Here is a 71398-nt window from a genome sequence, read left to right as displayed (position 1 = left end):
GACAGCCAGTGAGTAGCACAGCCAAGATTTTATTTCCAATTAAAAGTATAATTAGCACACAATAAAAGTCACAAATCTTTGGTATTCAGCTTGATACATTTCAACAATTATACATCTTCCGTAACTACCATCCACACCAAGATACAGAATTTGTCCACCGTCAACATTCCCCACTATACGACTTTTCATTGTAGACTATATTTGCCTATTTTGGGATTTTATAAAAATGGGATCATAGAGTACTTTTTTGTGACTCCCTTTGTTTACTTACTTAGTATAAAATGTTTAGGATTCATTCATGCTGCTTGGCCTGTAAGTAGGTAATTCTGTTTCATTGCTGAATGTACTATGAATACACTAGTAATTAGTCACAAGAATATACTGTGTAAATATAGTACATTTTTTCATTCTCCTATTTATCAGTGTTATCAGTTTCTAGTTTGGAGCTTTTTTGAAAAAGACTGATGTGAATATTCTTACAGAAGTATTTGTTTATACATGTGATTTCATTTCTCTTGAGAATGGAACTGCTGGATCATTGAATAAATGAGTGTTTAACAGCTAAGGTTTGCAATCGGATTCTAAAAAATATGCCCTAAACTATTCAACCATGCTGGCGCCTACAGATCCAAGCATCAAGAGATAGAGTTCAAATCCTAGCTCCTCCATGTCCTTGCTGTGTACACTTGGGGAAGTTGCATCACCTCTCAGGGCCTTGTTTCCTCATCTGCACCAACCCATTAGGTTATTATGGAGATGCATTAACACAAATAGAGTACTTAGAATGGGACTTGGCACATGGTCAGTTTTTATTATTATTGTAAGAGAATATGTCTGTATTTACTCTCTCAGATACTGAATTCAGAGAATGGTCCCTCTTAACCAGTGGGAAAGGCTTCTCTGTTGAGAGTATTTATGGAAGAAAACTGCCCCTTCCCACAAATTCAGCTGGACCTGCCACCTAAAGGCCTATGGTCTGGACCTAGGGTCCTCAAGCATTCCTGCCAGCTCTGAGGGTCTCATTCTCTGGTTCTTGCACTTGCCCTCGCCTGGTTCTACATACACTCGGCCTCTGTACCTGCAGGTTCCACATCCGTGAATTCAACCATCGTTGAGCATCCTCAGAGTCTGGTACCCATGGGGATCCCAGGGGCTTCCCAGGTAGCACTAGAGGTAAAGACCCGGCCTGCCAATGCAGGAGATGTAAGAGACACAGGTTCGATCCCTGGGACAGGAATACCCCTGGAGAAGGAAGTGGCAACCCGCTCCAGTACTCTTGCCTGGGAAATCCCACGGACAGAGGAGTCTGGAGGGTTACAGTCCACAGGATCACAGAGAGTCAGACATGACTGAAGTGACTGAGATGCATGCACACATCAAAATGATGATGATGAAATGATAAATATCATGTTCAGGATACAGGTCGTCTTCTGGGGCCAAGTCATATGATAAATGCACTTTAGTTGTAGAGTATAACTGAGAGTACTGGGGGAAAGATGTTTCCATTCCATATTCATCCAGTGACCATTAGCTGTCAGACACTGCTATAGACTCAGGGACCAGACAACCATCCCCTTGTCACTTGCATCCTTCTTGCTTCTGGGGCAGAAGCCCCGGTCTGAGAAGCAAACAGCTGACAGCTAATGAGGGCCTGGAGACATTGGGGGAGCGGAGGGGGGAGCTCGAAGCCACCCCAGTGGAGTGCAAGGCCAGTTCAACCTGCAAGGTCCTGGGAGAGGGACAGGGAGGCATGGTGTTGCAGAGGCACGTGGGGTTTTGCATCTAGATGACCCAAGCAGTGGAGCATCAGGACGAAAAAGAAGGGAATCCTGCTCCAGGCCTCGCCCTGCAGCTGAGCCAAGTTCAGCAGAGACTGGATGGTGTGTTCCCTGCCCCTAAAGAGCTCGCAAATTAGTTTTGACAAGCATTCATTCAGCAGCCAGTTCAACAAATGCTTTCTTTTTTTAATTTATTTTTTTATTGAAGGATAACCGCTTTATAGAATTTTGTTGCTTTCTGTCAAACCTCAATATGAATCAACATATAGCCCCTCCATTTTGAACCTTCCTCCCACCTCCCTCCCCATCCCACCCCTCTAAGTTGATGCAGAGCCCCCGTTTGAGTGTCCTGAGCCATATAGCAAATTCCTGTTGGCTAACTATTTTACATACGGTAATGTGAGTTTCCGTGGTGCTCTTTCCATACATCTCACCCTCTCCTCCCCTCTCCCCATGTCCGTAAGTCTATCCTCTGTCTGTTTCTCCATTGCTGCCCTGTAAATGAATTCTTCATTTTCTAGATTCCATATATGTGCGTTAGATGACATTTATCTTTCTCTTTCTGACTCACTTCACTCTTCTGAATAAGCGTGCCGACATCCACACTAGAGAACCCATCTTCCCAGCAACCCAGGCGGAACCTGACGCCCAGCCCCTGCCATCAGACAGGAGGCCCCGGGGCCCAGACAGCAATGAACCTGGGAGAGTTACGAGGTGTCTTCGCCTCCCGCCCGACTCAAGTACCTGCGCATCTCTTCCTTAAACATTGTTAATTCCCCACGTCCTGGGCCCTCGCGGCCTCAGCCCCCAGGAGCAGCAGGCCTCAGCCATAACTTTGCAAACTCAAAACATCCACTCAAGGAAGATAAATTTCTGGCTCGGGAAGAGCTGTTTCAAAGGCTCACCCAGGGCGGTTGGCTGCTCCCAGCGAGACTGAGCGTCAGCCTGGAGAAGGAAAGAGTTTGTCAGCGAGCCAGAGACCTGGGTTTAAGTCTCAGCTCTGCCGCTAACCAGCTGGGTGACCTTGGGCAAGCGCTTAGCCTCTCTGGGCTTCGGTTTCTTCACTGCTAAAAAGACACAGTTGGAGCTCTAAGGGGCACCGCAGCTCTCATCACTGGACCATTTTCCAGGGCTTCTAAGGGGCCACTGAGGAGCTTAGGACAACAAAAATGGAACATCCAACAGTTCTGGATATGCGATGACACCACCCTTATGGCAGAAAGCCAAGAGGCGCTGAAGAGCCTCTTGATGAGAGTGAAAGAGGAGAGTGAAAAAGCTGGCTTAAAACTCAACCTTCAAAAAACTAAGATCATAGCATCCAGTCCCATCACCTCATGGCAGATAGCTGGGGAAACAATGGAAACAGTAACAGACTTTATTTTTCTGGGCTCCAAAATCACTGCAGATGGTGACTGCAGCCATGAAATCAAAAGACACTTGCTTCTTGGAAGAAAAGCTATGACCCACCTAGACAGCATATTAAAAAGCAGAGACATTACTTTGCCAACAAAGGTCCATCTAGTCAAAGCTATGGTGTTCTCAGCAGTCATGTATGGATCTGAGAGTTGGACCATAAAGAAAGCTGAGCACCGAAGCGTTAATGCTTTTGAACTGTGGTGTTGGAGAAGACTCTTGAGAGTCCCTTGGACTGCAAGGAGATCCAACCAGTCCATCCTAAAGAAAACCAGTGAATATTCACTGGGACTGGTGCTGAAGCTGAAGCTCTAATACTTTCACCAACTGATGCGAAGAACTGACTCATTGAAAAAGTCTCTGATGCTGGGAAAGATTGAAGGCGGGAGGAGAAGGGGATGACAGAAGATGATGGCATCACCAACTCGATGGACATGAGTTTGAGCAAGGTCTGGAAGCTGGTGATGGACAGGGAAGCCTGGCATGCTGCAGTCCATGGAGTCACAAAGAGTCAGACACAACTGAGTGATTGAACTGAACAGTTCTCGAAGCTGGAAGTGCAAGATCAAGAGGTGAGTAGGACAGTTTCCTCTGAGGCTGTGACAGACTCTGTTTCAGGCTCTTGGTTTGCTTGGATTTCCTTATAGAAACATCTCGCAATGTCTGCCTTCATGTTCACGTGCATTTCTCTGTGTGAGTGTGTGTGTGTGTGTGTGTGTGAGTGAGTGTGTGAGAGTGTGTGTGTGTGTGTGAGTGAGTGTGTGTGAGTGTGTGTGTGTGTGTGTGTGTGTGTGTTCACACAGATACTCTTTTCCTAGGACATCAGTCCTGTCGGATTCAGGGCCCACTCTACTCCAGTATAACCTCATCTTAACCACTTATACCAGAATGACCCCATTTCCAAAGAAAGTCACGTTCTGAGGTGCTAGGAGGTTAGAAGTTCAGCATGAATTTTCCGGGGGGAGCACAATTCAACCACTGATGACAATCCTGAATCTCTAATTCCTCCTCCCATGGGCCTCTAGGTGGACCATAATGTCTGTCTATCAAACAGGACATTTTGAGAATGACAAGTGTCACCATGAACAATTATGAGAGACAACAGGCGTAACTGGGAGCTGACCCAGGCAGACTGGGATGTATGGTCCCCAAAGGGCCTGTAGGGTCCAGCAGAGGCATCTGCCACAGGCTGGAAAGCAGGGCTTAGGACTCTGCTCCTGCTTGCTGCTGGTCACTCTGCACCAGGCTGAAAAGCACAGCCTCTCCTAAGATGAGAAATGCACAGAGTAGGGGTGGGGGAAGGCAGGAAATAGTGCCTGGGAAGCGCCGAAGGCTGGGAGAGGCTGGCGCTGCGGATGTCCAGGCGTGGGGAAAAACGTCCTCCCGTGTCAACTCTTCCCTGAGATCCAAACATGGACTTGAGCCCGGGTCAGACCTGCAGGGTGTACGTGAGACCATGTGATGCATGGAAATGTCCCCTTGATGAGTTTTCAGTCTTTCCTGAGTGACACTGATTCACGTGAGTAATGAGTAAAGAGGTCCTAGGCTGTTTAGTGCAACCAGGGTTCAGGAAAGGAGGCAGTCAGCCTTCCCTGGTGGTCCAGTGGTAAGAATCTGCCTGCCAAGGCAGGAGACACAGGTTCGATGCCTGGTCTGGGAAGATCCCATAGGCCTCAGGGCAACTAAGCCCATGGGCCACAACTACTGAGCCTGCATTCTAGAGCCCACGAGTCACAACTACAGGAGCCCACATGCCCTAGAACCCACGCTCCCCAACAAGAGAAGTCACCGCAATGAGGAGCCCACGCAATGCAACTAGAGACTGGCCCCCACTCGCCGCAACTAGAGAAAAGCCCGCGTGCAGCAGCAAAGACTCAGCACGGCCAAAAATTAATAAGTAAATACAAAGGATGTTAAAAGAAACAAGGAAAAGGAGGCAATCTAATCAGGAGATTTCTAGTTGTGTAAAAGTTACTTGAGACCGGAGGAGCTAAGACCACAAAGTACAAGGGACAACGCCCAGTCAGCCTGAGTAACACAGGCTGCATAAAATGAGCTCATAAGTGTCCCCTCTTCCTCTGTTTTCTAAATTGTGTTGGATTCATGTAATTTCTCCTTTAAGTGTTGGATAGAATTTTCCAGTGAAGCCACTTGGGTCGGAAGTAGTCTTTGTGAGAAGGCTTTAGATTACGAATTCAGTTTCCTTCATTGATTGGGATCTACTCAGGTTTTTCCTTCTTCCTGGATCAGTTTTGATTGTTAGTGATTTTTTTACTGCACTTTCCTTGTCATCTAGGGTGTCAAATGTATAGATGTAAAGTTTACGAGATAATATCCTCTTATTATCCTCAGATTGCTTATGGGGCCTCTAGTGTCTTCTCTTGCATGCTAGATACTGGTCATTTCTGTCTCTCTCTCTCCTTTTTTTTTTTTGATCAATCCAGCTAGAGGTACATCAGTTTATTGTTTTACACAAGGAACCAGCTTGGAGTTTATAATATTTCACTTTTTTATTCTTTATTTTTCATCAGTTTCTACTCTTCTCTTTGTTACTTCCTTCCCTCTACTTATTTTGGGTATAATTTACTCCTCTCTTTCTACATTCCCAAAATGAACACTTAGGATTTTAGACCTTTCCTTCCTCATATAACTATTTAAAGCTATAAATTCTCCTCCAAATATTTCTTTAGTTACATTACACCTGACAAATTTTGGTATTTTTGCAGCTTTAGTTTTGCTCTGTTCAAAGTACTTTCCAATTTTCCGTAAGACTTTTTAAAGTGCATCTCTAGTAGATAGCATATGGTTTTCAACTCTAGAAGTTCTAATTGGCATCTTTCTCCTCATTCTCTTCTTATTTTCTACTAGATCTTTGAGCATATTGAGCACAGTCACAATAGCCCCTCTATTTAAATAAACTATTTTGAATAACTTAAATTTACAGAAAAGTAAAGCACATCTGTGCTTAAAGACAAGCACAAATTCCCAGTTTCCCAATTCCCAGTTTCTCTTAATAGCAACATCTTACATAACTTTGGTACGTTTCTCAAAACTAAGAAATTAACACTAGTACATTTTCTGAACTAAACTCCAGACTCAACTTTACTGGATTTCACCAGTTTTTCCACTAATGCCTTTTTTCCTGAATCCAGTCCAAGACACCACACTGCATTTGGTCACAGTAGTTCCTTTATTCTCTCTGGAACACAGTGCAATATTTCTCCACCTTTCCTTGTTCTCATGATCTTGACAGTTTTGCAGAGTACTGGTGAAATATTGTCTAGAACATTTCTCCATTGACGTGTCTCATGTTTAGACTGGGGTTGTATATCTTGAAGAAGGTTAGTGGCTTTGTAAAAGTATAGATACAGACGTGATCTCTCTCTCTCTCTCCAGAGTCAAGCAGAGGGACTCTGGGGTGAGAGCAGAGGTCAGTAGGAAAGTTCCCAGAGGAGCATAAAAAGTGTCCCCTGGAGCTGAGAAGTCCTAGGGTCACATGTCCGACTGACCCTCAGCTGTAGACCTTCGAGGGTGGAGGGTGGGTATTCATTCAGAAAGGCGGAGTGATGAGAGGGCTGCCCTGGGAGTGGCTTCGAAGGCCAAGCTTTCCCTCTGGACCAGAAAAAGTGACTTGGAGGACACCACCTAGAGGCTGGGCTTCAGGAGATCCAGGTAGACAGCTCTGGGCTCTACTTCCAGAAGCAGTATCTGATGGAGATATTTTCTCAGCTGGAAAATGATGGATATCCATGGGGAAGGAGGAGGATTCCCAGTAATTCATTTAAAAAAATAAATAAAAATGAGAGGAAGAGTCTAGTTGGAAGCATCATCCAAATTAGAGGGCCCTTACTGTCAGACTTTATTTTTCTGGGCTCCAAAATCACTACAGATGGTGACTGCAGCCATGAAATTAAAAGACGTTTACTCCTTGGAAGGAAAGTTATGACCAACCTAGATAGCATATTCAAAAGCAGAGACATTACTTTGCCAACAAAAGTTCGTCTAGTCAAGGCTATGGTTTTTCCTGTGGTCATGTATGGATGTGAGAGTTGGACTGTGAAGAAGGCTGAGCGCTGAAGAATTGATGCTTTTGAACTGTGGTGTTGGAGAAGACTCTTGAGAGTCCCTTGGACTGCAAGGAGATCCAACCAGTCCATTCTGAAGGAGATCAGCCCTGGGATTTCTTTGGAAGGAATGATGCTAAAGCTGAAACTCCAGTACTTTGGCCACCTGATGAGAAGAGTTGACTCACTGGAAAAGACTCTGATGCTGGGAGGGATTGGGGGCAGGAGGAGAAGGGGATGACGGAGGATGAAATGGCTGGATGGCATCACTGATTCGATGGACGTGATTCATGGGGTCGCAAAGAGTCGGACACGACTGAGCGGCTGATCTGATCTGATCTACTGCAGACACTAGAAAGACAAGAACTTCACACACTGGGGGGTCCCAGTGGGGGAGGAGGCAGGGCAAGGTGGGGGAAGACCCCTGCCCTTTCTCCCCTGTAGGTTGCAGAGGCTGGGGGTGGGGGGAGGTTGGGGGAGAAAAGTTGAATTTTAATAAGCACTTAGCACTGTTAGATAGTCTGGACTCTGATCCGGAAAACAAGACTCCTCCTCTGTACCCACAAGGGACCAGAAAACTATGGAAGCTGCCTGAGTTCTCAGGATCGGATCCAACCGTACAGGTAGGAAAAGCAACAGTCGGAAGACAAGAGTCTCGTTTCCTGACTTCAAACCAAATCCAGTTTACGGAGCAAACCAGTTACAAATATGTGGAAACGGTTTACGGGAAAAGAGTTGGGACTCCAGAGAGTCAAAGACAGAGAGCAGCTGCTGCAGGCCTCCCCCAAGTCCACGCCGGTGGCCTTGCAGTGGCCAAACCGGGGTGAGACCTGCCTCACGGCCCACAGCGCCCCCCACCAGGTGGGGGTCCGAAACGGCAGCCCCTGCTGTCACAGACGCCGTACACGCGGGCCGGCCCCACTGCGACTCCACACGGCTGAGCAGACACCGCGTGTGCCACGTGTGGTGATCCCGAGAGGGGAATCAGGCCAGGCTTCAGACCCCAGACCTCCTCAAACTGTGGGGGAGAAGGGGGCTTGTTTCAGGAAGGACCACGGGGTAAGCTGACGGGGTGCTCCTCTAACTCTGTCGTGAAAGACCAGTGGTTTTTTTCTTTTTTTTAAACTTTTTATTTTGTAACGGCCTACAACCATTAACAATGGTGTGATCGTTTCAGGTGGACAGCAAAAGGACTCAGCCGTACGCAGCCCTGTATCCATTCCCGCCCAGACTCCCCTCCCATCCAGGCTGCCGCATAGCATTGAGCAGAGCTCCCTGTGCTATATGGTAGGTCCTTACTGCTTTTCCATTTTAAATGTAGCAGTGTGTACATGTCCATCCCAAACTCCTTAACTACCCTCTTCCCCACTTTGCTCCCTTGCAACCACAATTTCATGCTTTAAGCCTGTGTGCCTGTTTCTGTTTTGCAAATAAGTTCATTCATGTTATTTCTTTTTTATATTCTGCATGTAAGGGATGTCATATGATATCCTTCCTTCTCTGACTTACTTCACTCGGTATGACAATCTCTAGGTCCATCCGCGTTGTTACAAATGACATTTAGTTCATTTTTTAGGGCTGAGTAATATTTCACTGTATGTATGTACCACTTCTACCTTATCCATTCTTCTATCTGTGGACACTTAGACGGCGCTCCACATCTTGGCTGTTGTACATAGTGCTGCAGTGAACACAGGGCTGCGTGTATCCTTTCAAACCATGTTTTTCTCCAGGGTTAAGCCCAGGAGTGGGATTGCAGGGTCTGGTCTATCAGGGAACTCTATATTTTGAAAGCTATCATAGAAACAAATTGTTAGAAAAAAAGTGAATAAACACAAAGCGTACAAAATACAAGCTCAACATTCGTATCCTTAGATTCACCATGAAGTCACTCCATTAACTGTCACTCTCTGCAGGTATTTCACGAGTACAGTGACAGCCCTCCAGAATCTTGCTCTATGTAGCACTAGCTGGGTCAGCTCTATTGTAGCCACTCACTTCCCAAGCAGTAGTGGACAGACCCAGGCTGTGTCTTCCCTCCTCCCCTGCGGCCCCTCCAGGTGCCTTGAAGTTCTTTCTCAGTAGGTCCGGCTCCGGAGCATCAGTGGTTCCCACGGCATTGGCTCTGCGCCCTGATGCTCTCTCTCAGTGTCCAAGCTGTCCCTTCTGCTGGGACACCCTCTTCCCGACTCGGTCTGTCCCATCCCCGCTATTCTCTGGGGCCTGACTTCATGCCACCTGCATGCCTCTTTCCGTCAAGCTGGATGGCATCATTCTGAGGCTGCTCTGATCTGGTGCCCCCCTCTTTCCACCAGCCCTGTAGTCATTTAAGCCATGTCCTCCCTCCCCAGGGCTTCCCAGTTGGCTGGGTTCAGTTCAGTTGCTCAGTCGTGTCTGACTCTTTGCGACCCCATGAACCGCAGCATGCCAGGCCTCCCTGTCCATCACCATCTCCCAGAGTCCACCCAATCCATGTCTATCGAGTTGGTGATGCCATCCAACCATCTCATCCTCTGTTGTCCCCTTCTCCTCCTGCCCTCAATCTTTCCCTTCATCAGGGTCTTTTCCAATGAGTCAGCTCTTCGCATCAGGTGCCAAAGTACTGGAGTTTCAGCTTCAACATCAGTCCTTCCAATGAACACCCAGGACTGGTCTCCTTTAGGATGAACTGGTTGGATCTCCTTGAAGTCCATGGACTCTCAAGAGTCTTCTCTAACACCACAGGTCAAAAGCATCAATTCTTCAGCACTCAGCTTTCTTTATAGTCCAACTCTCACATCCATACATGACTACTGGAAAAACCATAGCCTTGACTAGACGGACCTTTGTTGGCAAAGTAATGTCTGCTTTTTAATATGCTGTCTAGGTTGGTCATAACTTTCCTTCCAAGGAGTAAGTGTCTTTTAATTTCATGGCTGCAGTCACCATCTGCAGTGATTTTGGAGCCCAAAAAAATAAAGTGGCTCAGTGGTAAACAATCCGCCTGCCGATGCAGGAGCCACAGGAGACATGGGTTCCATCCCTGGGCCGGGAAGATCCCCTGGAGGAGGAAATGGCAACCCACTCCAGTTTTCTTGCCTGGAGAATCCCATGGACAGCAGAGCCTGGTGGGCTACAGTCCATGGGGTCACAAAGAGTCGGACATGAGTGAGCGACTGAACACACTTTCCTTGCCTGGGGGACAGTGGGATACCTGGGGGCAGGATTCATTTCTGCTCTTATCTTTGCTGCCTTCATAACAGTGCCCAGTGTTTACCCAAGAGAGTTGGCTTTTATCGACAGTTGAAAACAACAGAACGATCTCCCTCAGTCTGCACGGAGCAGGCCGGGCGGAGAGAAATGGTCATTTGTCCGTTCTTCCTACCTCCAGGGCCAAGGAAGCCCAGGCCCCAGTGGCCCCAGGCCAGAGGATGCCAGCAGCCCTAAGGAAAGGGACTGACTGCTAAGGGAACCCTTTGGAAGGGCTCCGCGCCTCCCAGAGCGCTCCAGAAAGTGAGGCCACGAGCGGCCCCCTGCCTCAGTCCGGCAGGACACTTCCTTTCATCTCCCTGCGGCCCCTCTCTGCCCAGCGGAGGGTCAGGGACTGAGGCCCAGTTGGCCCAAGCTGGAGATGCAGACCTGGCAGCTAGAAGACGGGTCGGCGGTGTGTGAAAGGAAGCACTTTTGTTTAGAGACTCGTGTGCATGCACAAGGCTTGATTACAGGGTGCTGAGCCGTGGGAGGAATGTGCTGCGTGAGCTGGAAAACCCGTCGTGGCTTGTTTTTGTTTTATTTTTTTCCAGCATCGGAGCATGCACCAGGACAGAGGGCGGCACGCGGGCGAAACGCGCTACATTTCAACCCTACGGGAGCTGACCCGAGTTCCCCTGCAACTCAGAAAGACTGCCACCCTCTCAGTTCTGCTGCCCAGCCGGCTTGAAGAGGCTCGAGTCAAAGGCCGCTGGAAGAGGGTGCCTGAGAAGCCTGAGAGGCAGGGCAGCCCCGAAAGGATCCGGTCTATCGAGGATTCTGACTTACGCGGACAGATCCCCGACTGGGGTCCTGCGGTCACTGCCTGCGGGAGGGTCCCCGCTGAATCACACCCCAAACCAGAGTCTCCCAGCCCAGGACTGTATCAGGCTATGAAGGGGAGACAAGGAAAATAGGAAGGTTGAGGCGGATGGGGCGGGGCGGGGGGTGGGGGCAGGGGGCATGGGAGAGGCCAGAGGGAGAGCTGTAAGGGAAGACGGTTTTTGTGCCTTTGAACATTTTTAAGGAAATACATATGACATATAATGCTGTGTAAATGTCAGGTGTGTGACATGTTGACTCAGTACATGTGTGTGTTATCATATGATTGCCATTGTAGCAATAATTAACACCTCGATCATGCTATATATAATTACAGTTGCTTTTTAGTAGGTGGAATAATGAAGATCTAGTCTTTTAGCAAGTCTGATGATTATCATATGCCCCTTCTGTTTATATTCACTATACCGGCCATTAGATCTCTAGGGCTTATTTACTGCTTGCTGTAACTTTATACCCTTAAACCTCATCCTATCTCGCAACACAAAAGGCAGGGTGGACCATGAGAACATCATGCTAAATGAGTTGCACAAAAAGACAAATAGCGTGTGATATCAGTGAGACGTGGAATTTGGAAAAGCCAGACTCGTAAAAGTGGAAAGTCATTCAGACATAGAAAACAAACTTATGGTTACCAAAGGGAAAAGGGAGGGATAAATTAGGAATTTGGGGTTAACATATACACACTGCTATATGTAAAATAGATGAACATTAAGGACCTACTGTATAGCACATGAAACTGTATTCAATATCTTGGAATAACCTATAATAGAAAGGAATCTGAAAAGCATATATATATATATATATATATACACATAACTGAATTGGGCTTCCCTAGTAGCTCAGTTGGTAAAGAATCTGCCTGCAATGCAGGAGACCCCAGTTCAATTCTTGGGTTGGGAAGATCTGCTAGAGAAGGGATAGGCTACCCACTCCAGGATTCTTGGGCTTCCCTGGTGGCTCAGTTGGTAAAGAATCTGCCCACAGTATAGGAGACCTGGATTTGATCCCTGGGTTGGGAAGATCCCCTGGAGAAGGGAAAGGCTACTCACTCCAGGATTCTGGTCTGGAGAATCCCAAGGACTGTATAGTCTGAGGGGTCACAAAGAGTCAGACACGACGGAGCGACTTTCACTTTCACTTCCATAACTGAATTACCTTGCTATACACCTGAAACTAACACAACATTGTAAATCAACTATGTGCCAATAAGAAAATGGAAGATTATTTTTTTAATCATCTTCATTTTTAATTTAAAATTTTAGAATCATCATCTTAATTTAAAAAAAAAATAAGAATGGAAAAGAGAAAAAAGACAGGAAAGAATCAGCAAGGAAAAAAGGAAAATAAAGAAATAAAAGAAGCTGTGGGGAAGAGATGGCAAATAGGAGGTGATGTTAACAGAGCCTGTTACATCTTGAGGGACAGTGTTGCTTGGATGTGTCCCCTCCGAGGCGGGGCCCTTGGTTCAAGTTGCCGCTTTCTCCCACCAGCAAGGAGCAGGGCCACACAGGTGAGCTGTGAGCTTCTCACTGAAGCCCAAGGCAGTCCGATTCCTTTCTCTTCCCAGAACAAGTCCTGGAGGCCCAGGGGGCGCATTCAGGGCTCCACCCCAGTCCAGCCAGGGTGCTGAGAAATGGTGTCATCTCGCACAGGACAGGGCATCTGCTGAAGCTAGCTGGGAAGTACGTGCAGTGTGTGTGTGAGTGTGTGTGTGTGTGTGTGTGTGTGTGAGTGTGCATGCACGTGTGTGGGGAGGGACGGATGAGGAGGAGCTCAACTGCCCGGGTTGGAAAATCTTGCCCCCTGAGAATTCTGCTCACTTTCACTTTGGGCGGAGCTGTTTTCCTCTTGTAATCCCCAGTGCAGTGAGCAGAGGGGGTGGAAAAAGCACCCCGGGAGGCTTTCTTCCATGAAAGAGGCCACGAAAATGTGCAAGGAATTCAGAAATATGGGGCGGCTGCACCCGTAGCTTCCAACTCACGTCTTCCTGGGCTCTGGAAGCCCCCCTTTGTCCTAGAAACGCCCAGGAGAGATGGAACAGTAGTTTTTTTAAACTATTTTTAAATGTGGTAAATATACATACCAAAACTGACCATCTTTTTTTTTTTAATTTTTTATAGAAGTATAGTTGATGTCCAACATTGCATTCATGTCTGCTGTCCAGCAATGTGACTCAGTTATACACATATATACATTCTTTTCCAAATCCTTTTCCATTAGAGTTTCTTACAGGATACTGTATATAGTTCCCTATGCGATACCACCGGACTTTGTGATTCATCCATCCTGTATATAACAGTTTGCGTCTGCAAATCCCAGACTCCCACCCTATCCCTCCCCTCCCCTCATCCTCCTTGGCAACCACCAGTCTATTCCCAAAGTTTACCATCTTAACTATTTTTAAGTGTAGAGTTCAGGCGGGTTGAGTACACTCACTTTGTTCCCTTTTCATCTGACAAACTTAAAACTCTGTACCTGTGAAACAACTCTCCACTTTCCTGGCCCCTGGCCCCCAGCAGCCACCATTCTGCTTTCTGTCTCTGTGAACTTGACTATTCTACAGATCTCCTCTAAATGGAATCACACGGCACTTGTTATTTTGTGGTTAGTTTGTGGCTCAGACAGTAAAGCATCTGCCTACAATGCAGGAGACCTGGGTTCCAACCCTGGGTTGGGAAGATCCCCTGGAGAAGGAAGTGGCAACCCACTCCAGTATTCGCGCCTGGAAAATTCCATGGACCAAGGAGCCTGGGGGGCTACAGTCCTGGGGTTGCAAAGAGTCGGACACAAGTGAATGACTCACACTCTGTTCCTCTGTTATTTCACTTCACATAATATCCTCAAGTTTCATTGATGTTGGAGCATGTGTCAGAATTTCCTTCCTTTTAAAGGCTGAAAATATTCCATTGTATGGATACACCATGCTTTGTTTATCCACTCATCTCCCTTTTGGCTTTTGTGGATAACGCTGCTGTGAGCATGAGTGCACCAATATCTATTCAAGACCTTACCTTCTGCTCTTTTGAGTGTACACCCGCAAATGGAATTGCATGAATCACATGGCAATTTACTTTTCATTTTTTGAGAAACTGCCATATTATTTTCCACAACCACCGCCCCCCCACCCCCGCTTGTAGTTTTGATTTGCATTTTCCTAATGATAATGGTGATATTGAGAATCTTTGCATGTGCTTATTTGAATATCTCTTTGGAGAGAGAAATGACTATTCAATCCCTTGCGCATTTCTTACTAAGGTTCTTTGTTTTGTTGTTGAGTTGTCAGAGTTCTGTATATACTCTAGGTCTTAACCTCTTACGTTGTGTATGATTTGCAAACTTCCATTCCATGGGCTGCCTTTTCACTCTGCTATGTCCTTTGGTGCACAGAAGTTTAAAATTTTGACGTAATCCAACTCATTCATTTTTCTCCCTTTGGTTTCCTATAAGAAGAGGATTTTAGCCAATTGCAATACCATGGCTCTTCTCAAGATGTCTTTCAGGGAGGGAACAAGATAATACCCTGTGCTGACATGTGTCCCAGATCTCAGAGCAGCCCCAACAAGCAGACGCGGACCAGGACAGGAGCGGACCTTCTCTTTCCGTTGTTTCCCACGTCAGAATTTGCATGAAGTTCTAAGATATCCTTCTTTTCTTTTTCTTTTTTGCAGACCTGTGTTAAACTTAGGAGTTTGGTTTTTGGCTTCTTTGTTTTGTTGTTGCTGGTTGGGTTTTGTTTTGATGCTGGGTTTTTTTGTTTTTTTGTGTGTGTGCCTTATGAGTATGCATTTTCAAGTTGTACAGCATGAAATTCTAAAGAATTAACTTCACATGTAAGATCCAAAACAAGCCACTTACTTAGGAGAAAACATCCCAGGCTTTCTGGCTGGTTCAGATCTCCATTATTTGTATCATCAGATGGGATCCTTCTAAAAAATCAATAAAGGGTTCCCAGGGGAGTGAGCCAAATGTGGACATTTAATGGCTCTGAAAGATAAGCAGCTGAAAGCATCTTTGAAGAAAGAGCTCAGCGTGAATGTCCTGGCTCTGCGCTTTATGAGTCCTAACTCTGTTCGGTGTCAGTTGCTGGGTCCTCTGCCAAAGAAACACTGGAAAGCCAGCTTTCCCCTAATTTCCTTGGTATGTCAGCAACTGATGGACACTTTCTGTGAAGCCAGACCAACCTTTAATACATTCCAATCTACTGGCATGAATTCACCACTTTCCTCTCATAATGGAAAAAAAGCAAAGCTAGTTTAATAGAACTAGCTTCAAGCCAATGGTGCCCCAGGAGCTGAAGAAGCACTCCCTCTGAGTAACTCTCCTTTCTTCTGGGGGACCCCATATAGGGTCCCATCTGCTGATTCAGAAGTCCAGCTGTTTCCACCCATTCTCTTTCTAAACCATGAACACAAGTTACCCGAGTACCGGCAATACTGTGGAGGGGTTGACCCAGAACTACCATCATGCAGGTATCTTATGTATTATAATGTGTAATATAAGGTACAATGTATATTACATGAGCACACCTCACATGCCTACAAACATGCTAAAGGGTTTAAAAGACATTCCAGTAACAAGAGGGACTCATATGAGACAGGCTTGGCACTGCACAATTTAACACCCCATTATACATCAGGTATGGCAGACACTAGCAGAAGAGGGGTCTGTGAGGGGGGAGCCCCACCCCAGGCCTGATAGTGTAACCACCTCACACACACAGACACCAACACCAATGCAAGCACACACATCCCAACACCAACTCCTGCACACTCTGACACTACACACACACACACACACACACCATCCATACACACCCTGAAAAGAGATGTGTTCTCCACACACCAGCTCAGGGCTTATTATGTTCAAGTTCTTCTGCTGAAGGAAATAAGAAGCGGACAAAAGCCCATGGCTTCCTAAAGAGGTTTGGTGGCCTGAGAAGGCACGCCTGGCTGATTTCATTTTGATCAAATTATTGTTAATTTATAATGTTGTGTTAGATTCTGCGAAGTTATTCAGTTATGTGCTGTGCTGTGCTTAGCTGCTCAGTCACGTCCAACTCTTTGCGACCCCATGAACTGCAATCCACCAGGCTCCTCTGTCCATGGGATTCTCCAGGCAAGAATACTAGAGCAGGTTGCCATGCCCTCCTCCAGGGGATTTTCCCGACCCAGGGACTGAACCAAGGTCTCCCTCATCGCATGCAGATTCTTTACCATTGAGCCACTAGGGAAGTCCTGTACAGCAAAATGATTCAGTTATACATACATACATTATTTTTTCCTATTACTTTCCACTATGATTTATTACAATATGTTGAATGTAGTTCCCTGTGCTATACAGTAGAATCTGGTTGTTTATCTAGTCTACATATACTTGTATCTGTTAATCTCAAACTCTTAATTTATCCCTCCCCTACCTCCTTACCCCTTCTGTAACCACAAGTTTGTTCTCTATGTCTGGGAGTCTGTTTCTGTTTTATAAACAAGTTCATTTGTATCATACTTTAGATTCCACTATAAATGATATCATACGGTATTTGTCTTTCTCTTTCTGACTTACTTCACTTAGTGTGATAATCTCTAGGTCTGTCCATGTTATTGCAAATGGCAATATTTCCTTCCTTCATGGTTGAGTAGTATTCCATTGTATGTATTATCACATTTTCTTTATTCACTCATTTGCTGATAGACATCTAGGTTGCTTCCATGTTCCAACTATTGTAAGTAGCACTGCTATGAACACTGGGATACATGTGTCCTTTTGAATTAGAGTTTTCTCTGAATATATGTCCAGGAGTAGGATTGCTGGGTCATTTGTTAGTTCTGTTTTTACTTTTTTAAGGAACCTTTATACTGTAATCCATAGTGGCTGCACCAATTTACATTCCCACCAAGTGTAGGAGGGTTCCTTTTTCTCCAAACCCTCTCCATCGGCTAAATTTATAATAAGTCATCATCTTTTTGCCTTATTCCACATATGTTGTATGTGTAACCCATAAGAAAATGCACTCTAAACTCCTGGAACGGTTGGGCTCCTTGGAGGAGTAAATCAGTGTCCGTGGGAAGTGGTCTCCGGAGTTTCAGATGAAGGAGGGAAGAGACAAGCATGAAGTGTCCATCCCAGAGTTCCGAGTGTTCTTGTGGATAAGTGTTTATTCCTGTGAACAGATGCTGGCCTCTCTTTTCATGGACTCTGGCTTGTTTCCAGCATAGGTCAAGTTCAAATGTTTCGTGCTGCCTGGACAGTGACTGGGCCGTAAGAAAATCCAGGTGGTTCTGATCAGGTCGGGAAACACAAGGCTTGTCCAATAGAGACCTGGTCAATTCCAAAAGGAGGAATTCTTTGCCTCTGATCCAAGTTTCATTCCTGATGGCACGCCGCTTCCCGATTCAAAGTCAAGACCTTCCATTCCTTCTTCCCACCTACCCTCCTCACAAAAGGTCATATAAAAAAAAAAAAAAAAAAAAAAAAAAAAAAAAAAAAAAATAGAGGCCCTGAGGTTTGTACATCACCCATCCCTCGTAAATCAACATTTTAATGAGTTAAGTACACAGTAAGAAACACAGGCGTCACATTCCTCTGAAATACTTGGGGTGGGGGTGCATTTAGCTTAATCCCAAATCAGGAAATAAGCCAGGCCTTGGTCACGTCTCCTTGGTCCCCACGTTTGGCCCAGCATCTGGGACCCCAGGTGGGCAAGACAGAGCAGGTGCTCACAGCCCTACATCCTGTAGCTGGTGGGTGAGAGCCGCCTGACAGCCTGCCTGGGCGGGGGGCAGGGAGGGGGACACCCGGCTGCATAATCGATACCAACAATACCAACTACCAACAATACCAGCAGCACCCAGACGGCCTCCCTGGCAGGCGGGCAGGCAGAATAGGAGGCAAGCGATAACGAGAACAATGAAAGGGTCTGACATGGAAATTTCAGTAGGAAACAAGCAATTACATGAGAACAAACATTCCCAACGCCACTCACAATCATCCCAACACATCACAGTGATTACAGAAACGAGAGCAACAAATTGAGACCCGGAGCTGTTTGCACTTTGAAAAAACCGTCCTCCTGGGATGGAGCTGTGACCCTCCCCGGGCACATGTGTGACTCTGTGTGTGTAGAGGGGGTGGGGCCGGGGTGCTTTTGAAACACATGAATTTCATTTGACTTGACTTCAAGCTGGATCTCTTTCCCCTGCAGCTGAAATCTCTCTCGAAAAAAAAATTACATTTCTATCTACCAGGCAGGGAGGAGACAGTGAGTCAGAAAAGAAGGAGGATTTCTCTGGGCCTGCTGTAGGTTCAGTGGAATCCTGATAGGAAATGTTCAGACCCAGAGAAGAATGATCCCCAACGCAGAGCTGGGCTCTCTGGCTCAAGACTGGAGGTAGGATCACAGGGGAGGAGGGTCTAGGTTGCAATTATTGAATATTTTGCTAGAGGCCTGACAAAAGCCACCGCTGTCCTACTTTTCATCAAGATTCACAACACAGTGAAGCTAGTTCCTAGGGTTTTAAAGGTGAGTTCTTTCCTTCCAATGCATTAAAGGGAAGTAAAAGCAAGTGTTTGGGTCTTGCTGTCTACCTCAACTGTCCCTGTGTGTTCTCCATCGGGGGATGCCTTCATCATCCCTCTCCACCTCCACATCTTAAACAGCCTGCAGAGAGGCGGCATCTGAAAGGATGGAGGGAGCACGAGGGAGTTACGGGAGGGCACTGAGAGATTACATGTGGCAGGGGTCCGTGAGCCAATGGCAGAGCTGGGAAGCTCTAGGAAGCTAGGGGCGCCCCTGGCGGCTCAGACAGCAAAGAATCTGCCTGCAATGCTGAGACCTGGGTTCAATCCCTGGGTCAGGAAGATGCCCTGGAGCAGAGAATGGCTACCCACTCCAGTATTCTTGCCTGGAGAATTCCACGGACAGAGGAGCCTGGTGGGCTACAGTCAGTGGGGTCGCAAAGAGTCGGACTTAACTGAGCATCACAGGCTGGGGTTCAATTTTCCTCTAACCATCTCCAAGTTGCCTCTTCCTCCTCCACTTCCCCTTCTGCAGGGGCCTTGGGGGTCTCCCCCAAGCCTGGCCCAGCCCAGGGTCTGATTTGCTGTGCAGGGGCGGGGGGGGGGACATACTGCTGCTAGATCTCACTGAGTAACCTGCCAGGACGGGCAGCCAGAGCTGGATTCCCAGTGGCCTCTGCTGCCATCCTTGGGAGGGAGTGATGACCCCCAAGGAATCCAGTTAATTCTGGGGAACCCACGCCTGGCTGTCTCTGGGCCACACTGTAAAATACACACTTGAGTTTTGGCATACGATGCCTTTATTCCTGCAGACAATGGGCTCAATCTTCTAGGCAAAGAGGCTAAATTACCCAGATCTGCACCAACTCTCTGGGGGACTCGAGGGCAAAAATGGAAACTGAGACCCTTAAACTACCTTCTACTCCCAATCTTTTCCCAGGTACAAAGAATGATGGTGACGGTTGGTGTGAATTGTTAAAAGGTACAACAGAGGTGGGACTGTGTTCAAGATGGGGTATCCTCTTCTTTCTAATTCTCACCCTCTCTCTTTTTAAGGAAATCTAGTATGCAGTTCTCGGAGAAGGCAATGCACCACACTCCAGTACTCTTGCCTGGCAAATCCCATGGACTGAGGAGCCTGGTAGGCTGCAGTCCATGGGGTCGCGAAGAGTCGGACACAACTGAGCGACTTCACTTTTACTTTTCACTTTCATGCACTGGAGAAGGAAATGGCAACCCACTCCAGTGTTCTTGCCTGGAGAACCCCAGGGACGGGGGAGCCTGGTGGGCTGCCGTCTATGGGGTCCCACAGAGTCAGACATGACTGAAGTGACTTAGCAGCAGCAGTATGCAGTTCTGAGGTTTGATGACTTTATTTAAGTCCTGACTTCCAGGGAATCTCAGAGCAGCCTCCAGCCCAGGATTCCACCTGGCTGGCTGATGGACTGCTAGGCTCCTGGAGCGTGCTGTTTCAGAGCTCAGGACTCGGGAAATCCAGGGAAGAGAGATGGTAAAACCAGTCCTTGTAGCTCATGGATGCCTACAGCAGAGCTCTGCTGAAATGCCGGAGGGCAGGGCCATGAGATTTCAGAATCCTTCACCCCTGCCCCATCCACCAGCTCCAGCGCTCAGGTGATGGGAAGGTCATCCTAATTTAAACCACGTGGTGGGGTTTCAGCTGTGGAAAAATTGCTGGATCCTGTCTCCTACCTCCCACCTCCTCCTTCCCTCCCCTTAAACGCACACATGCAACTTTCCCTCCCTTTATTTAAGCAAACAACTTTCTCAGTGATTAAGTACAGCCTCCACTTATCTAAATAGTCCACAGATGTATAAAGACACAGGCGCTCTGGGCTTCTATTTGCAGCCTGTTCTGGTACCCATCTTCCCCAAACCTACAAAGAGCAGCCTTCCTGGGCCTTCACTGACAGAAATTCCTCACGCCTGGTCCCCCAGTAAATCAGCCCTGTTGGGCAGGCTGGCCTCAATTTATCAAAGAGGTGGGATTTCCCCTCCAAACACTTCATCCCCCCACCTCCACCCCTCTTTTCGTGGCCTCTTCCATAACCTGAGCTTGAAGCTGCGCAGATGTGAGCATCCCAACATGGAAGGTTCCCGTTCTGTTCTCAAATCCTGATACTGTTGGGCAGTGGAGGGGAACACCAGCTGGAGGTGAACTCCAAGGCCCCCGCACTGGGCCGGGCCTGGTGGGGGATGAGGAGTGGGGGAAGGTTGGTTAAAGAGCAGAGGCAGGATGGCTAATAGTTTGCTGAGCAATTTTTTTTTTTTTAAAGGAAAGGACTTTGGGGGAAAAGAATCACCCCCTAGAAAGCTAAGACAAAAGTGAACTCTGAGTGGACGGAGAGAATGGGCTCGTAGCTTTGAGCTTCTAACTGCGACTCCTGCAGTTTTTCTTTCCATCCCAAAGTTTGGTTAATATTTTGAGTCCTGACCCAAAAGATGGCATTAGTACCGCTGGAAGCCAGGACTCTGCTGAGCGGGCGGCCCTTCTCCCTGTAGCTTGGAGCCTCCCAGGACCAGCAGCGTCAGCTCCGCCCCTCACTCTGGAGCCAATCAGAAATGCAGAACTCCAACCGGCTTCAGATCTGTCCAATCAGAACCTACATTTTAACGCAGTCTCCAGGTGACTCACATGCACAGTAGAGTTTTGAGAAGCCCTCTTGGAGAGCCTGATGTACCCGCAGTAAAGAGTTAGGACTGAAGCGACTTAGCAGCAGCAGCAGCAGCAGGTTCATCCCCTCCCTGATGTACCTCTTTTGATTAATACCTAATAAGAAAAGAACTTCAGACTGTGCCGAAGCAATCCGAAGCGTGTGAGTAGGAAAAAGGAGGGATGCCGTGTGCGTTCAGTCCCCTTGAACACTTTGCAACTGTAGCCCACTAGGCTCCTCTGTCCATGGAGTTTTCCAAGGAAGAATACTGGAGCGGGTTGCCGTTTCCTACTCCAGGGCATCTTCCTGACCCAGGGATTAAACTCCTATCTCCTGCCTTTACCATTGCCCCACCTGGGAAGCCCTGTAGGTAGGGAAAGGAGAAGCCACAATAACTGTCCACCTCTCAACCCCAAGCCACTTATGTCCTACAGGATGTTACGGAAAGAACGATCCCGTGGACTGCTGGCGTCTGGTAAACCTGGATCACTAGTTCAAAGCTGAGATCCTAAGGCCCCAGGGAAAACCTCCCGAATCTAAATTTCTGGGACTGGACAGCAGAAATCACACGTTAGCAAGCTCCCCTCGGTGACACACGCTAAGACTTAAGAATGAGTCTCCTTATTTCCTCTGAGTACTGTAGGATGGTTGGTACAGATTTCTCTTTCTCAGGAGAGAAACTGAATTGCTAGCACTTCTGGCTTCATCATTGCCTCAGATGACCCACCTACCTTGGATAACATGTTGATCCTTGATCTCTTTCAGCCCGAGTTGAAAAGCACCTGTATGATCCTTCAAGAGGTGTGAGTGCTATGCACCCTGAGGGCAAAGCTGCTCTTCTTGGTGTTAGAGCATCTTTTAGACATGAGGCTCAAGCAGTCCTGACCCTTATACACCCCAAACTCCAGGACAACACCAGCTGCTGAAGCTAGAATGCCTTTGTACACACACTTCACCATCTTTCTGGTGATCTGATTTTTAAATATTCACAAGAGCAATGAGAATGTATGGATCATAGTGGTGGGGTTCCACTGGGATGACATTGACACCCACACCCAGCTTAAGAGATTTTCTGTATCAGCCAGAGGGGAACAAAAAGGAAATGTCAATCTTTTCCTTGGTCAGACTGGCGTACGTATGGGAAAATCTTTGCTACTAGAGCACAACTTAATGGAATTTTTTGAGTCTTCATACCAAGCCTTAAAGATGTGTCTCTGTGCTTAGGTGTGGCCTGGGGGTCACTTGGGAGAATTTGTTCACTTCTGGACAAAACTGCCAGTTGTCTGAGGTTTGGAAGTGCCTTGTTAACCAGGAAACAATTTGAAGTTATCACTGTCATTGCTCACAGAATACAAAGTCACACCAAAGAACTCCTTAGGCAAGAAACCTGTAGCCTAGAGGAGACAAGCTGGGCTTTGTCAAGTGCACTGCCTGGGTCCAGAGGGGGGAGAACCCAGACCTTCTGATTCAGACCTCGTTCCCCCAGGACTGGGTCTGGTTCCAGCAACACCAGTGACCTGGAAGCCCCAAACTCTCTGAGAAAACTTAGCCATCTCCCATCTGAGCGTCTCATCTGTTAACAGGGAAGATATGGTTTCCTCTAAGGCTCACTCCAGATACCAAAGAGTTTTCAAATCTTAGTTGGAATTTTAACATCGAATTTCTGGAGGGGAAAGAGCATCTGAAACCAAAAACATAGAAAAGAAACTCAGGCAGGGTTGAAAAATACATTCTTGGAGAGCAAGTATTTAACCTTCTCTCTGATCTGGAGCACACAGCCGGGAGAAACTTCTGGAAGTGATTCAGGGGAGCAGGTGGTTGGTATACATGGGATGGGGTGCTGGTGCCTTGGGGCCCCCAGGTACTCTGCCATCCCACCATGCCCCATTACCGTTTGAAAAGTATTGAGTGGGGGCCAGAAAACATCCCTGGAAAAACTGAAGAGAAGGGATATGTGTGTGGCGGAGGAGGGCGGAGGGCAAACGGTGTGCCATCGCGGCGGGGAAGAAGTCACCATGCACATTACCACTGATTAACTGAGTGATTTTAGTCAAGTGAATATTGATACATGGCAGGAAAAGCATGAAAATAAAATGAACACATATGGGAATTACTATTAACATAAGTGATAACATCAAAACATCTGGTAAAATGCAGTTTAAAAAAACACACACAAATGAAATGGAATGTAAAACATTTTCACAGTATTCAAAGCATTTATAAGAGATTTAGGTTCTATAAGAGGGGTGCTACACGGAGGAACTAGAGGAAACAGGAATCTCGTCTGTGTCCTATGTATCTGCTGGTGACAGGTCAGGGGACCAGCACGTTGTTCCAGGGGAACCTTTTCTAAAACAGAGCTCCTAAGCCCAAGACATCCACACACTTACGGCACAGCAACTGGGTACTTGGAGTCTGCTGAAAAAGACAGATTCTAGGTTTGCACAATGGTCTCTGTCATTTACAGACGAGATGCCTTAGGGAGCCCTTGGTGCTAATTCACAGCCACCCAAAGCCAAGGGTGACACAGGATGCTCTACAAATATAATATTCTTGGAATTCTCACCTCACTTTCTGTCTTATTTTAGATTTAGCTGAGTTTTGCCCATGACCTCACTGGATTCCACCCAGGATGATGATGTTAAATCACCCTGATGATTTATGAAGACAATCGTTGCACTAGCAATGATTACCAAGTCACCTACATTGCTCTTCTGGAAAGGAGTGAGCAAGCCCACGAATCTCCAAGTTGGTTCCAGCATATCCTTTGTTGAGAAAAACAATGGTTTGTGATCCACTGCAGCTCTGGACCCAGAGCCTCCCTTCACCCTAAACTGGCTGACGGGTCACAGCCCAGGCTGTCCCATGTCCACAGGGAACCTCAGGCCTGGGGCTCTGTGGCCAGGGTAAAACCTGCAGCTGCAATTCACATTTCCAATGTATTCTGAACTCTCATCTGAAAACACCACTTCCTACCTGAGAATTCCCATTTAGAGTCTACCTATTCACTGATAACCTTTCTAGAGTAACCGCTGTGCCCCACGCGAAGCTTTCCTAAGGCCCCCACCCTGAAGAGGCCCTGTGACATGACACCCTCTGTCCAAACAAGCAGATACATAAGAACACTGAGCTTTTGGGTTAATTAATCAAAACTAAGACCCAGATCTAGGCTTTCATGAATTGCTCTGAATTTCAGTTGACAATAGGAAAGGAGGATATTTCTAATTCACTAATATATATATACACACATTTTTTTTAAATCATCCAAAATTACAGGCAAATCACATACAATCCCCAACACTTTATGATTAAAGGTCAGAGAGAATAAAAAAATGTATTAAACAATGGATCACTAATTGCCAGGGGTTCATTAGGTCAGGATAACCCTCAAGTAGGTAACAAGGTTGGCAGGCTGGTTTTCAGACTGTACTTTAGGAAGTTAACAGAAGGAGCCACGGGGTTGATGAGTCCAAGTTCCACTGCAGCATCAGATTCACCCAGAGGGACAATCACGAAAGTCCTCAAGGTGTTACAGAGAATTAAGAATCCAACGTGAGGAAGAAATTAACATTAATTTTTTTTTTGCGGGGGGGGAATTACTTCCTGTACATTGAACAAGAGGAGTCAAGTTGCTTCCATGAATGGGTTTATGTACATCCCTTATTAACACAACGGCTGTGAGAATTATCTTAGGGCCCTCGGGGAAAAACCGCAGTTGCTTTGCTTTCTAAATTCCCTCCTTGGAATGGGGACCTTTGTAGCTTAACTTTCCCTCTGCAGAAATGAAAACAAAATATTTTGTTAAGTGCAGGAGGACAGGCAGCCAGGCTATTCTGACTGTCTCTGATCTCTAGGCAATCAAGTTCAAAGGAATCCATTCGTCACAAGAAAGATGGGAGTGGGGCACACTGTGAGTTTAAATTAGCGTGGTGTTGGGCCCAGGGTGACCCAGAACCCCTCAGGAAGGAGAACCACAGCTATGCTTAGGAGAATCCACCTCCCACAGAAAATACCCAGAAAGACAGCTGCTCAGCTAGAAAGTGACCTCAAAGGCATGCAGAGTCCCCCATCTTGCCACACCTTTCCAAATGCTCCATGGAGACTTTTTTAAACAAACAAACAAAAAAACCTTGAAGAGTCAGTGGGTCTGTTGGTTGCTTTAAAACAATGTGAAATAAACAAGGGAATTAGATCAACAAGCTCTTCACCCAATGACAGTTCGCCCTAGACTAGCAATTTGCTGGACTGTTCTAAATTTTCTTTTTTCTGTTTTTCTTCTTTAACTGTTTTTTTTTTGAAAACCACTAACAATTGCCTTCCCAGTCTATGAGTCACCACCTCTGTCACCCAAGGCAGGCCTGTGCTGCCCTCCACGTGTCAGGAGGCGAGATCATGGCAGGGTCTGATGATAACCACCTCCAGGGCATCCGAGACAGGCTGGTCCGTCTCAAGGACCACACGGAGCGGGGGACCAGGCACTGCACTCCCTTGGGCTATTTCTCAAGCTCCCCCTCCCCGCACCGGTCACTCTCTGGAGCTGATCTTCATGGCGAGTGTGGTGGTGTGTTTGTTTCTGTCTGAACAATGGACAGAAAGAGAAAATTCCTCTGGAACGGAAAGCATTTTGCCAAGAGTTAGAATCTTCTAGTTCCAAAGGCACAGACTAGCTGGTAGGTCCATAAACGGTGTGCAGTGACACGGAGAGCGTGGCGGAAGCTGGCGTCTGCTGCCCTCGCTAGCTCTGGCCGCCAGCCCCCTTTCTGGGCCGGCAGCGTTGCCTTTTTTAGTGACTGTGTCTCTGGTGGACCCGGCAAGCCTGTATCTCCCTTTCCCCCCCGGGGATGTGCTGCTCCACGTGTGGGTCTTGAGAAGCTTCCTAATCTAAGTGGGTTTCTCACCTGGGCGTGCGGCTTTAAATATCGGCTCTACCTGTGGAGGGGCTGGAGCCTGGGGAAGGCAGGAGGGTCATGGATGCTGCAAAACAACTGGGTTACGCCGCCCTCCACCGCGAAGGAGCAAAGGGGGTGGAGGGGGAACCACCGGGGGTCCAGGGGCGTCCGCTCAGCCCTCACCCCTCCCCTCACCCCAGGCTCCCTCCCCAACCCGCCCCCCCCTCCCAAGAATCACTTGAAGACCGACTGGAAAGTGGGACACTCGTGATTCTTCATCTTCTTCATGAAGGTCTTGAACTCCTTGTTTTTCTTGTCCCACTTGTGGATGGCGGTCAGCAGGTACTGGCTCTTGACCTTGCGGCCCATGATGAGGAAGTGGTGGCTGAGGTTGTCCAGCTGGTGGCAGGGGCAGTCGGCCCCGTTCTTCAGGTATAGGACCAGCTTCTTCAGCTCCTTCTTCTTGATGGGCCCCAGCTTCAGGGGCTTCTTCTTCTTGGGGACAATCTTCTTGTCGCCGTTTTCCTTTTTCACTTCTTTGATTTTCATCCTCAGGGCTAGAGGGGCGAGGGCAGGGAGGGGAAGAGGAGAGAGTTTTAGAACACGGCTTTTCAAAAAGCTAGTGGGGAGCTGCTGGATAGCACGGGGGGCTCAGCTCAGGGCTCTGAGATGACCTCCAGGGGTGGGATGGGCCTGGGGGGAGGGAGGTCCCAGAGGGAGGGGATACATGTACACATATAGCCGATTCACTTGGTCGTACAGCAGAAACTAACATGACATTGTAAAGCAATTATCCTCCAATTAAAAAAAAAAAAAAACCACGGCTTTTTATCCGCAACCACAACCCACCTGGGGGCTGAAGAGCAGGAGAAATAAAAAGCAAAGAGCACCTCAAAGAGGGAGGCTGTATGTATCTATTCTACAGATAAGGACCAAGGTCTCAGGTGACCTTCACACACAGATTCTGCCCCTTATTTTTGGTGTATTTGATGGTATCTTAATAGTTGCCACAGGATGTCATGAGTGGCTTAAACAGATGTTCAAAACCAAATCATGTGTTTCTTTTTAAAAACTCTGGGACTCAGACGGTCATATAATGCTTCAAGAGAAGGGGACCCTCTAAACCAATCAAGGCCATATAATATAATGGTTCAGACCTCAGCACTCAAAGGAAAAACTTACCCCAAGTTTGTTGTTTTGTTTTTTTTAGGAGCAAGTTATTGGTTTAGTTTTTTTTTTTTTTTTAACATCCAAAGGACCTAAAATTCAGGCTCTGGAAATAACACAGACAAGACCTATGTGTGTGCTGACAGCAAGGGAAAGCTAACCGCATCAAACATCAGTGTCCGACTTCCCCATCGGGACTGTGGTCCCAACCACGGTGCCTCCAGGAAGTTCAGACGCAGGTACCACGGACAGGCTGTCCACCACTCATCAACCACTAGATGGCGCCACTAATGGGCTATCCTATCCACAGTGTAGACCCACAGAACCAAACTCGACCTGGACCTTTCAACCCACTGGAGAGAGTCCTGGTGGGGTCTGATGGATAAATCCAGGTGGCGGTTCCTCAGTTCCAACGTGGTACCTGGCCTTCTTCCATTCTCAGCCTGGCTCCCTGCAGAGAGGGAAAGCCAATCCTTTGGCCAAGTCCACCTTCTCATCTTTCTGTCTCTACGGAGCCCAAGCCAACAGTGCTTGGGTATTACCGTGTGGACAACACACTCCCGTGCTGGCTACACAGGGTTAACTGGGGAGGGTAAATTAGCGTGGAGACGTCCTGTAATTGGAAATGCACCAAGAACAGGAACATCATCCCCATAACAATCAGCTCCTCTCAGAAACTGGCCGGCCTGGGATCGCCCCAAAGGAGCTGGAAAACATTTCTAGATCCTGGTCACCAGATGCTATGTCCATCCTCCAAACTCCTCTGAATTCCAAATCACCAAGCCCTCTCTTTTAAATAGCTCCAAGCTTCCACCCACACTCCATGAGGAAAGACTTGAATCTGAGCTACAGAACAGTAGCTAGTGATTAGGAAAGCATCTGGATGTCAGCAAGTGTGTTGAGTATTCTCCAGGCACCTCTTCCATGAAACCTAATAACTCCACACAGAAGGCGCAATTATTCCCCCCATTTAACAGATGAGAAAACTGAGGTGTCAGGGTTACCTTTACTTGCCCAGAGTCATTGATCCTAAACTTAAACTCATGGACTGAGTGTCCACTTGTAATTACCGTGCTGTGCAGGCTGAATTCCAACATTCTTTATAATGAAGCTGACATTTCAAGCATTGATTAAATGGACCAAGAAAATAAGGGAAAACAGTTAGGGCTCTCTTCCCAGGTTTAGCCACATTTCAAAATGGCTTTTACTTAATGAAATGGTAAGAGTTCCTCCCGGTTGAAAGGAGCTATTCCGGCCAAGGTAACACTGCATGCGTGATGGCTTTATTATTTAATGTTTAGTTGAGTAAAAGCACATTCTTGGCCAACCCAAGAATTAGGAGGAGGGAGAAATCCTAGAACAAATCTTCAGGGGATGTGTCAAAGTCAGGAAATTAAATGTGCTCCCATCACCTTCCCTTACGGAAAGGGTTCTAGATCTCCAGCCTCTGGGCCCCATGTAACACCCCAGGCCCTCAGCCTGGATGAGACTTCAGTCCCAAGGGCAGCATAAGTTTTGGGGACTAGTCCAAGCAGCAGAGGGCTAGCCCTCACCCCGGAGGCTGGACAGACCTGCGTACACAGGAGTATGCTGAGCACAGTCTCCCAAGGAGCTCCTGGCTTTACCCTTCACCATCCCCCGCCGAACCAGTCACTGCCCAGCCCTTCTGATTCCACTTGACTCCCCTACCCACCCGGACCCTGAGGACGAGGCAGGAGGACCCGCAGGTGGGAGAGCATCAAATAGGAAGCAGCACAGATCACCGTCTGGGACCTCTGCCCGCTCACTCGTGTCCAACACTTTGCGATGCCGTGGACTGTATAGCCTACCAGGCTCCTCTGTTCATGGGGATTCTCCAGGCAAGAATACCACAGTGGGTAGCCTTTCCATCCTCCAGGGGGATCTTCCCAACCCAGGGACCAAACCCAGGTCCCCCGCATTGCAGGCGGATTCTTTACTGACTCAGCCATCAGGGAAGGCCAAGAATACTAGAGTGGGTAGCCTATCCTTTCTCCAGGGGATCTTCCTGAGGCAGGAATCGCACCAGGGTCTCCTGCATTGCAGGCGGATTCTTTACCAGCTGAGCTACCAGGGAAGCCCCGATGTCTGCCCAAACAGGCCCACCCGGCTCGCTCCCCTGGTTGGTTTATAATCCTTGTACCTGGTGGGTCACCTAAGAAAAGACTTCACCTGTGTGAGTCAGTAGCTCACTGAACAAGAAAGTTCTCCTGGGGACGAGCCCAAGAGACTCCCTGCCAGGCTTGGCGAGTCCGGCTCCATTTCTGCCCACCCACTGCACTGCAAGGACCCACTGACCCGAGGAAAGCAACCAGGACTTCAGGGAGGCGAGGCGATGGGGACGCACGTCAGATGACCCTGGACTACTTCCCAAGGTCTAAAGCCACGATCCCAGTGTTGCTGTAGGAGTGATCAATGACATCACTGCAGGAGTCGGCGGGAGGGGGCGGGGGGGCAAGGAATGAGTGCATTTCTGGGGCCAGCTGGGCACCTCTTTATCTGCAGAGAAGCGAGCCATCATCTGGGGGAAAGAACCCCCAGGACAGTCACTCTCTATGTGGCTCCGACATCATGCACATCAACCATCGTTCTTACTGATGACAATCAAGACGAAGGACTCAGGGGGACAACCGAGGCCAGGCTCTGTAAGAAGAGACTTGGGACTCGAACCCACACCTGACCCCGAAGAGCACGCTGGTTCCCACTACACCATGACGGGGTTTCAAATGCTAGTGCTCCAGTGGAAACTATTTCCTTCTTTTGATTGTGTTGCTTTTAATCACAACTCAAATCAAAAAATTAATGTTCCTTTGCCATGACCGTGTCAAGGAATTTGGTTTACATAGGTGGGGAGAGGGGAGGGAGAGGCCAGTGATGGAAATGTGTTTTGCATTAGACTCTCCGCTTCTTGCCGTTTGGCTCACTTTCTTTTTTTGAGGTGGGAAAGAGGAGGCACATGTGGCCAGAAATTACTACCATCTTTTCCATCTTCCAGGGGTTTATTTTAGCGATGCAGATTACCAATGATGTTTGGATAGGTGATTAGCCGTCCCAGGTTGATTTCCCCCTGCCTTGTGGCTATGGGTGCAGCCCCCCACCATGCCACAACCGGGGGCTGCTGGGTTGGGGGCCAGGGGGTGGGGGACTGACCCTCACCCCTTCTCCTCCCCCTACCCTGCCTCCACGGCGGGTACAGCCTGGAGCCCCAGGGACTTCGCCCGTGGACTGTGTTTGCGTCACATACGGTGCTGGTGCGCAGGTAGAAGCCCGAGGATGGAGCGGCTGGGCTTACAGCTGGGGCACGCTGGAGTCCCCGGTCCTGGGTTCAAACTGCGTTCCATGTTCAACCACAGAAGCTGGTTTCGAGCTCCCAGAGTCTGCATTTTCCATCTGCCTGCGGGCCCGGCAGGGTGACCATCCGGAAGGCTGTGCTGGGTGGTCCTGGGCTGACAGCGACACCCACCCCCGGCACCACAGCCCCCACCCCGTCCCTGTGCTTCTCTGTCTCCTCCCGGGGCTGTCTCCCCTGGTGATGAGTCCACATCTGCCTCGGGCCCTTGATCTCAGCTTCCCTGAGCTAAAGCGAAACAAACAAAAACAAAACCCTTCTTTGGGTTTTGTTTTTTTTTAGCAACAACTTAATATCCTCGGACAGTAGAATAGGACTCCTGCCTCTCACCTTGCTGGTCACTGCCAGCAAGAATTCAGAGACCAGATACTACGAAAACCCTAAACTTAAGGTTACAATTAGGGCCCTCTTTCTCCACAGCCTTAAAATTAAATAACCCCTTCCAACAGGGAGCTCAGTGCGCGATGCTCTGTGATGACCTAGAGGGGTGGAATGGGCGTGGGGGGACGGGAGGGAGACTCGAGAAGGCGGGGTTATATGTATACATACAGCTGATTCACGCTGTTGTACAGCCAAATCGAACACAACATTGGAAAGCAGTTATACTCCAATAAAAAAAAAATTAAAAACAAACACAATCCCCTTCTATTCAGATAGACTTTGAAAGCTTCATTCCATGTGCAGTCACCAAAACCATATTTTTTGGCTCACAACTGATCCCCTCTCGGTAGCCTCCCCACAAGGCCTGGACATTTTCTGAGGCTGAAATGAGCGATGGAAGTTCATTACACTCATCCCAAACCCACACTGGCTTCAAAGCCGCCTCTTGCTCCTGACCTGCTTATGCTAATGAGGCCGCCATCCTTCCAATCACCCGGACAGGAAGCCTGGATGAGAGGCCACAGTTGGCCAAGGGCCAGGCATTTACAGGATCCACTGTGAGGAACTGCGGCAGGAATGCAAGAAAGGGCCCCGAGGGGGTAGGTGGGGAGGGGGCTGAGTCAGTCCCTAGCTTTGTGACTCATCTGATCACTGATGATAATCATTGCAGTGAAGAGTGAAGTACAGAGAACAGGAGAGACGGAGGGACCTTCCCTGGGAAGTTCCTGCAAAGTCATCGGAAGCATGGATGGAAAACCAGGCAGCCCGGTGTCTCTTGGAGAAGGTGCTTTTCACATGGAAGCAACGCTCCTTGATCACCCGTGCTGCTCAGTTTAAAGATGAGTGTGGGACCGGAGCACTGGCCTTGGCAATGGCGGGGGTGCGTGGGGCTGGGTGCTGCTGATGACCTGTGGGAGCCAGAACCAGAGGGGTCGAGGGAGAATCCCAGAGAGCTTAAAACCAATGGGACGGAAAGACAGAAGGTTTTGCATCCTCAACCACCAAGCATCCGGAATGTTTGTGAGGCGTTACCCCTGGCCACTTCTTGCCAAACATCTTGCCAAAGATTGGGCATCCGATCATTTCCACTTCTCTAAAATTACAGTTTAAAAAAAGTTATAAACATATGCAAGAAAATGGTACAGAAACGAGGACATCACATCTAGTGTAACAGAAAGCAAATGGATGGTGGATCCCGACTTGACGAAGAGAAGTAGAAACCCAGCTGCTGACAGAGGGGGCTGAGAGCAAGAAAGCCACCGATTCACATGGCAGGACCCAGAAATGCCCGCGAGCTAGGGGCCACTGGGTGCTTCTGAATGGGGTTACAGAGACTCTATTAAATATAGGAATTGATAAGCCTGCATCGACGCACCCAGATCCACGAGCCGGGCCGTGAGTCCAGATGACCACCCCTCACCCACTCCAGAAGCAGCCAAGAGGTTTATTCTGTACAGAAAGTTCTATCCAGACAGACTGGGCTTGGGTACGCCTGACACACAGGAAGATGCGGTGGGAAGGAACAGCAGCCCTGACGGCTAAGGGTTCAGTGAGAGGCTGCAGCGAAGAGTGAGACTCTGAGCGACAGCCCCAATCAGAGGATCACGGAGGGTTCTATCTGAAAAAACTAGCAACCCCAAAGAGAAGACCCACAGCTCCCTCCAACGAAATTCCAAAATGAGGCTCAAAACTCACAGGACACGCATACACACAGAGTTCCAACTTAGTGATTTACTCTTAAACTCAAAAGGATCGGCAGGCATTTAAAGGCAAGCCTCTAAATGTGAACAAGAAACTAAAACATACAAAACACACAGAAAAAAAAAAGAAATCAGAGATGACAGAGACATGGTAGGCTGCAGAAGAAACTTTTTTACAAAGATAACAGGATACTGTATTCACGAAATGAGAACAGAATTCTATGGAGAGGAATGTTCAGAGAACCCGAAAAGTATTTGAAATTTCAAAAGGTAAGAGCAGAAATAAAGAATGAAACGCATGTGCTTTAAGATAAGGGTGGAAACATTTCCTGGAAAGCTGAACAAAATGACAAAGAGATGGAAACAAGAGAAAGAAAGATAAAAGAAAGGCTCAGTCCAGGAGGCCCAATGTCTGAATCAAGAAAACAAATAACAGAGAACCAAGAAAATACCAAAGAAATAATACAAGAAAAATTTCCAGGAAGGAAGAATACAAGCTCTCAGATTAAACAGTGCCCACATCAGGAAGATCCCCTGGAGGAGGGCATGGCAATCCACTCCAGTATTCTTGCCTGGAGAATCCCCATGGACAGAGGAGCCTGGTGGGCTACAGTCCGTAGGGTCACACAGAATCAGAAATGACTGAATCAACTTAGTACGCACACATAGGTCAATGAATGGGTTTTCCCAAGAAGCTTAGCGGTAAAGAATCCACCTGCAAAGCAGGAAACTCAAGAGACATAAGTTCGATACCCTGGAGAAGGAAATGGCAACCTGCTCCAGTATTCTTGCCTGGAGAATCCCATGAACAGAGGAGCCTAGCGGCTACAGTCCCTTGGATCAAAAAGAGATATGACTGAGTGACTGAGCACACACAGGTCAATGAATCATGACATCTAGAAACACCAGGGATAAAGAGAATATACAAGAATCCTCCAGAGAAAAAGACAGGATACATCTACTGCAAAGCGCCAGGCATCAGAATACCACAGGATTCGTCCACAGCAACACTAGAAGCGGAAAGACAATGGAGCCATGCTTTTAAAATTCCCAAATTCAGGGAAGAAAAAATAGGATGTTTGGGATCAACAAGTACACACTGCTATACTTAAAATGGATAATCAACAAGAATCTACTGTGTAGCACAGGGAACTCTGCCCAATGTTACATGGCAGCCTGGGTGGGAGGGAAGTTTGGGGGAGAATGGATACATGTATATGTACTGCAGAGTCCCTTTGCCATTTACCTGACGCTATCACAATATTGTTAATTGTCTATACTCCGATATAAAATAAATGGTTTTTAAAAAAATTCAGTACTGAGCCAAACTCAGTGAGGGTGAGGAGAAGAAAGACAACTTCAGACATTCAATGATATAAATAAAAAGTCTTCTGTATATCTCTTCTTGGGAAACTGCTCTAAAAATGCAGAATACAACCCAGGATCAGGAAACTAAAAGTCTAACGTGAGATAAAAGCAATGGAAGCCTTAGAATGGTTTTCCAGGACAACTGTGTGATGGGCTTAAGTCTCAACCAGTGCAGACAGAAACAGGAGGAAAGAAGGGCCAGGCAGATTGGATGAAAACCTGCAGGAACGTTTGGGGCTGAATTCATAAGGAGCCAGGTAAATAAAATGAGGCAACTACCATCTCAGGGAAACAGTGCATAAGAAAGGAAATATAAATGCAGTACACACACGGCTCAACTGTTAATTATACTTACATAATTATAACAAATTAAACAGTGAATATCAATTTAACCAAAAATGTTAAATTGAAAAGAATGGGAAGAAGAGGGAATAGACTATAAGATAGACATTATCAATAACAGAAAATCAATAGTGTCTAAAAATTAAGAATTTGATTAAAAACTAAAAATTGTTTAAAAATGAAAATTAAGCAAAAGATAAATCTTTGTCTTCAATCGTAGAGCATCAATAAGTAATGTCTAAAAATTAAGTTAAAATTAAATATGGTTTGCAAATGAAACAACTGACAAAGGATTCATCTCCAAAATTTACAAGCAGCTCATGCAGCTGAATAACAAAAAAAAAAACAAACAACCCAAATCAAAAAGTGGGCGGAAGACCGAAAAAGATATTTCTTCAAATAAGACATACAGATGACCAACAAACACATGAAAAGATGCTAAACACTCATTATTAGAGAAATGCAAGTCAAAACCTCAATGAGGTATCACCTCATACCTGTCAGAATGGCCCTCATCAAAAAAATCTGCAAACAATAAATACTACAGAAGATGCGGGGAAGAGGGAACCCCCTTGCACTGTCGGTGGGAACGTACATGGATACAGCTACTATGGAGAACAGTATGGAGATTTCTTAAAAACCAGGAATAAAACTGCCATATGACCCAGCAATCCCACTACTGGGCATATACCCTGAGAAAAACATAATTGAAAAAAACACATGTACCCCAATGTTTCCGCTATGTTGCTCAGTCATGTCTGACTCTTTGCGACCCCATCGACTGTAGGCCACCAGGATCCTCTGTCCACGGGATTCTCCAGGCTAGAATACTGGAGTGGGTAGCCATTCCCTCCTCCAGGGAATCCTCCCAACCCAGGGATTGAACCCGAGTCCCCTGGATTCTTTACCATCTGAGCCACCAGGGAAGCCCACTATTTACAATAGCTAGGGCATGGAAGCAACCTAGATGTCCACAGACTGATGACTGGATAAGGAAGTTGTACATACATTACAATGGAATATTACTCAGCCATAAAAGCAATGCAACTGAGTCAGTTCTAGTGAGGTGGATGAACCTAGAGGCTGTTATAGAGTGAAGAAAGTCAGAAACAGGAAAACAAATATAGCACACTAACACATATATATGGAATCTAGAAGAACGGTACTGATGAACCTATTTGCAGGGAAGGAATAAAGGCTCAGACGTAGAGAACAGACTTTGGACACAGCAGGGGAGGAGAGGGTGGGACAGTGTGAGAGAGCAGCACTGAAACATATACATTACCAGGTGTAAACAGACAGCCAATGGGAGGCTGCTGTATAACACAAGGAGCTCAAACCTGGTGCTCTGTGACCACCTGGCAGGGTGGGATGCAGTGGGAGGTTGGGGGGAAGTTCAAGAGGGAGGGGACATGTGTACTTATAGCTGATATCCGTTGTATGGTAGAAGCCAGCATAATACTGTAAAGCATTTATCCTCCAATTAAAAATAAATTTTAAAAAATTAAGTATGGTCTTTATTTACTCCATTTTGCTATCAAAAAAAAAAAAAAAACAGCTAAAATAGCTGAAAATTACTTCCTCTGGGTTGTGGGAATCAGTGGTTGGAAGGCATTGGGCAGAGGCCTGCAGTTTTTTGTTAAAAGCCTTTTAATACTATTTGACATTTTAAATTGCATTTATTCTGAAGTAAAAAAACTTAGATTTAAAAAAAAAAGCTTGCTGTCTAGTAAAGAGCTGAAATGTATATAAAATGTCAATGAATCACAAAATGGGAGCTTTTAAAAGAAACACAAAGATTACAATTCCAGGCCCTTCAATCCCTATTCAACTAGAGCAGCTTAGCTTCACTCGGGGCTTCTCAGGAAGGGTTTTGTTTGAGTAGGAATTCTACTTTTTCCACCATTCATCTGAGAGGAGGAGGTAGCCTACAGGATTTGTCAACCGATCATTTTTCAGATATAAAAAAAAAAAAAACAGTTACGTTAGCATTTGGATTTACTTCGAACAGGACGGGATATTCAACCTGGTTCAGCTGAATTGCCTGCCCAAGGCTGAAGGTACTCACAAGCTCTGCTGGGAACCCTGTTCCCTGCATCTCAGCCAGACCTTGTTACTTGAGGTCACAGGGCCTCCCAGCAAGGAGGAGGACGGCATGGGGGCCCTGCAGATTCTGGGGACCACTGGCAAAGCCATCAGATACACTGTCTCCAAGAGATGCTAATAAAAAACTCCTGGGCAAGTAACCCCTGACATCACCCGACTTCTAGTGACTTGCTCTCCTCAATTCCTTTCTCTGGCAGACAGGGCTGAAGTTCCCAAACAGACGCTCTGAGCAGCTGGGGTGGGGATGACAAGACCGACTAGCTCTTCCCAAGTGTCCTGTTCGTTCCCGCCCCCAGGACCAGGAAGGGACAGGAAGGGACCACAGTTCACATCCCCCATCCCACCCAGCCTCCCGGTGGGGGGAGAAAAAAAAACCTGTTCAGAGAGAGGACCTCGCTGTGCAGTAAGACAGAGACGACCTGATTTTCTACATTCTGGGCCTTCACGAGTCTCTTGGGTGGGCAACCCTGAGGCAGCAAGTGCCATCCCCAAAGCCGACTGTGCAAATGAGGTTCGGTCACCCGCTGGGTAAGGGTGGGGCCCCGAGAAGCTGAGGCTCCTTCCAACCCTCAGCAGAGGGTCCGGGCTGCAGCAACGGGTCCAAATGAGTCCTGCTGAAAAAGCCCTGCAAAGGCTGCTCCACAGACCTCCGTTCCCAGCAGGGGCCAGGGTTTGCATCATTAATTCCTTGAGCAAAGCAAAGGGGCTTGTGCTTGGTCACAGTAACGCAGACTCTCTCCCCGACCACAAACCACACGTGGCAGATTTACATGCATCTCCTGACTACAGGACAGATGCTACAAAAAAAAGAAAGAAAAACCCAAAGAAAACAAACAAAAAAATTATTGAAAGCAGATTTTCTTTTTCTCTCATTTACAAAAAAAAAAAAAAACAGCAGACGTAGAAAATGTTCCTGAGCAATTTATTTGGGGCAAATTATTTCACTGAAATTGTCCTGTTTTCTGGATCCCAGATACCTTGGGGAGTTGGTGGGGGGGAGTAAGTTAAGGCAGGAGAGTGGATTTCGGAACTTTATACCCTCAGCGCCGACACACTCACAAAGCCCTCACACACACAGCCGGGCGTGCAGCGTCCATGTCAGCCATCCAGAATCCCACTGCCTAATTGCTTGATTTCATGGATTGTGTTAAATCCCCACTGATTGAAGCTAATGGTGCAAAATGCAAGCCCCACTATGAGAGCAAAGGGCTGCCTGGCGTGGTTTTATTTGGGACAGCGTGTGCACTGGCGGCCCAGGCAGCAGGGGCCCGGGCCCCTCGCTTTCCCAGGAGGACTGCGTCCCCAAGCAGGAGGCAGAGGAGAATAGGAGACTCGCTTAAATAAAGTCAATCATGAGGATTGATGGAATCTTGGCTCCAAGTTCAGGCCAACTGGCCAAGGCAAACAGTCCTCCTCCCAGAGGGGTGACTGGTTTTTCCTTCCCCTGCATTCCACCCCCCAGGGTTCGCCCACATGGCATGCTGGAGTGTGCAATGGTCTCTTAGACAGAAAAAGATGGGGACTGGGTTTCAGAAACAGGACAAGGAAAATGTGAGCCAGTCCAGACTCTGAAAGATGCTCCAGAGAGGGGTCCTCAGGATCTTCAGGGGGAGGGCTGGTTAAAATGCAGATTTCCCAGAAGCCCCCACAGCGGCACTGGGATGGGGCCCGAGAACCTGCAGTTCTAACCTGTTTCCAGGCGATGCTGATGTTGCTGGTCTTGGGACCACACTTGAGAACCACCGGTTCAAAGGGTGGGAGGGTGGGGATTGGGCGGGCTGTTTGGTCGATCACCTTGGTTATTCATACTGTTGCACTCTGAGGACTCTTTCTTGGATGGTGTTTGAACTTTCTGGAGGCCCAGGACAGCCCTCCAAATGCATTAAAGCTCAGGCTGAAGTCCGCATGGGCATGTCCAAGACCGGGCTGACCTCAAGCAAGCGGGTCTAGTGCCATTTTCAGAATCACTGAGGTCTCGGGGCTGCTACCCTGCAGGAGTGGAATCTTGCAAAGTCAGGAAAACCAAGGCTTTGACAGCAAGAGGCAGCACATTTCAGAGGAAAGGACTCTAAGCCCAGAATCGGCCGACTCCAGCCTCTGGTTGGGACTCCATCACTAACCTCTGTATCAATCACTTCTCTGGGTCTTCATGGAGCCACTTGGACCAGTCCCTATCGATTTCCATTCCAGCACTGGCCATCTGTCTAAACCTTCACGTCTCCTTTCTCTGTCTTGAAATCCAGCATAGATCCTTCGAGGAAAAGAACCCTCCGTCTCGGGTGGGACGGGCTGCCCTAGCTTGCTCAGTGTCCGGGGACCCCGCTGACAGTGGTCACAGGTCAGCCCACAGGGAACACAATGGCTCAAGAGTCCAGCGATGGCTATGGCATGGTCTAAACTGAAGAGACAGCCCCAGCAGAGCATGTCCCAGCTTGGTGGCAGGCAGGGCTTCACAGAATCCCATCTCACGGATACGAGGAGAGGCCCTGACCCCTCAGCTGGGAGATCCCCGGATGGGCTATGACTTTCACCACTGAGAGCCCGTGAGAGGCATACCTCAGCCCTTCATCGTTTTCCTAGCTGATCCCTCTGCAGGCAGAGGGTGTGCTCCAGGGAAAACTGCTTTTCCCAGGCATCCTTCCAGGCAAGCTCCAGGCCATCTTCTTCCAGAAGCCTCCCCGACCCGGTCCAGCCTTGACCTTCGCGCCCGCCCCCCACCGTCTGCACGGTGACCCGGGTCAGGTGGGCGTGGCCATGAGCGTGCCTTCCCGCACCCCGACGTGAGCTCACGCAGACCCATCCATCGACTAGGGGGTGCCCCACACGCCCCAGAGCTCGGCTAACACTGACGGGATACACCGATGAACAAAGATGTAAGCAGCACAGGCTGTCCCGAAGGTCACGGCCTCACTGGTGAGACTGTTGTTAATCACAGAAACCCCGGCTTCAGCTGCAACAACATCGACCAACAGATACACTCGGCAGGCCAGGCCCTGGTCTAAGCTCTTTCACACGTTAACTCGCCGAACCCTCAGCCACCGCATGGGGCAGACGCTTCTGATCTTACTGACCGGGAGGGATCAGTGAAGGGGGATGACTTGAGAAGCTGGCTGAGGTCCCACGGGCCAATGGCAGAGCTGGGGTTTGATTCCTGAGAGTCCAACTCATAAATAATCTCAAGGGGAAACTAACTATGCCAGGAGGAGTGGGGTCTTGGCCGGCACCGTTCCCCACCTGAAGCACAGATGGTGCTCAGCTAAGGTCCAGGTGAACCAACCTTGTGTGCAGGCTGGGCAGGCGGCCACTGCATCTTGTGCGTGTGTGTGCACGTGCACATGCGCGCTTGGTCATTCAGTCACGTCCGACTTTTTGTGATCCTATGGACTGTAGCCTACCAGGTTCCTCTGTCCATGGGATTCTCCAGGCAAGATTACTGGAGTGGGTTGCCATGCCCTCCTCCAGGGGATCTTCCCAACCCAAATACTGAATCAATATCTCTTATGTCTCCTGCATTGGCAGATGGATTCTTTACCTCTGAGCCACCTGGGAAATTATTTCTTACTTTGAGCATATACAATGCTCACAGCCTACAGTTCATGACTCCTCCTGTGGGTGTTCAGAGGCTGCTTTCTGTCCTTTAAGAGGTGCTGCTGCCTCAGGAGCATAAGCAAGGCTCCACAGCGAGCCCTCAAGACACTAAATTAAACATCAATCAACCCAGGGTGCATTCAACCAGATTTTCCATCCAAAAAAATTTTTCGATTCCCTGTCATCCCATGAAGTTTGCTGGGGTGTCCAGCAGGGGAAAGCCCAGGTCATGGGGTGGGGAGGCGAGAGCTCTACAATGGAGCCTGCAAAACAGAACACTTCAGAGACAGAAAGAGACGCTGGGACAACAGGAATAAACTGGGATGGTCCTGGGCAAGGAGGATAAGTGGCCGCCCTAACAAAGAGGTGCCCATGTGTGAAGTGGAGATGCATGTTTCACAGATGTGGCTGGAGTGGAGGTGGTGGGGACAGGCCTGGTGGGAAGGAAAGGATGGAGTCCCTTCTCCTTCTCCTGGCTCCCAGAGCTGCCAGGCAGGTGCAGAGGTACAGCCACTGTGCAGAACAGCATGGAGGTTTCTCCAAAAACTAAAGACAGAACTACCATGACACACCACTCCCACTCCTGGGCATATATCCCTCCAAAACCCAAAACACTAATTCAAAAAGATATGTGCCCACCCCCCTCCCAGGGTTCATAGAAGCATTGTTTATGATAGCCAAGACATGGAAGCAACCTAAATCTCCACCCATGGATGAATGGATAAAGATGCTGTACATATATACAATGGAATATTACTCGGCCAAGAAAAAGAACGAGATTTTGCCATTTGTAGCAGCATGGATGGATGTGGAGGCCGTTACGCTAACTGAAGTAGGTCAGACAGAGGAAGACAGATACCATATGATATCACTAAAGTCTAAAAATGCAACTGGTGAACATAACAGAAAAAATAGAGCATACTCACAGATACAGGAACAAACTAGAGGTAACCAGTGGTGGGTGCATGATAAGCGTTGAGGAGTGGGTGTTATAAACAACTGGGGTAAGACAGGCTCAAGGATGTAGGTACAACACGGGGAATATAGCCAATAATTTTTAGTAACTATAAGTTGTATAAAGCAATAGATAAAATATAGAGAGCTGGCCTCTTCTCCACTGTCGAGGGTCCCAGCTCCTGCCGAGCTCAGAGGGTGGCACTCCCAGTGGCTGGTGGAATCAGCCCCGAGCTGGGTATATACTGGCTCCTGCTTCCAGATCCTCTAATCCTTCACTGAGTCTCTCTTCTTTCTCTCCACCCACCGGGAACCTCACACACAGGTAAGGGGGGCAGATCTGGGTCCTGAGAGCCTGGGGGGAACATGTGCGAGGGGAAAAGAGCAACAGGATGGGGAGCCCCACTCAGGGCTCCTTTCTGCGTCTCCAGGAAAGCCACTTCTTAAAAAGAGCATGCGTGCTAAGTCACGTCAGTCCTGTCCGGCTCTTTGCGACCCTGTGGACAGTAGCCCACCAGGCTTTTCTGTCCATGCGATTCTCCAGGCAAGATTACTGGAGTGGGTTGTCGTGCCCTCCTCCAGGGGATCTTTCCAACCCAGGGATCGAACCCCCATCTCCTGGGTCTCCTGCATCGCAGGCGGATTCTTTACCACTAGGGCCACTTAGGAAGCCCTTATCAAAGAGATTTAAAAAAAAAAAATAAATACATCATCACCAGACTTGCCTGTGGATGTGGAAACTGCTGCCCTCAGGGTCAAGTGGGCCCAGAGGGACCCCCGGCCAGGAGGGGTGGGTGCGGAGCACAGACTCCAGCAGGAGCCTTAATCGCACCTCTGACCTCCTAGACAGGGAGAGAATACATCTATGTTGTCTAACCGCCCCGGCGGTCAACGTCACCTCGGCCCTAGCAAAGTCTTACAAGCTGAACTCAAGCCTGCTGCAGACACAGCTAGAATCTCCCGCAGAGAGTACCCGCCACCTCTGGTGAGCAGGTGGACACCAGCAAGAAAAGGCTGGTATTGTCCGTACCCACAGGGCACCCTGGGTGGAGGCCCCAGTGTCCATCAGGAAGAAAATACAGGACACGTATCTCATTGGATAAGCGCAGCCCTTCTTCCTGGAAGTCAGACATCCTTCCACATGCCCAGGAACCTCTAGAAAGAGTAAGTGTCAGTCGGGCTCCGGGAATAAGAAGTGGCCAAGTCCACCCGGGTCCAGGGCCCCCTCCTCCAGCCCAGAGGTCTTTGTGGACCCGTTTCTACGATGGAGGGCAGGGTAAGATTTCCTTTGAAGAAAGGTTCTGCTTCATGGCATGGGTGTGTTTAAAGGACACAGAGCAGGCTCACAGAAGCACAGTCTGAGAGCAACGTGGGGTCAGAGAGGCCACCTGGCCAAGCTGTGTTCCAGAGATCAGTGAACAGGGGCTGAGAGGACCCTGGTCTCAACCGCCCACAGCTGATCGGGAGCTGGAACCCAGGCCCCCGCTGCCCTCTCCCCTCGATCCCAATCACTGCCTCCAACACACACTCTGGCTCAGAAAGAGGACCCCAGCCCCACGGGTTCCTACCCCACGTGATCACGCAGGCCTGACCCCTCCTCTCCAAATGCAAGCAATCCTGCCCCTCCCAGAGGCCAGGACAATATGTCCCAAGCCAGAAAACTGAGCTGCTAAACAAGTACAACTCCAGCTCTCTCTCTCTCAGATCTGGTACTTCCTGCAAGAAGCCGTGGCTGCAGTGAAGGAGGAGACCGGGGCAGAGGTCGCTCTGCCGGCCCCCCACCCCTTCAAGGAGAGCTTAGCCCCTCCCTCTGGCCCAGGACCACCCACCAGACAGAACAGCGGGCTGAGGCCTGGCACCCCATGTCTCCCCAGCCCAGGACACCCTTGCTGAGCAATGCTGGGGCCTGCCCGGGTGAGTCCCCAACCTGCCTTCCTCTGGGGGCCTTTTGGGGTGAGGCAGGGGCTTGAACAGAGGGAAGTGCTCCTATGCCTCCCCTCACTAGAGTGACCCCCCCCCTGAGAAATGGGCTGTTGGATCTCACACCCAGGGGGATGCCAGCAACCCCAAAAGCCACTACATGAGTAGCTGCGTGTCAGTGTCTGTGTCAGAGTTTTGGGGTGTGGGCCCCCCTGGAATTTCCATACTCAGGGCTCCCTGGGAAGAACAGGCAGATTCTCAGCTCTGGCCGGGGCTCCTGGGCCCAAGGAAGGAGCACAGTTTTCAGCTGGTCCAGACCAGATTCCACCCACCGACCCACTGGGAAAGGGGGCACTGGGATGGGATTCCACCCACCGACCCACTGGGGAAGGGGGGACTGGGATGGAGATGTGAGCAGAAGCAGAGGAAAGTGCTGGTGCTCCACGGGGTCTGATAATCAGAGCAAGGAAACCTGCCAGAAGACACATTAGGTCTATAACGAGAAAAGGCTGCAGGCGAAGAGCTGTCCGTCACCCGCAAACCCCTGTCGGCCACCACGCCGCCTGCTTCCAAAGCAGCCGGCTGGGCTCCATGGCCTCCCCGCTCTGCACACTCAGTTATACAACTGGAAAGGCCAAGCCCCGGGAAAGCTGTTCCCGGAGCGGGGGGTACCAAATGGTCCCGCCTGCAAGGAGCAAAGGGCAGGAGGGAGGCCCACCAGCACCTCCATTCAAGCCCCATCAGCCTCCTCCCTGGCAATCAGAGGACCAGTCCTAGGAGTCAGGCGCTCCAAGCCCTCTGGCCTTCATCACAAATACAAATACGCACATCTCCAGACGGCTTCAAGGCTCCGTGGTGCCTACCGGGGTGCCCTCCTGAAGGGTCTATGTGTGAGGTTGGACTCAAGGCTGGTACCCCAGGTTGCTGAGGGCCCCAATGAGCTGGGAGCCCAGCAGCTCCTCCACTGACCTCCAGAAAACCATGCGAAGTCCTCCTGAGAAGGAAGGTTCACCCCCACCCTCCCCAGCGAAGCCTGTCCACAGGAGCTCAGCCAGCAGGTGCCCCGAGGACCCCAGAGCCCTGGACTCCACAGGGCTGGAAGGGATCAGAGGGTTGTGTCTCCAGCCTCCTGCCCAGTGCAGGCAAGAGGCCATCCAACCGGTCAACAGTGCCTGGGGTGGGGACCCCACCACCTTGTGGGTCAAGACTTTGTTGCCTCAACAAGCCGGGTTCTATCTAAGTGACACAGCACATGACTCCCCTTGGCGGAGCAAGCAGGTCCCAGCTCTTAACCACCATCCCCCTGACCCTTGTTCTGAGGGGCAAATGCAGCCTCGTCATTTTAAAGAGGATATAGGAAGATAATCTCCAGGACCCAAGGAAAGAGGGAAACACCCAACCTTGACCCCATGGCATCAAACAATGATCCCTGCAGCCTACGGGCGGACGTTTCACAACTCCTGCCTACGCACAACACCGGAAATCAGCTGCCACCGCCTAAGGGATGCTGAGCGCTCGCCCCGCTCGGCGGCATCAGCGCAGGAAACCAGCGCACAGGGCCTCCAGGATCCGGATCACGGTCTGTCACATCCCACGTCATCTCGCACAGAACGTTGGGGGTTTTAATAATTTCCTTTACTTATTTTGGGCTGGGCTGGGTCTTCGCTGCTGCTTGTTCTCCAGGTGCGGGGAGCCGGAACTACTCTCTAGTTGGGCTGCGCAGGCTTCCCTTGTTGCGGAGCTCGGGCTCCAGGGCACGCGGATTTCAGTCGTTGCCACATGGGGGGTCAGTAGTTGCAGTTCCCGGGCTCTAGAGCTCAGGCTTAGTAGTCGTGGCACACGGGCTTAGTTGCTCCGTGCCTTGTGGGATCCTCCCCGGGTCAGGGATCAAACCTGTATCTCCTGCACGGGCAGGCGGATTCTTTACCGCTGAGCCACCAGGGAAGCGCAGAAGGCTTTAGTTTTGTTTTACGGTTGAGTGGATATTTTGTCTCCAGCGGGGGCAAACTTGAGTCTCAGGGTGGTGAAGCGGCTGGCCCGAGCTGACACAGTAGGTAGGACCAGGCCTTGAACTCAGGTCCGTCCGATGCAGCAGGCCCTGCTTGTACCTCCTGATGGACTGTTTTTCTCTGTCCCAGGGACTACACCAGTGCCCTTTACGACAATCCCTGCGAACCGCTGGAATCCGCCAAGGAAGTGGCTCTCGCCCAGAGAACCAGCAGTTCTAAATGGACTTGCTGCAAACACTGAAACCTAACAAAATCGGCCTGGCTAGCATCTGGAGGAATAAACAAAACACGGGGGACTGGACCGCAGAGACGGCTGTTGGGCGTGCCTGGAGGCCAGCTGCCCAGGAGTCCCTCACGGGCTCTAGAGTCTTCCCGGGTCCGGGGTAGGGGGAATCGTTGGCAGGTTATGGAAGGCGCCCCTCTGGAGATGGGGAGGGGGAAGAGGGGGAGAAGGCCTCTGATGTTCACCCGTGGAGGCTCAGCCCCTGGAGGGGTGGCTAGCACGCATGCTCGCCAGGCAGTCATACTGTGCACAGACCCACACATGCGTGTACAGCGCACGGCTACACCCACCCTCAGACCCGCCCACACAGACTCAAATGTGAGTCCACGCGCATACATCGCGCTCGCACCCCATCCCAGGCTGCCCCTTGGTCCCTGGGCTGCAGCCCCTTGCCTCCCCCCTTGGGAGGCCCCAGACACCTGGGCCGATGCAGCCCCGCAGCCCTGCAGTTCCCAGCCGGCTTGCCCAGCGCAGTGTGTCCGCCGCTAAAGAGGCCTGCAGAGAAACAGGGTGTTTACGACGGCTCATAATGACCCCACGCTGCACTGCCCCGCGTGCGCGCCGACAGTGAACTCCAGCTCCTGCCCCGCTGTGCCCAGAGGTCTCCCGGGGTCCTGACCACAGCAGAGGGCCCTGCCCGGCTGCCCTGGCCGCATGCTGAGCTCATCTGAACAGCCCGATAGGGGTTCCTTCCAGTGGGTGGCCCGGCCCCGCCAGAGATGCCCTGAGCCCTGAGGTTTGCATCACTGCTGTGGATGCCGGAGCTCCCCCTTCACCTTCCTCCTCCTCCTTTCTCCTCTTCTCCCTGCTCCCCACCCCAGGCCTTCACTTTAAAACGGGCTCCCCACACCCAGGACAGCCAACAAGACAAAAAGTTCCTTCCTTCCTCTCAGCATCCAAGGCCCCAAGCTGACCTTCCCCGACACCAGGCGTCTCATTTCTAGACACTCGCCCCCATACGCCTTACAAGCTGACCACAGAGGTTCACCATCCCTGGCACCCGGGTGACATCACGCCTCTGAGCCCTGGTCGCGGCAGAGGCCTCCCCTTGGAATATTCTTCCGACGTCCACCGTTTCAGCCTACCGAGCTTCGAGCAGCTCCTTGGAGGACAGTACACGGTGTCCTCTCTCTGGAGCCGCCCCCATCCCCCACCTCCTCCCCAGGAAGACCTGCTCCCTCCTCTGGGCGCCCGCAGCCCCAGGGCTTCCCTCCTACAGGGATCTCAGCATTGATGACATGATCTGATGTTTGTCTCTTTTCTCCCCTCCGTCCCTTCTAGATGGTCAACCATCTGAAGGCAGGAACCACACCCCAGTCATCCTGCCCCACCGCGCATCACCAGTCCTGAGTCTGCACCAGACACAGCCTCCATTCAATTCAATTTGCCTTAGACTAACTCGAGCACATGGCTGGTTCCATGACCCACTTCCCTCCTGAGGGCAGGAACGCCGCACCGATTGGCACAGAGGGGCTGGGTGCCAGGCCCCTGAGAGGCAGTATATGAGCCCCTTGGTGGAGCCCCCCACCCCCAAACGAAGCTCTGGCCTCAAGCTGGCTCCAAGAAGAAAGAGGGGGAGGTATCCTGGTCCTCTTACGAGCTCATCTGGAGACACACCGCGCCCCCGCAACACTCCACCCCGCCCCTAGTTCACCTCCACATTCACCAGCTCCCACCAGCTCCACTGAGGCCTGAGAACACGGGCTGCTCACCTCCAAGAGGTAGTTCGTGTGGGTGTACTAAGGACTGAATCTTTGCGACCCCATGACTGTAGCCCACCAGGCTCCTCTGTCCATGGGATTCTCCAGGCAAGAGCACAGGAGTGGGTTGCCGTGCCCTCCTCCAGGAGATCTTCCCCACCCAGGGATCAAACCCTGGGTGTTTGACCCTTTGATGTCTCTTACGCCTCCTGCATTGGCAGGGGTTCTTTACCACTAGTGCCGCCTGGGAAGTCCCAGGCCTCCTCACTGAGAATGCAATTTGAAATGCTGCACACGAAAACATGGGTGGAGCTGCCCCCACTAAAAAGCACCTGTGTGCTGGCAAAAGCTACCTTCTGGCTGAGGTCTGACCATCCTTGCCAAGGGCAGAGCACCCGCAGGGAGGAGACAGCTGCTGTCTCTGGCTTTGACTGTCAGGGGACTCCCCTCCTCCCAGACTCTGGGAAGAAACGATAATAAACACTTGTGTTTCTGGATGTCTGCAGATCCCAAAGCCAGCAGAGGCAGGGAGGGTATCAGCAGGGCCATGTCCTCAGCAGAAGCCCAACACTCATCTGTTGGATGACTTCCGTGCAAGAGTGCGTGCCTTCGGCGGATCGTTCGAGTTTTTAAAGGAAAACACGGGCACAAATCACACCCCTGTCTTTAAATGAACGCAAGCTAAGAGTAAAGGAAGGAGCTGTCGTCCTAGAGGCTGGGTGCTCACTGGCACCTGGCACATAGTGGGCATCTGAGCCTCCATTTTGAGCCTCCATCTCAGAACCGAGGCCAACCTGTGACTCTCCGGTCAGCCCCTCCTTGTCACGGAGGCGGCTGCACGTGGTCTGGAGGCTGCCCTCACAGGCTCAGCGGCGCACAGCAGACCACCTCACTCCCCTGGTCGGTGGGGCCTCTTGCCTCTGGCCCACGGCCACGCTGGGTGGGTCACTCCTGTAACACACCTGCTCACTCCAAATCCTGCTCCCTCTGGGATCCCAGCACCCTTCCTGGGTGGGTGCTGGAAGGGACTGCCTTCTTCCTCACGCCTCAACTCAGCCCTTGAGCCCCCCTGAGTTTTGGCCAATGCGAGCCCTAACAGGATACTGAATCAGCTGCCCAAACACAGAAGACCTTCTCCACCCGTGATTTACCTGAATCAGGTTTTGTCAACTTACAAAATACTATTTGACACCATATGATATGACTTATATGTGGAATATAAAATATGACACAAATGAATTTATCTATGAAACAGAAACAGATTCCTGGACATAGAGAACAGACTTATCATTGCCAAGGGGGATGGAGGGTGGGGAGGGATGAATTGGGAGGCTGGGATGAGCAACTATTACATAGAGACTGGATAGACAACAAGGTCTTATTGTAGAATACAGAGAAGTGTATTCAATATCCTAGAATAAACCATAATGAAAAAGAATGTATATATATGTATAACTGAATGACTTTGCTGTATAGTGAAAGCTAACACAACATTGTAAATTAGCTATATTTCAATAAAGTAACTTCTTTAAAAAAAATTTGTTCAGTCGCGTCCAGCTCTTTGTGACCCCCTGGACTGCAGCATACCAGGCTTCCCTGTCTTTCACCATCTCCCAGAGTTTGCTCAAACTAATGTCCATTGAGTCGGTGATGCCATCCAACCATCTCATCCTCTGTCACCCCCTGCTCCTCCTGCCTTCAATCTTTCCCAACCTCAGGGTCTTTTCCAATGAGTCAGCTCTTTGCATCAAGTGGTCAAAGTTTTAGAGATTCAGCTTCAGCATCCGTCAATCCTTCCAGTGAATATTCAGGGTTGATTTCTTCTAGGACTGACTGGTTTTATCTCCTTGCTGTCCAAGGGACTCTCAAGAGTCTTCTCCAACATCAGTTTGAAAGCATCAATTCTTCAGCACTCAGCCTTTTTTATGGTCCAACTCTCACATCTGTACATGACTACTGGAAAAACCATAGCTTTGACTAGACAGACCTTTGATGGCAAAGTGTTGTCTCTGCTTTTTAATATGCTGTCTAGTTTTGTCATAGCTTTTCTTCCAAGGAGCAAGCATCCTGGAAATTTTAAGTACTATTAATATTTGTTTTGTGCTTCCCTGGTGCTCAGACGGTAATCTGCCTGCAATGCAGGAGACCTGGGTCAGGAAGATCCCTTAGAGAAGGAAATGACAACCCGCTCCGGTATTCTTGCCTGGAGAATTCCATGGACAGAGGATCCTGATGGGCTGCAGTCCATAGGGCTGCACAAGAGTCAGACACAACTGAGTGACTAACCCTTTTCACTTTCAATATTTGTTTTGAGTCCTAACTCCTTTCCCACCGTCCTCTCCTGACATCAGGATGCCTTTCTTCACTGTCTGCTGTACCGCGCTGTGCTTAGTCGGTCAGTCACGTGTGACTCTTAGCGACCCCATGGACTGTAGCCCACCTGGCTCCTCTGTCCATGGGGATTCTCCAGGCAAGAATACCGGAGTGGGTTGCCATGCCCTTCCCTAGGGGATCTTCCTGACCCAGGGATCAAACCCAGGTCTCCTGCATGGCAGGTGGATGCTTTACCAGGTCTGAGCCACCAAGGACTGTCTGCAGTCATCTTCATTTCCTCCAGAGAAACACTCTGGATGTATCTAGCTCCCCTGTAGACCCTGCCCCTCCCATAGGCCTGCAAGTTAGAACCTGGCACCAAAGTGAGAAAACAGACAGACGGGCCTGGCCCTGGCCTATCTCATCCTACAGGTCCTTGGATCTGCTGACCCGATAGGGTACTGAGACTGTAGCAAGACACAGACACAGTCCGAGGTCCGAGAGGCCCCCGTGGAGCCTGCAGGAGGGGACTTGCTCCACAGAGGGCCGTCCAGCAGCTGCTGAGGGTTTCAAATGCTTATTCCAGGTCCCGTGTCTAGCTCTGCAGCCACAGACACAGAAGTAGGGATTTCCTTCAGCCCTAACCCTAAGGGCTTTCCCAATGGCTCGCTTCCCTGGTGGCTCAGAGGGTAAAGCGTCTGCCTGCAATACAGGAGACCCAGGTTCAACCCCTGGTTCGGGAAGATCCCCTGGAGAAGGAAATGGCAACTGGCTCCAGTATTCTTGCCTGGAGAATCCACTGGACTGAGGAGCCTTGTAGGCTACAGTCCACGGAGTCGCAAAGAGTCGGACGTGAATGAGCAACTTCACTTTCACTTTCTTTCACTTTCAGCCCTAAAGCCAGCTCCAGAAGCCAACTGGATTTGTGGTGGAAGACACACCAGTTGATGAACTCATTTTCCGAGGGCTCAGAGAGCACAGAGAACACATCTGAGGGACCCCCGGGAGGAAACGTCCCAGGGAAACCGCTCATAGAAGAGCTAAAGAAAACAGGAGAGAGAAAAATCCCTCTGGTAATCCCGCCTGAATGAGAGCAAGCCTGGTTTAGGGAAGCTGCTTCCTGATTTTTCCCCACTGCCAAAGTACTGTTTTGGAATCTCTCTCCAGCTCACACACATCCTTTCAGAATCTGTGGTGGATGATTCCCATTAATTCCTGCCCTAAAGAAATACTCCTTTATTCCCCTAAGTATCTGCAGGCCTGGAAGATTTCATTTCCCGCACAGCAATCCCTGAAGAGTTGTTGAAGCAGCCAGCCTCCCACACCCACAGGCCCTCCAAAGGCGAGGGGTGAAAAACCAATGCCATCTTCTCAAGACTCAGTCGTGAGCGCAGACCCCCACCCGAAAGCCCTTGCAGGTGAACAAACATCGTCTCTTCTCGGGTCCTTGCTTCTCCTCCCTGACCCACCAGGGAAATCAGGGTTGGCAGGATCCAGGACAGAGCCTGGGTCACAGGTGGTGCCCACAGACACTTTCCAACTCAGCCATGCCACGAGGACCCCGATCAAGACCAGGGTGATCCAAAACCTCCAGCCTCTGGGGCTGAGAACAAGCAGCTGATAACTCAGCCCCTCCCTGAAAGGTCACTATAAACATCGGCTCAGGAAGACCCACAAGGCCTGGCTTCCCCCTGCTCCATCATCCCCATTCATCCGTTCATTCCCTCCCTCGCTCAGACAGGTCCCAGGCACACACACCGCCCTCACAGGGCTGGACCTGCCCCTTCCTTAATCCCAAATGAAGCCGCCCAACCCCCAAGGAGCACAGCCAGAGACCCCTGGGAAGCATCTCAGCCTTCTGAGACCCTACTTCTAGCTCAGCAGAATCCACCAGGCACCACCCCCGACCACCACGCCCCAGCTCCCAAATCCTTCAACACACCCAGCCTCCTGCCAGTTGGGTTCAACAGGTCTCTATTTGCAGGGAAGCCTAAACTGGCCACTTCTGGACGGGCTGTGAGTGCAAGGCAGGCGGGAGGGGCTGGAGGCTGGCCTGCTCCGAGCCAGGGAGGCCGCGGTGCCAGCGCTAAGTGGCACTCGAGCCCCGGGAGGCCCACGATGTGGGGGCAGCTCCGGCACACACGTGGACTCCGGCGGCCCCACCAGCCAGGCTGCAAGGCCAGGGCCTCCGGGCTGTGGCGAGAGTGACAGAGCCAGTGACAGGCCGGGCCTCGGACACCGCAGAGCTGTAGCTCAAATATTTATCGTGTGCATCTGGCTTTCACACGGAATTTGCCAGTTACCAGTGTTTACCTTGGTAGAAATTCACGGGAAACCTTCGTCTGAACAGGCCCAGAGTTTATTTTACTGCCAGATAAACAACTTTCTTTGATAAATCATCCATGTGACAGTGTTCCTGAAAGACTAAACAAAGATTTCAAGTGCAATCTATAGGCCTTTGAGCAGCCTTCCAAAGCTAATGCATGTTTAATTGGCTGCTCCAAGCAGGCTGGGGCAGGGCGAGGGCCTGACGTCTCTTTGGCCACTTGCTCTCCTTTGAAAAATAAATACGGATGGGAGCTTCTGGCTCATTTCTGCAAAACTGGAAGAAATTAGCCAATATTTAAATGCTCATTTGCTTCTGAATATGGCCTATGTTTTTGCTAACGGCTGTGTATTTCACAAGTATCACAACTGCTGGGGGCAAAAATGTGAAAAACTACGCAGAGACAGTGCTTGGGAAAAGTAGACACACCAAGGGCCGAAAGAGCTCCCTTAGACTCAATACATTATGAGCAGAAAAACCCTTATCAGGAATAAGATTTCTAAAAATCACCCCAGAACAAAAGAACAAAGTTCTGTGGGCGTGTCCTGGGATTAGCAAAAACTCATTCCAAGCTCCTTGTGCCCCGCGGTCATCATTGTCTGATGACTTCAGTCTTACAGTGACTTTAGGGTGTCATTTAATTAAAGCCCTGACTGCCTAACTTCTAGTATGTATAGGGTTGCTTTTTGTTTGGTTTGTCTGGGTTTTGGTTTGGTTTTGGTTATGTGAACTTTAGCACCTTGAAGCCATGTCAAGCTTTTAAAAGTTCTCCTAAATGGGTTTTGTGCAAGGTCTCTCCGGTTTAATCCTCTACTAACCAGAAATCCATCAGGACATTCCATTCCATTTCCTAACACTTCGTGCCAAGCAAGCTGATTTTATTAGTGCTCCAGTCCTCCTACAGAGGCCAGTTTCCACCCTGAAATAATTCTTTCCAATAGGAAGAGATAATACTGGTCATGGCTGGAGCCACTGCCGTGGTCCAGGAACTGAATCCACTTGACTGACCCAATTCCCTTCCCAACACAACCACACAGGAACCACCACCCACAGATGATGGAGACAGGCTCAGAGAGGCTAAGAGACTTCCTCGCGGTCACCCCGCATATAAAGGTGGGACTTCATCCCAGTCTGTCTGGCGCAAAGTCTATGTTCTTTCTCCTGGACGGCACGGCCCACCTCATGATAAAGAAACAATGGATTATGGAGCCCCTTCCCTGTGTCAGGCACAGACATCGGTCCATTTATACGGGCAGACTCTGAAAGCGCCCAGTGCCCCTTCCCAGAAAGCTTCCTCTCCCATTCCCGGCAGAATGGGAACGCGATGGGCATGAGGGAACATGAAGGTAGATGGGTGTGGAATCCGAACCGGCTACCCAGCTAAGAGCTGCTGGGAATAAAAACGGCAAGGGATGCCAGGTGGAGTGGCCTTGGGCCATCTGATGAGTAACGCCTTTATCTGAGTCTTATTTCCCTCCATCTGTAAGCTGACAGCCCTGGAAGGGCTGGTCTCTGAGGTCCCATCCAGCCCATCAGATCTTCACAATGGCACAGGGGTACGGAGGAGGAGCAAGACAGCACCCGAGCAAATGGGTGGGCAGCCCGCCTCACCTCAGCTCATCCCTTACCCCCGCCTTCCGTGCCCACCCCCAGAAGGCTCCAGGGAACACAGGTGAACTCGAGGGTAAGCCCTTCCCTTGCCCCCCTACTTCTCCACGACTGTTTATATACACATCGAATGATAAGGAGGACACGATGCGAAGTGAAATAAGCCAGACCCGTAAAAGGACAAACAGTCAGGCTTCCACTTACATGCAGCACCTGAAATCGTCAGAGTCCTAGAGACAGAACATAGAGTGGGGGGCTCCGAGACCTGGGGCGAGGCGGGGGCGGGGGGCGGTGGTCAGTGCCTGGGTACAGTTTCAGTTTGAGTTGAAGAAAAATATCCAAAGAGGGATAGTGCTGCCTGTATCACAGTGTGAACCCTTTTGATGCCACTGAACTAACTGTACACCCAAACATGATGAAAAGGGTGCATTTTATGTTATGTATATTTTATCACAATGCAGTTTTGTTTTTTAAGGAGAGCAAGGCAGTGGATTAGAGCCGCTCAACAGGAGAATCACGGGATGGAAGGTTGAAAACCACATCCAGCGGCGCCCAAACCATGCAGTTTGGCAACTGACTGTCTCAAGAAATGACCTCGTTGGAGCTGCACTCATCACTGAAGAGGGGAAGCCGTCACATCCTGAACCAACAGTGCCCCCACCTAGAGCACCAACCCAGCAGGATGCCAGCCACGGGAGAGCTAGCTGGAAACAGCGCTTGGTTCTGGGAGGTTTCAACCCAGAGCCTGTGAGCTGCAGCCCCAGCTTCTCTGGTGAAGGGAGGCCTCGCCTGTTGGGGACAGAGGGCTGGGCTGGGTTGGGCTACTCCACTCTTGGCAGGACCACCGGGATGGACAGTCAGTGAGTCTGGCCGGTGTGGGGGCCCAGGCCTGGGTTCCGTACACCAGCTCATCTGCTCCTGAAAACCCATCCTGGGGTATCAGCTGCCACTTCGTGGGGAAACTGAGGCCTGGAGAGGTTCCGAGACTTCCCAGCATTACCAGGTGTATGAACTGGGGCAGAAGGAGAAATGAACTCAGCTCCCAGGGTGCCACCCCAACCTGTGGATCCTGGCTTTTGAGTCTCTAAGTTCAGTATGCGTCCTCAGGGTCGAACGTGCTAAAGAAAAGTGTTGCTATGGACTTCCGCCTCATCTAAGTATTTCCTGCCAGGAGACAATGAGATGTGCAGAAGGGGTGCGCACAGAGGGGAAAGTCGGCTCCTTTCCCAGCTTCTGCTCACAGCTCCTTGACATGGCTTCAGAGCGCAGAGTGGTACCCATCTGCCCAGGGACTGACGCCCCCAGTCAGGCCCCTAGCTCTCCACTCGGATCCATGCGTGAGCAGGGACTCACCATCACGACCCACCAGGCCCAGTGAAGGGTGCTCGAAAAAAATAAAAAAGGGTGCTCGAGGGTTCAGCCATGGTCTCTGCACAGAACAAGCCACCCTCTGAGTCCCTGGAGGACTCAGGATGGACCGCAGGCTGAGAGCTGCCTTGCCAGGGCACTTAAAGGGCTGACTCTGTGTTTCCTTGAACACGGAACGCCACACAACTCCTTCCAACTATTACCAGATCTGTGGACGGGCTGTGTATTTTAGAGACTTTCAGGGACAACGAAAACCAGTTGCTTTCAGCCCAACAACTCCACCCCGGGGTTACCTTGCCATCATCTGTGTGCTACTTAATTTTACTTCAACTGAGTAATGATAAATCAACTGAACTAGATTTTTGGATATTAGGGTTTTGTTTTGTTTTTGACATATACACTCAGTTACCCAAAACAGGGCATGTACTTTCCCTCAAACTTAATAAACAAATGCACATACTCGTTTGGAAAGGAGCTTTCTCCTTATATAAAAAAAAAGGGGCATAAATAACAAGGTCCTACCATGTAGCACATAAACCATAATGGAAAAGAATATGGAAAATATATATACATGTACATATAAAAGTGTATATGTATACTTATGTATATAAAGTATATACAATATAGTTTATATATGAATCACTTTTCTGTAAAGGGGAAATTAACTGCTGCTGCTAAGTCACTTCAGTCATGTCAGACTCTGTGCGACCCCATAGACGGCAGCCCACCAGGCTCCCCCGTCCCTGGGATTCTCCAGGCAAGAACACTGGAGTGGGTTGCCATTTCTTTCTCCAATGCATGCAAGTGAAAAAATAAAGTGAAGTCGCTCAGTCATGTCCGACTCCTAGCGACCCCATGGACTGCAGCCTATCAGGCCCCTCCGTCCATGGGATTTGCCAGGCAAGAGTACTGGAGTGGGGTGCCATCGCCTTCTCCAGGGGAAATTAACACAACACTGTAAATCAGCTACACTTCTTTTTTTAAAAAAGAAGAAAACTGAAAAACAAAACCAATGCTCCGTTTTTTGCCTACAAGGTGCACTTACTGGCAGAACAATATCATTTGTCTATTCTCCAAGTTTCCATAAGAACTAGTAGAATCTAATAACAGCCAAAAACAAGGATAGACAATGGTTAGGTCAAGGAAAAAAAAAAAGGCCACCCTGTACAATGAGTTGAAATGTAAGTCTAAATTATCCCAATTTGTATTCATCTGGGGATATTTTAATATTAAATAATTTTAACATTGTTTTGCTCACTTAAATACAGCCCAATCTTACGATTTAAAGGTACTTGTGCCCATTTAACAATTGTGAATGTTCAGGAAAGGCACTTTATGCACACTGTAGAAAATCTAGGATTTATACTCAGATGTGTACTTCCTCTCATAATATTTTTGGAGTTAAAAATTCTTATATTCATCTATCTTGGTGGATTTTCAGATGATGCATCCTAGAATCAAGTTGTAGTTACTTAACAGAAAATAAGCTGGAAATTAAACCACTTTAAAAAAAAAAAGGCCAGTTTCCATCTCCCAGTCATATCGTGTCATCCATTCATGAGTCCAACAAACTTTTATTTTATGCCTACCGTGCAACTGTGCAATCACCGATCTAAGTACACACAGGCCTTGTTTTGTTCATTCTAAGACACAGATTCTTTTCACATTTTAACACGAAGGATGTGTCCCCTGTAGGCAAGGCATCGCACAGGTGATAGATGGCGCATCTCGCTATCAATGGGTGTCTTACAGTAGGTAAAATATGGTACCAGAGACAGACCCTGCTCTCAAGCAGCTTACAGACGCTGCAGTTACCCTGCTGGCAGCTACATCTCCTCCTGCGCAGGAGGAAACCCAAGGTTTGGCTTGGAAAGGCTGAGCCTACTTTTTGCAAGTAATCAAACATTCCGAGGAAAACTTTGCACCTTCAAACAGTAGCCCAGCCAAGACACCTTGAAAGCAGAATGAGGCAGAGTGAGAACAAATTGGTGACGGTCCAGGAACCACCGAGAATGTTCTTCTAGGAAATACTCCCAAATGCTAACGGTGAGAGCCTTTTTTTTTTTTTTCTTTCCTCTTTGACTCAGTTTAGTGTTGCAATGTACAGTTTTACTGTTTATGAGGAAACATATAAATGAAAAAAAAAATGTTCAGAAGGCAAGAAAAATTTCTAGGGGGGCCAAGAAATCCTTTTCCACAGCCAGAAAATACTGGACTAACAAAGCAGCCACCTGAAATCTCAGAGAAGAAGCCAGCACAAGAGGAAGCTGTGAACTATCTTAGCAGAAGTATACGATGCTTTCTGCCCATTTCGACCAGAAAAACTTAAGGGTGTTTACGGATCCAGAAGCTCGAGAGAGTGGCCAGAGCGGGGATGGGGGTGGGGCAGGGGGGCGGAGGGGAGGTCCTAGCCCCCCATCATAAATCAGACCCTCCTATCCCCTGGGATAAGCTGGGCTGAAGGAAAGATGGTTATGGGCGCTGAGTTGTTAACAGCAGGATTACTAAGTGTGGCAGCTCGCAAATAATATATTGACCCTGTCGAAGAGAAAACAGCGGCACCCTGTTGTCACGGAGCAGGAAAAGCAGAGCCAGAGCAAGCGGCGGGGCCAGGCGTCCTGAATGGAGCCCAGCAGGCACCCTGGCCGCCAAGTTGAATTCAGAACCTCTTCTCCGGCTAACTTTGGGCTGTCACACATCTGGGACTTGATCCGGGCTGATCCAGCTGCATTCCTGAGCATCAGCCCACAGGTGTTTCTACTGAGGCTTTTCCCTGTCGGTAAGGGGGGTAAAAATGTACTCTCAACTGCAGAGGTACAGTGTAGGGGTGGAGAGAACCAGTGGGCAGGCAGAGCTGCCAGAGAGTTACAATCGCACCTCCCGGAGAGGTGGTAATAGGCCGGGTAAGGAGTCTGAGGATGACCGCTGGCAGGAGAGGGCTCGGGAGTGCTGACCCTGAAGGAATGGATCCCTTGTTCCCCGAGCTCCCAAAGAGCCTTCCAACAAGCTGATGTCTTCCCACCGGGGATGTCAAGGCCGTTTAATGCAAAGTTTGATCCCTCGAGTGGGGAGTAAAGCATTCTTTTTCTTCTCGGCTGTGTATCAGCTTGCCTCGCTGCATTTCTTTGTCTCCTAACTGAATCCCATCAGCGTGGCTGACTGCCTCCCTCACTTGAAATGAACTGAGCTAGGAAACAAGTTTCTCAACAAGGCTGCATTCTCCAGGTTGCTGAGAAGGGCAGAGCTGAACTCAGCCCCTGCAGAGAAAGAGAGAGAAAAAAAAATCCTCTCTATTGCCTTATGAGAATACAATACACACACACACACACACACACACACACACAAACCATAAAAGTCTCTCCTGCATCCAGATAGGGAAGCCTGGCATCCAGCCCCGACGCTGTTCATCTTAAGTGGGAAAGGCAGCGTGTCAGAAAGAGAACACCAGGGGAGCAGTTCAGATTCCTTCTTTGTGAAATAAGTGGACTTGATAGGATGACCCAGAGGACCCAGGAGAACTCCAAAGTTCTAGGCACTCAAGAAGGAAACCATCTTTGGGAGAAAGGAACACAGTCTGAAACTGCTAATCAGATTGGCCAAGCCCAGACTGGTTATTAAGAGACACTCCTGGTGCCTGCACACTGCAGGGAGCAGGTGGCCAGCCGACCCAGCAGGGACCTACTGGCACCCACTGCGGCGTGGGGAGGACTCATCTCCCCAGGTGGGTTACCCCAGCCCCCTGAGACCCTTGCCCTTCACTCAAAGATCAGCTTTCACATTCACATTCTTTCCCAAGGTTTGCCTCTTCAGCCTACGCCTAGGGAATGACTCTAGATTAACGAGCTGCCACAAAGTCCCTCAACAAATTCAGGTTGGTGAGTTCCAGGGAATCAGAGCAGAAAGACAACCAATTCTCTTCCCAAAGTGCCAGAACATCCTTTACCCTGCATCGCCAACAGCGCCCCTTTCAGGCCGCGAGTTATATGACTCCATGATTCTCTAGGAAATGACCAATTTCATGTGTGGTCAGAGTTAAAAATGAAATTTTTTAAAATTAAATCTTCAGCTATGCTAGATCCATGTTTGGGTACATGTAGTCTAGCATAGAGCTCTGAGCTCGAGAAATGCTGAATGACCGACTGGACGCATGAATCAGTGACCGGACACTGCCTCCTTCACACACTGGGTCCCGGGAGATGGGATCCCAGCGTCAAGCATCCGCTCATACACCACCTTTCAGAGATGGCTCTAATAGGATTCCCCGGATTTGCTGAAACATCAGGGAGTCAACTTCTCAGAGTGTGGTGATTTACACTATCAGAAGGGGGTCGGTGAAATCTAAATGCAGCAGCTGAGTATTATCCAACCCCTCCGCGCCATCCCCGCCCACTCCCACGCACCCCCCACCCACCCCCGCCCAAGGAAGGATGCTTTGGGATCACGGCCACATGCAAGCTGATTCTTCCTGTCCCTCCCCCGTACCCTTTGCAGCAAAAGGTTTCTGGTGAGGACTTCTGAGAGATTTTATTTATGGCCTTTTACTCAATGCCCAAATGCCTCTTTGGGAAGGAATCTTGAGCCATCTGTGGAAGGAAACCTTGTCACTCAGGCAGGTTAGGGCCATGCAGACCCGCGAGCCTCATAGGCATTGGGGTCCCCTTGATGGAGTAAGAATGTGAGCCTCAGGAAGCAAGTGTCACCCCGGTCGGGCAGAAGGAGGGTCATCAGAGTTTGCAAACACTGCTGCGGGTGCTCTCTTGCAATTTATTTGAAATTCATTTAAAATGGCAAACAGAAAAAAGGATGTGACTCAAATACAAGCAGCAGAAGGCAGGGCAGACAAACCTTCCTAGAGCTCGTCCACCAAGAACCAAAGAGGCAGGTAGAAATACTTAACGCAGAAATAGGGCATGAAAAACGTGTGCATTCTCAAGCAGCTCTCCGGGCCAACTCCTGCCTGCAGTCACAGTGACAAGTACCCTGAGACTACAAGTGTCACATGTACCCTTTCCTTCAGCTTTATGTGTGTGCACCTCTCCAATGGCACTTTGTCAGCGTAAGGCCCATTTATGTGCATTACTACACATGGTTAATGAAAACCCACAATAGGTAGCCCTGAATGGACATAAAGATTTCTTTTACCTATCATTTACACTTTTCCTGGGAGGAATTCTGTAAGAGATCCAGCCTCAGGGACACCATGGCTGGGATTGTGATACCCTGTCCTTAGCAAAACAGCCCTGAGTATTAAGTCACTCAGTCGTGTCTGACTCTTTGTGACCCCATGGACTGTAACTCACCAGGCTCCTATGTCCATGGAATTCTCCAGGCAAGGATACTGGAGTGGGTTGCCATGCCCTCCTCCAGGGGATCTTCCCAACCCAGGGATCGAACCCAGGTCTCCTGCACTGCAGACACTCTTTACTGTCTGAGCCACCAGGGAAGCCCATTACGTGTTTCCTGGGAGGAATTCTGTAACAAATCCAGCCTCGGGGACACCATGGCTGGAATCGTGAGAACCTGTCCTTAGCAAAACAGCCCCGGCCGCCTCTATTTTATACGTCAGTTCCATACAAAATAGTGGCAGGCTGAAGGGAGCCGACCCTTCAAAAGGATGCAGTTCGTGTCTTCTTTTCCAGAGGACACACTTCCGAGGTGTCTGAGGCTCTGTCTTCTGAGGAGCAGAAGACAGGGACCACCCTTGAAAGGTCACCTGAGATCAGGCCCCGAGCCCACATCCAGCCCTCTTCCTGGGGCTGCAAATGTGGACCCAGAATGCCCTTTTAACCCAAAAAGATTTGGGAAGAAGGGAGGGAGATTCCCCCCACTGTGGGGATGTCTTTTTCCTTGCCAGGAAGTTCCTGAGAGCCCCTGCCCCCAGGGCCCTAAAAACCAATGACCCCCCTCCCGGATCCTGGGCGGCATGGTGCTGACACCTAGGGGTGGATGGAAAAACAGCCATGCGGGAAGCCAGCCCAGCAGCCTGGTTTTTCCCCAGCTCGCCCCAAATCTGCCTCCCTCTACGCCCAGAGAAGGTCCCCCCAAACCCATCCAGTGATCCCACACACGGAAAGGCAGAAGCCAAGTTTGACTTTTCATAAAAAGAAGCCAGTTCCCCACCCTATCTAGTCTCCCATCAGCCTGAGAAAAGCAGCTGTCTGGGGAGGATGGAGGGAGAACACGTATCCCCAAAAGGAAGCTCCAAAAGGCTCTGCTCCAGGGATGCAGACCAGGGGGAGCCAGGGACGCCCAACCTCCCGGAGGCACCACGGCTGCTTTCTTACCAAACTCGCTGGCACAGAGATGCTCGATGATGGCTTCAGACTTCAGCTCGTTGTCACATGGAGGACACACGGTCGTGCCTAGGAAAGGAAAGGGGAGGACAAGAGCTTAGTGATGCGGGGCAAGGATGCTGGAGGAGCTGCCCCCGGGGCAGACAGAGATCAGCCTCGGGACCAGGCTGGAAGAGGGTGACGGTCTTCTGGGATTTCTGAAAGGCAATCCCAGGAAAGACGAGTCCCGGAAACCCAGGCAGACATCGAGTTCCTTGAAAATTCAGGGACTAGAGCTACTGAAGAAGGAAATGGCAACCCACTCCAGTGTTCTTGCCTAGAGAATCCCAGGGACGGGGGAGCCTGGTGGGCTGCCGTCTATGGGGTCGCACAGAGTCGACACGACTTCACACGACTGAAGCGACTTAGCAGCAGCAGCAGAGCTACTGAATATAGTACAGCTATTCAGATCAACGTTATCTGGGGCTGAATGGGGCGGGTCCTGTGAATCGTGTCTTGAGGTGGTGAGTCCCTGGGAAAAGCTAACTTGTAACCAAACACTTCTACCAGAGTTTGTTTGTTTGTTTCCTGTTTTCTCCTCTCCCCTTGAAATACCTGCCTGATTCCTGCCCTATTTGTGTTCCCAAACTCCCCGATCCATCTGACCAGCTCTCCATGAGCCAAGAAAGAAAATCAGCCAAATTCACAAAGTCCAACCAAGGCTCTGAACGCCCCTGTCCAGAAGGGCTGCTGCAGCGAGATCCTGCGGGGCGGGGAGCAGGAGGAGCTGGGTGGGGGCTGGGGGGCATCACCAGCCCTGCTGCCAAATGGAAGGACCGAGTGAGACAGGGAGACCCTCTGTTGGCGTTTTCACACCGTGAAGTACTTTGAAGAGGAGGTGTGTGTGCCGCAGGCATGGGGGGAACTGGAGGCGACTAGGCCCCAGGGGGAGGAGGCTTTGGAAGCCAGGGCCAGCGGATCCTCCCGGCCAAATGCTGCAGATGCTGGAGGGGCCCCTCCCCTGGTAAACGGCCTCCTGTGGAAGAGCTGGGAGAAAGCCACCCAGTGGAATCGCCAGAAGGGGAGGTGGCTTGTCACCGCCGCCACCACCACTATCCCACCGTCAGCATCAGCATCGCTTCCATCATCTATCAGACATCTTGGAGTTTTATCCAGGATGTAGGAAAGCTCCGGCACATCTTAAGGAGCTTCCATCCAGCATAGCAGCAGAGGCCATGAGCTTTGGGAAAGTCACAAAGGGGGACGGTGTGCTGAGCACCTCCACTCCCATTAAGGCTCTTCTTCCTCCCCGTCCCTCTCTGTCTCCAAGGCAGCATCTCCTTCGCCTTGGAGCACTTCTGCGGCCCAGAGAAGTGGGCAGAGCCTCCCACGGCAGACAGGGAGTCAGCTAAAGCACCCCCGGGACACAGCTGGTCCCCAACGCCTGGGAGGGGGTGCCTGACCACGCCCCGCTTCCAGGCAGGGTCCCTGTGAGGCCCAGCAGAGGCCATACGCTTTCGTCTTTGCTGGCAGACCCCTCTCCCACCTTGACGCTGGGCCCAGGGCCACGCGCTGTCCAGACTCCTTCGGCAGCAGGAACCACTGCTGCACTCCAAGCAGAAGACGGCAGGACTATCTTTGGACCCAGAGCCTGGAGCTGTGCTTCTCAGCCGGAACTTAAGATCAGATTCCAGAGATCGTGTTTCTGACAAAAGGGAAACGCTTTCCCGGAATTGTGCATTCTGATTCTGGCTTCCATGGGGAGAAAAGTGGAAAGGAAGTCCCACCATATATAGGAAGGACCGTGGTACCTGCCTGGGGAGTGTGGACTGTGCTGGGGGGCTTTCCTTGTTCGGGTTAAAAAATTTTTTAATGGAAGTTATCACAGGGCAAAGTTCAATGACTATAATCTGGCCAAACAAGCGGCAGGGCAGGACTATCCGAATGCAAACACGGGGTGCCCTCGGCTCACTCACACCACCTGGTCTGGACGCCCTGAGTTCCCCGACTTGACTGCAGCCCGGGGCTCTGCACACCACTGGGCATTGTTCTCAGTCCCATCGCCACGTCTGGCCCTCAGCGTCCCCCGGGGGGCAGGAGGTGGCTGGGATGAGCTCAGTGTATTTTCCCCAGCCCGCCTCAACTTTTCTCACAGCCAGCTCTGAAGGGCAATATTAATCTGTGGCCTCTCTGGACTGTGCCGGGGCAGGGGTTGCGGGGGTGCGGGAGGGGGGCGGGGGGGGGGGCAGCAGGCAGCCTGAGCACAAAAAATCAAACCCACCCAGTCATCCATCAGAGAGGCAGGACGAAATGGCTGTTTTTAGATGCATTTAAAATGTTTCAAGTGAAAGAAGCAAAAACCAAAAGGTGTTGTGTTTCATCAATATTTAAGGGGAAGAGGAGTGCAACCCTGGAATCAGAAACACGTAGGTTTTGTTTTTAATCAATGCACACGCATGCACACAGTACACACACACACACACACACACACAGCAGGTCTTCCCTGGCCAGCTCCTCAATACAGGGAGGGACCCTAAGGAAGAATGAGGCACCGTGGCCTCTGCAAAATCTGTGCCTGAAAGTCAGGCTGACTGAACGCACAACATGCCTAAACAACAACAAAATAAAACTAAAAGTATGTGCTGGCTCACGGAGCTTGAATCAGTAAAACCTGGCAGGGAGGAGGAATGACAGTGTATCGGCCTGAGAGTGCATGGGTCTAACGCAAGTGCAAGATTGAGAAATAACTTTTCTGGGAAAAAAAAAAAAAAAGTGCCTCTCCCGTAATCAATGCTGAAGCAGCTTGAGCCTTGGCTTCTTGGGGGTGCAGGGGAGCCTCCTTTGACTCATCTCATTATCAAGTTGATCTTAAATGATGTGTGGCCCCAAAGGCCGGCCCCAGTACCCTAAACAGTACTTGCCCCCGTATGTGAACAGAAGCCAACCAGCCGGCATTTGGAGACATGTCACTGCTTTGAAAATCCCATTTTAATTTTACAGAATTAAAAAAAATAAAGAATAAAAGTTGGGCATGTGGACTTGGTCGCCTCCAAAAGTACCAGTTCTTATTCTGGAGGCACGAACCATAAGGGATGAGGACCAGGAGTCTGGTCTCTCCCCCCCGAACCTGTGTGCACACACACACATCCCTCCCACTTCCAGGCTCAGCTGACAGCAGGGGCCACGCAACCCCAGGGGACGCCTTTTGGGGGTTCCTCCCACTGAGGGGGCTGCAGTCCCAGGTAGGAGCAGTGCCTCCTGTAGAACCTGTCACCAGAAACATGGTGGGGAGAACCAGGTCCCAAGTTCCACCCCAGACTGGTCCCTTCACTGCTGTGTGGCTGGTCCAGAGTGGGCTACCTGAGCACTTCTGGGATGGAGAGGGGAGGGGAGATGGTGCAAAGGGGAGACTTTGGGAGGGGGCCAAGGGGGGCAGCAGCCAAGGAGTAAATGGCTCCAAGAAGACAGCATGGATTTTGGACTCCCTTCCCTCAACCACCCCTGCCTCTGGGTGGCGGGGTGGGGGGACGGGGGTGGGTGTCGAGCCAAAAGGATTCTTGTCCGTGCATAACGAGGCACCCCAGCCAGTCCCCCCACCTGCCAGTCCCCCTCGGAAGGTTTCTGTCGCCGCTTGTACCAGATAGGAGCAGTTGGGGGTGGGCTCTGCCCCAGCAGAGCTGGCTGAGGTCTCTGGGGGTAGGGTTGGGCTTCTCTCCCAGGAGGGGAGAAGGAAAATCCCATGGGTTCTATCCAGACAGAACACCAAGGGCTTAGTCTGCTCCAGGTACCAGCAGCATCTCCCTTGAAGGTGAACCCTGTGCAGACCTCCAGAAAGGGCGAGCATGGGGCCCAGACCTCGGGCTGTTGCCCCCTCCACCCACCGAGCCCATCTCCACATCCCCCACTCTGGGCTTATCTCCGCCCTCCCTGAAATAAGCAAAGGCATTCAAATTTCAGGGTGCCCTTCCCCGGACTACCCCACCCTCACTCTGGGGAGCCTGCCCCGCAGGAGACATTCCTCCTCCGGCATCACTTGGAGATAAGCTGAGTCAGCAAGCAACAGGTTTTTTTTTTTTTTTTCCACCCCCGCCCCCGCACCCCCACACCCCCACACACACCTTAAGCCCTTTCCTCCAAAAGCCCTAGAGACGCGGGCCCTGTGCTGGGTGCCCTGGGCACACGGCTCCCCACCTCTGATCACTGGCAGCTCTTTGAGCCTCAACTCTGCTTCCGAAGAAGTCGGGGTTGAATTCATTCCTCTCAAAGTCAGGCGAGGCTGCTGGGGTGTTGATTTATTGGAGATTTTCTTTTCTTTTTTTTTTTGGCTTGTTAACTTGTTTTGCTCTGTCTTGTGGCCTGGGGGTGCGGGGTTGCGGGGTGACGTGCCTTCCTCCCCCATCAAGAGCTGCCCTTTAAGAGGGAGGGGGTTCTGAGAACAACCTCCTGCCCTTCTCCGGGGCTGTTAGGAAAGTCTTCAATTTGCGGTCCCGCTCCCCAAGGAGAGCGGAACAATGAGCTAATGACAATTTTATCTTCCTAATTACCTGAGGATTTGTGTGAATGAGAGAAGCAGGGGGTATGCAAGAATGGGGACAAGTCTTTCCAACCACCCCCCTCCCTCAAGTCTCCCGAAGCTGTTACCTGAAAGGAGGAAACAGCCTTGCACTTTCTAAACTTTTTTTCTCGGCTTCTTTTGCACCAGTCCGGGAGCTACTTGGCTGAATGACTAGCTAAGAAAAGCGATTTAAAAAAAAATCCTCCTCGAACCTAAGAATATAAACAAAGCTGCACCTTAGCATTTGCTCGGCCCTCCAGAGCTTCCCAGATTTAGAGTTTGGGTTGTTTCTCCCGCCCCCAGCCCCGGGGGCATCTCGTCTACGGGGTTCAAAGCTCCGATGGGGACTCGGTTCCCTCCCAGGGGAGAAAAGCGCTCTCCTGGGACCCTGAGCTAAAGCTTTGTTTCCTGGAAACTGGATTCCCAGGGCAGCGGCTCCACGACCCGCAGCGGGTGCGCGCGCGGGGCTGCCCAGCCGGGCACCACCTCGGACGTCTCGAGGCCGTCGGGCAGGGCCGAAGGCACGTCCCCCAGGCCCGGGGCGCAGCCCGGGGGACCCTCGCCTCACCTTGGGGCTTGGAGGCCTCGGTGGCGTTGGGCGGGGTCATGGCGATGCAGACGTCGCCCTCGGGAAACTTGTCGCACTTGAGCATCTCGGGCCAGTAGAAGCCGAAGAACTGCATGACCGGCTCGCACGAGTCGCGCACGGCCTCGCAGAGCCAGCGGCACGGGTAGATGGGCCGGTCCAGGCAGACGGGCGCGAAGAGTGAGCACAGGAAGACCTGGGTGCCGATGTGGCAGTTCTTGTTGAGCAGGGGCACCCAGCTGCTGGCCTGCTGCTTCACCTCGGCCATGGTCTCGTGCTCCAGCAGGTTGGGCAGCACCATCCTCTTGTAGCCCACGTTGTGGCACAGCCGCAGGTCTGCCGGGATGTCCACGCACTGCGGTGGCTTGGTGTAGAAGCGCCCGCTCTGGTAGGCGCCGATGTCCGACTGGAAGCTCACGTAGTCGTACTCGCTGGCCGAGCCCGCGGCCAGGAGCCCGGCGGCCAGCGCCAGCAGCGCGCCCGCCGCGGCCCAGCGCCCGCCGCCCATGCTCGGCGCCCCGGCCCCCGCGACGCGGGGCGTCCTCGGTGGTCTCCCCGCGTGCGTCCCGCCGCGAACTTGCAGGACCCCACCCGCCCCACGGCTCCGGGGACAAAAGGCGCCGTCCGCACCCGCGCCCAACTGGGCGGCCGCGCGCTCCTGCCCGGCGCTGGCGGGGCAGCCCAGGAGAGCTGCGCGGGGAGGCGAGCGCGCGGCCCGAGTGCGGCCCAGGCGCCCGAGGCGGCGGGACCCGAGTGCCCGGCGCTCCCGCGGCCGAGCCCTCCGATCCGCGCCGGCCAATCAGCGCCGGCCGCCGGGAGCGCTCCTGGCCCGCCCGTCAGTCACCCGCGCCGCCGGCCAATCGGCTCGCGGGCGGGAGGGCTCGGCTCCCCAGAACTCAGCGCAGGTCAACACCCCTTAAAAACAAAACCAAAAAAATAAATAAAAGAGGGAAGAAGGGAGGGAAAACGAGGAAAAGACAAAAAAGAAAGAAAGAAAAAAGGAAGAGAGAGAGGAGATAGAGAGAAGCGTGCGGAGGATAAAAAGGATGCGCAACGCTGCAGCTAGCTTGAGTCAGATCTCAGGAAAGCAAGGACGCTTAACAGTACTTGCAAGTCCATGAGCTAATCAAAACTTCTTTTTTTTTTGTCACTTCTCCCTAACTTAACGCAGCAGCAGACTGCTTTCTCGTTGTTGTTCTCTGTGGCTGCAGTACGGAAAGCGGCCGTTGCCGACGGACCGGGGCTCAGGAAGGCTGTAGCGAGGGAGGTCTGCCTTTCCATCCCCGGCCGGTGGGGCTCGGCTCCCGCGAAGACCCGGGGAAGGTGGAGTCCGGCTGTTTGCTGGCTTTAAAAGGCAGCTGCGTTTCCAGGTGAGACAACCAGATGATGGCCCTCCTACAGTCCCGAGGCAGTGTGGAAGGGAAGGGTGCGCACAAAGGTGTTGATTTGGGGAGGACAGTTGGGGTTTTTTTTTTGGTTTGGTTTTTGGGTTTTTTTGTTGTTGTTGTTGTTGTTTTTAAGAAAAAGAAGAAGAGAAAAAAGAGCCCCGCTCAAGGCCCAGCCCGACAGCACGTCTGTGTGTGCACGCATATGCACATTGACATGTTTGTGGTCTAGAAAGCCAAAACATTAAAAACACATGTGCACTTATCAGCGTGGCTTGTGTAAATATCAAGTCCATCACTCAGGCACACATGCTACACTCAGAGCCGGCCCAGGAACCTCAAGTCAAAAACCAAGGGTTCCTGTTCAGACAGAGGCGAGAGAAAAGTCCCAGCAGAAACAGCCCATTCTTCCCATCCAGCCCACTCCCCACACCCCCCCTCCACCACCCCAGAACAGAGGGTGGTCCCCCTGCCACCCTCCGCCTCAGAGTCCCTGGGGATTCTTTGTAATGAGGCCCAAGCTCCAGAGAGCTAGTAGTGTGACCACGACCAACTCCAGGGACAGGCAAGAGTAACAGCTGTCCCTGAGGTTGGCTGGGTCTCCACACTGCTTGTGTCCCAAAATTTGGGGTGGAGAGGGGGCGCAGAGAAGGCTACAGATCACATCTGAGTGGCGTGGCACTACTCCAGGTGGCAAATGGGCCACAGAGCCCAGAGCTGAAGGCAGACACCAGAGGAGGCGCTGCCTTGCTGGGGGAAGCTGACTTTGGACCCTGCAGACCAAATTTCTTGATGGACAGATTCCAAGTCAAACGACTGGAGTTTTTCGATGAAGAGAGGCTCTTAAAGCAGTCCTGCGTCTAAAGATACAGTGATGCCCCTGTGCACCCAGGGAGCTGTGCCGCTGGTCAACTTCTCCATCACCTCTAAGCTGATGAAAGGTGCGCTAAAGCAAGGGGGCGATGCGGAGGGAAAGAGATGGGGGAGAGCAAGGCTCCTTCGGGTGGCAAAGGGTTAATCCCTAAACAATTGGGAATGCTCAGCCCAGAAGCTGGGGAAGACATTCCTTACAGACAGAGAAGAGACCACAGGAAACCAGGCAACTGTGTCTCAATTCAAGGGGCAGTTAGAGAAAAATGCAGTTTGGTAGGGGTCCTTTTCTCTCCTCGAGGCAGGCCCTCGGTCCCCAGGCAAATGTGTCTGTTTACTCACTCCCTGCAAAGAGTTGTGTTAGCAGATAACATCCTGTCAGCTCTGCATGCAGGCTTCGCCCTGCCCTCACTCATGTCTGGACCGTTTCCCCAGATGGTGGAAGGGCCTGTCTGTCCCATATGAAAATTCAGGAAATTAGTTCAGGGGACTGCTCCTCCACCATTCCTTGGGGGTCTCGAGGCAGCAGTAAATGTCACAGTTCCATTCATGGGAGGGCCTAGCCTAGGTCTGGTTTTTTCCGATTGATCACCCCCAATCGGTCTCAGTGAGAGGGCTTTTGAGGCACCCAGGGACATGACTGTCCCAAGAAATACAGGGGGTATGAGAGCAACTAAGCCGCCAGAATCTTAAACTCAGTGCATTTCTGGCTCCTCCCAAATCCCAGCTGGAAAGGCAGGGCTCAAGTCTCAGTCCCACTGGCAGACTTGAACCCACACCGAGGCTAGGCTTCTACGGTCTGCAGTGCTTAGAGTCTTCCATGGACGTCCCTGGTGGTTCAGAATCTGCCTTCAATGTGGGAGACCTTGGTTCCATCCCTGGGTTGGGAAGATCCCCTGGAGGAGGGCATGGCAGCCCACTCCAGTATTCTGGCCTGGAGAATCCCCATGGACAGAGGAGCCTGGCAGGCTGCAGTCCATGGGGTTGCAAAGAGTCAGACATGACTGAGTGACTAAGCACTGCACAGGATTCTGGAGAATGACTGCCAGCCCCAGTCAGTTCTCATACTGTAAGACAGCACCAGGCAGTCCTAAACACTCCGTATTTTAGAGGTGAATGCAGTTGTTGGGGTTTTGCGAGGGGCGGGGGAGGGGGAGTTGTCCTTTATCATTTTGTCAAAATTTTGCACTTCAAAGCCCAGTCTCCCTTCCCCTAGGCAAGAATTTGTGTGTGTGTGTGTGTAGAGGACAAAGTTCTAGAGCAAAGATTCTTTACACCTGTTATTGACATGACAGAGATCTCAGAAACCAGGGGTCTCCAGAATGGGATCAGGAACCAGGAGACACACCTTTCCTTCTTGAATGAACAAAAATATACCTTCACATTTGTGTTTTTCATTTCAAAAAAGTTCTTATTTTTCCCACCCTACCAGATGCCTGTACAAGAACATCAGAAGTACGTCCCCTGTTGCCTCAAGTCCCCAGCTGAAGGAGGCATTCTTCAGCCTCCTCATCGCCCGAAGCCGACGGTCAGGCCAAGCAGGATCACTGTGGGGCCTCCCAGCACCTACACCCAGAGATCCTCCCTGCCCTTTGCCAGAAAAACAGCAGTTGGGACCTCCCTGGTGATCCGGTGGTTAAGACTTCCCGCTTCAACTGTAGGGGGCGAGGGTTCAATCCTGGTCCCTGGTCTGGGAACTAAGATTCCATGCTACATGTTACAGCCAAAAAAAAAAGAGAAGAAAAACAAGAAGGTGGGGAAACCTTCCCGGCAGGTTTTGTTCTTTATATATATATATATATTTTATTTTATGTATTTATTTATTTGTGTCAGGTCTTCTAGTTGTGGCACACAGGCTTCATTGCCCGGCAGCACATGGGATCTTAGTTCCCTGACTGGGAATCGAACCTGTGTCCCCTGCATTGCAAGGCAGATTCTTAACCACACACACCCCAGAACTACACTCGGCGTCCTCTCAGTCAGCCAGGAGTGGGACACCAGGGCGGAGGGGAGGGTGTCTTGCCTGTGGCTGGGCGCTGATGGGTCTGTGGCCATGTGGAGAAAAGCATCCTGACCCAGAGTCAAGAAACACAGGGTGTGGCTCCAGTTCTGCTTCTTGTGGCTGGGCGACTTGCACTCAACTCCCTGGGCGGAGTGCTCATCTGTAAATCGTAGCAGTTAATGCCTGCCCTGCTCCCTCAGGAGGTACCATCTGTGCATTCTCAGTGTCCAGTGTCACTGAGGTTCACAGTTAGGCTTCTAAGGTCTGCAACGTTTAAAGAAGCATTCCACGGACTTCCCTGCTAAGCCAGTGGTTCAGACTCAGCTTCCAACGCAGGAGGGGCGTGGGATCCAATGCACCTGGTCAGGTGCCTAAGATCCCACGTGCCTCGTGACCAATAAGCACATAAATAAAGTAGCATTCCACACAAGACAACATCAGGCACAGTAATGTTCTCGCTTGGATAAGCATCTTTTCCACTCTGCCTCCATGGAGGTACAAATGCCCTGTGCTTCCCAAGTCCCTCTGACTCAAGAACTGGCCTGACTTGCTGTCTGGGGCTTGGGACTGTCTGGGAAGAACCATAAACACTTGGAGTTAAAGGCACAGCCCCATCTCCTCCCAGGCAAATATCCCTCTGCATCTTTCTTTTTATTCACTTTCTATTGTCCTAAGAACATGTAACATGAGAGCTGCCCTCCAGATGCATTCTTTTATTTATTTATATATTTGGCTGTGTGCATGCTGAGTTGCATCCAACTCTTTGCGACCCCTTGGACTGTACCCACCCCTCTCCCCCAAGCTCCTCTGTCTATGGAATTTTCCAGGC

General features: G+C 50.3%; 1 protein-coding gene across 1 annotated transcript; it reads right to left on the bottom strand.

Moving 5' to 3' along the window:
- Positions 1–23532: 23532 nt before the first annotated feature.
- SFRP1 (secreted frizzled related protein 1) lies at positions 23533–67055 on the bottom strand. The gene is made up of 3 exons (XM_005899836.2): positions 66295–67055; positions 61184–61261; positions 23533–26956 (listed from the first exon to the last, which is right to left on the bottom strand). The coding sequence occupies exons 1-3, from the start codon at positions 66818–66820 to the stop codon at positions 26634–26636; spliced, it is 927 nt and encodes a 308-aa protein (XP_005899898.2). The 5' UTR covers positions 66821–67055; the 3' UTR covers positions 23533–26633.
- Positions 67056–71398: the final 4343 nt, after the last annotated feature.

This window comes from Bos mutus, chromosome 27, assembly GCF_027580195.1.
Source record: "Bos mutus isolate GX-2022 chromosome 27, NWIPB_WYAK_1.1, whole genome shotgun sequence".
Lineage (NCBI taxonomy): Eukaryota > Metazoa > Chordata > Mammalia > Artiodactyla > Bovidae > Bos > Bos mutus.
The sequence above is the reverse complement of the archived record's forward strand: the minus strand, read 5'-3'. Positions and strand labels throughout refer to the sequence as shown.

Coding starts and splice junctions, on each gene's coding strand:
- SFRP1 (XM_005899836.2), bottom strand. CDS start 66,820: ATGGGCGGCGGGCGCTGGGCCGCGGCGGGCGCGCTGCTGGCGCTGGCC. Junction 61,262..66,294: donor CGAGGCCTCCAAGCCCCAAG/GTGAGGCGAGGG, acceptor TTCCTTTCCTAG/GCACGACCGTGTGTCCTCCA. Junction 26,957..61,183: donor TCTCTGTGCCAGCGAGTTTG/GTAAGAAAGCAG, acceptor TCGCCCCTCTAG/CCCTGAGGATGAAAATCAAA.